Source organism: Ornithorhynchus anatinus, chromosome X5 (assembly GCF_004115215.2).
Source record: "Ornithorhynchus anatinus isolate Pmale09 chromosome X5, mOrnAna1.pri.v4, whole genome shotgun sequence".
Classification (NCBI taxonomy): Eukaryota; Metazoa; Chordata; class Mammalia; order Monotremata; family Ornithorhynchidae; genus Ornithorhynchus; species Ornithorhynchus anatinus.
The window spans coordinates 26,195,166-26,256,113 of record NC_041753.1 but is presented as its reverse complement, the minus strand read 5'-3'; the positions used below and the strand labels follow the sequence as shown (position 1 = coordinate 26,256,113).

Genomic DNA, 60,948 nt, shown 5'->3' with positions numbered 1-60,948 from the left:
ACCATGGGACTATGAGGAAGAGGGAGCCCCTGGCTGCAGGGAGCTCATGTCCCACTGAATAGACATTTCTCCCTGATCTGGTCTGGATCCTTACTCTTGGGGCCACTCAGACCAGTTTGCAGCCTTTCTTGTACAGAGCCTTGAGTAGTTTGTGGAACTCCTTGGGCTCCCATCCATGACAGCTCAGCTCTAGGTACTTGAGGTAGAGCTGCAACTCTACGTGGGCATCCGCAATATTGTCATGAGTCTTGCTCTGGATTTTCAGGTCTGGTGTGGGGGAAAGAGGAGAGATCTCATGCCTACCCCTACCCCAACCCCAGGAAGCCCTTTCAATCCTGCCCCTTCTGTTACCACAGGACATGGCCAACAGATCATTCCAGTTAGGTTTCCTGAAGCATGGTTTCAGCCACCACCTTTGTGCGGCTGACACGCACTGATTCTACCTTTTGAGCCCTGACCACTCCCCCGCCATCTAATTCCCCGTGTCTTCTTGCCTCTGGGGCATCTCCATGCAGAAGTCCTGCCGATACCTCAAATTCAATGTGACCAAAACTGAACTCCTCATCCTCTCTTCTACCCTCTCCCATTCGCCTGATTTCCCCATGTCTACTGACACCACCATCCTCTCTGTGACTGAAGCCCACAACCTCAGTGCCATCCTTGAGTCCCCCATACCATTCAACTCCCACATCCAATCTACTGCTTGATTCAGGTATTTTCTCCTGAAAAACGTTCTTTGGCTCCACCTCTTCTTTTCTGCCCAAATCTGCACCCCTCTGGTCTGAGCTCTGGTCAAGGTACAGTTAGACTACCAGATCAGACTCATCATGGTCTCCCTGCCACCAGCCTCACCCCCTTGAGTCCAAGCTCCCTGCAGCTGCCCAGACAGCCTCCCTGCAGCATGGCTCAGCACACACCTTTTCCCTCCTCAAATGTTTCCACTGGTTGTCACCATCCTTCCGCAAGCCCGAACAACTGGCTATTGGCTCAGCTTCCAGGCTATTCGCCAGCTCCTTCCACCTCTCTTCAGCCACTTCGCCCCTCCTCACCCTCTTCACTCGTCCCCAGTTCAGCTTCCAGCTGTACCCAGCTCTTGATTCTCCCACCTCCTTCACCTCACTCCCTTTAATCCCCTGGCCTAACACTCTGTCCCCTTTCGAAATCCACCAGGCCACAGCTCTTCCCTTCTCCTACAGAGAGCCCTATATGGGACAGGGACTGTGTCTGACCTGATTAACTTGTATCTACCCCAGGCCTTAGAACAGTGCTTCATATAGCAAGCACTGAAAAAATGTCATAACAAATACCATAGTAAGAACAATCTATCTTATTCCCATCTATCTTATCCCAATTTGTGAGCAAAGGCAATTGGCAGCTAGTAGCATCTCCTCAGATTATTTGTTTTTAGATTTTCAAACTACTTGTGGTTTTCTGCCGTAGACACAATGCGATTCTCAAAACTTAATCTCTTCCTTTCTTTGCCTCTTTCTCCATTTCCAGATCCTCTTCCTTCCTAACATTAGACCCTTCTGCTGACATTGATCACTCAGAAAGGAGGGTAGTGGGACTTGCCCTGCCTTGAGTTCTCAGTAATCTTTTGGCCACATCTTATCAGACGTTTCCAGGGCTGGCAAGAAAAATTCACAAAACGAATCGTTTCTTTAAAGGTCAAGTCCCAGAGGTAAATACCCCAGAAAGTTGAACATGTGTTTAAAATGTTCCCCAAAGAAAAAAACCCAGGTTAACAATCTGCAGCCAGCTTTGGACTCTTAGCCAAACGGCCACCTTCCACCCTACATCTTGACTGGGTTACGCAGTGACTTGTCACAAATGTCACACTGAATATAGTATTTCTCTCTGAACTTTAATTGAAAATGAATCTGTTTCATGTCAGGCATTTGGGGAAATAAACAAGACCGTTATGTTTGTGAGGGCTCACTGCCTAAATGGGCGGAAACCGTTCAAACTCTGAAACTATGAGGCACCAGTCGGAGCCATCAATGGGCCGTTCCGTCATTTGTCAGCCGGGTTGATCCACTGAGACACACAGACATGATGAAAGAGCTCATTTCAGCTAGCTGGGAGCTGGGAGGCCTAATTACATGAGGCAGAGCTGACTCCATTGGAAGGGAGGTGTGATTCAGGACGCCAGGCAAAAAGCAATGCATCCAGGAGATGAGAGCGCTAATCTGGATTTTGGCTCTGATTGAGCAACAACACAAAGTAAAGTGGCAATTATCTGGATCATTTCAGCAAAGCAGAGAACCAAAGTGGATAATCCAGCCTGCCTTCCCACCCCCGGCCCCCAGAGATGCATTTCGAAGGCCTATATAGTTGGGTTTCGGGAGCTAAACTGATCAGATTAACTGGATCATTGCCAAATTTCCAGTTCACTCTCTACTGCCTGGACACTGCCTCAGTAACCTTTAGAACATAGCATTATGGGACTGTAAACCTCTTGAAGGCAGGGACGGTGTCTTCTATTTCTACTGTAGACGCCTAGCACTATGCCCTGCTTAGAATAGGGGCTCAATGAATACTGATGATTATTATGATCAGACTTGGTTAGCCACCATTTTGAAAGGTGGGCAAATTCTTTTCCGTGGGTTTGCACAAAAGATGGGTACCCGACTCTCATCTTTATGATCTGGTTTGTGACCTTGTGGCCCCCCACACAAGCCCACACAACCTGGAAATTGTCCCCCAATTTACTTACACTTCAAAATTCAGTATAGCAAAATCAGATATGGAGAAAGTGATCTGTTTATCTCATGAACGCTGTTTTAGAAATCGCTCTCTTTTTGTGTTTCACCAAGTGCACCTTTTCTCAGTTCCCTGTTGGGTGATACTAAATATCAAAGCTGTGGCCCTATAGTCCCCAGAGAACATTTAGCCCACCAGAGCAAATGATGCTTTTTTCTTCTCTGGAGAATGAGTGTTCAGTTGAGACCCCCAAAGAAAAAATTCACAGGCTTAGAACTTAGAAACAAGTAAATGCTCTTTTAAAGGTATTCCTAGCCAGAAATTATTCAAAAGAGATATTAGAGAGCATTAAAAGAATCAAAAGCATGAGCTTGGCCTAGAATCAGTTTGGCCTAAGGTATCAAATTGGAGCTGGTGGAGTGTAAGATCCTGGAAATCTGAGGAATCTCAGAACTTGAAAATGGCCATTGAGTTTTGGGTTTCATCACCCTCTCTGACCTCATACACTTCACTCCACAGCCCAGGCCTTCATATTATGCCCAGTGGTATTTCTAGAAAACAAATATTGGAACTATTTTGCAAGCTCCCTGGTTCCAAGCACTCCAAACACTCACAGCACTTAGGAATGATTCAGTGACTTTTTTGTTAATACCCTTATGCCATGCATGTTCTCATGTATCTTTTGATTTGTGTCTACATCTGTGATATTTATATTTCATGTACATTAAGTTCTCCTTTAATGTGGGAGTTACATTCTTGAAGAACCTTGGTTAAGGAGGGCCCAGGGCCCAGACTGCAAAGGTACTCAATCTAAAGAACAGCTTTCCCTTTGACTCTTCTTCCACTGTTTGCTTTGTGCCCAGGAAACAAAGGATTGTTTTGGGCCAAAGCACCAATACAGGCTTCCGTGGTGAGAGGCATAATAGAATTATAGCATCATAGGGATGGTTGGGTCCAGGAGAGATCATCCAGTCCAAACCCCTGCCTTCAGGTCCCAGGTCCTTCTGAGAGCCCTTCCCCAAACTGAAGACTATTTTTAAATCACCTTCATATACTCTCTTGGGATCCTCTTCTCATTACCATCTCTACAACTACTAAATCTTCCTCCCTAGTTTTTTTTTGTAATCTACGTATACACTCCCCCATTTCCTTTTGATTCCAGGATATCTCCACTTGAATGTTCCACAAGCACCTTAAACTTCACATGTCTAAACCTGAACTTCTCATCTTCCCTCATAAACATACTCTTCCTCCTAACTTTCCCAGGTCTTTTCTGTCTAAAATCCTCCTTTTCCCAGAAGCCCACAGCCATCCTCAACTCTTCCAGCTCTCACATTTAATCAACGCTAAACCCTGCTGGTTCTTCCTCCAAAATATGTCCCAGATCCTCCCCTTGCTTTCACCCAAACAGCAACTGCCCTGATTCAAGTTCTCATCATACCATGATTTGAATACTGTATCAGCCTCCTCATTGGTCTCCTAATCCATCCTCTCCCTGCTTCTATCTGTACTTCACACTGATCCCCACCCAGATTATCTTCCTCTAACATTACAGAACACACTCCACTTTCCTCATCGAAAACCTCTAATGTCTTCAATTTCCCTCTAAATTAAGCAGACTTAGCACACTTCTCTCCTCTCAACACTTACTGTACTTGGATCTTGTCTCTCTCACCATTGATCAAGAAATCAAAGGCATTTATTGAGCTCTTACTATGTGCAGAGAACTATACTAGGCGCTTGAAAAAGTACAGTACAATAGAGATGGTAGACATGATCTCTGCCCACAAAGAGCTTATGTCCTCCCTCGTACTGGAACTCCCTACTCCTTCATATCTGACAGACCATCACCCTCCCCATCTTCGAAGTCCTACTAAAACCATTTCTCCTCCAAGAAGCCTTCATTCACCCATTGATTCATTCAACCATATTTATTGAGCACTTACTGTGTGCAAAACACTCTACTAAGCACTTGGAAGATTACAATACAACAACAGACACATTCCCTGCCCAACAACGAGCTCACAGTCTAGAAATTGAGACAGACATTAATATGCATGAATAAATACATAAATTACAGATATATACATATGTGCTGTGGGGATGGGAGGGAGGTTGAATGAAGGGAGCAAGTCAGGGTGACACAGAAGGGAGTGGGAGAAGAGGAGGGGAGGGCTTAATCAAGGAGGCTTCTTGAAGGAGATGAGCCTTCAATAAGGCTTTGAAGGGGGATGGAACTATTATCTGTCCGATATGAGGAGGGAGGGCCTTCCAGGCCAGAGGCAGGATGAGAGCGAGAGGTGGGCTGCGAGATAGATGAGATCGAGGTACAATGAGAAGGTTAGCATTAGAGGAACAAAGTGTGCGGGCTGGGTTGTAATAGGAAAGCAGGGAGGTGAATTAGGAGGGGGCGAAGTGATTGAGTGCCTTAAAGCCAATGGTGAGGAGTTTTTGTTTGATGCGGAGGTGTATAGGCAACCACCGGAATTTCTTGAGGAGTGGGAAAACATGGTCTGAACATTTTCGGTTTTTCCATGACTAACATCTCATTTGTCCACCCTATTTGCCCTCCCTTATGCATCACCTATGAACTTCGATCTGAATCCCTAAACACTTTGATACTCACTTTACCCCCAGGCCCACAGCATTTATATACATCCCAGAACTCTGCTTCTTCCCCTATCTGTAATTTATTCTCACATCTGCCTCCCTTTTTAGACCATAAGCTCCTTATTTGTTCAATAGCATTGACTGAGCACTTACTATGTGCAGAGCACGGTACTAAGCACTTGGAATGTACAATTCGGCAACAGAGAGAGACAATCCCTGCCCAATAACAGGCTCACAGTAGGGATCATGTCTACCAGGGAAGCAGCATGGCCTAGGAAAGCAACATGACCTAGAGGCCAGAGTACGGGCTTGGAAGCCAGAGGACATGTGTTCTAATCCCGGCTCTGCCACTTGTCTACTGTGTGACCTTGAGCAAGTCACTTAACTTCTCAGTGCCTCAGTTACCTCATCTGTAAAATAGGGATTAAGACTGTAAATTCCATGTGGGATGAGGACTATGTCCAATCTGAATACCTTGTATCTACTCCAGCGCTTAGAACAGTGCGTGACACATAATAAACCTTTAACAAATACTATCATCATTATTATTATTATTATTATCACCAACTCTATTGCATCCTACTTTCCCAAGCTTCTAGTACAAAGCAGTGTACACACTAAGCCCTCAATAAATACCACTGATTGATGGGAACATGTCTACCAACTCAGTTACACTGTATTCTCCCAAGCACTTAGTACAGCGCTCTGCATACTATAAGAGCTTAATAAATATGATTGACAGATTGATTGATTAAATGATTGCAGAAACTCCTTATCACATTAGTTTCAAGGCTTCTACTAGCTCTCTCCTTACATATTGACCTTCTTGACCCACTACTCCCTAGTTCACAATCTTCATTCCTTCCAAACTCACCTTCTAGCTGCACTGTGAGCCCATTATTGGGCAGGGATTCTCTCTATCTGTTGCAGAATTGTACATTCCAAGCGCTTAGTACAGTGCTCTGCACATAGTACGCACTCAATAAATAATATTGAATGAATGAACTTCATTCCTGACTCTCCAACCCTCTTGCTCATGCTCTTTCCCCTATCTTGAATTCTCTCCCCTTCAAATCTGCCAGACTACAGATGTCCCCCTATTCAAAGCCCTCCTAAAATCCATGTCTTTTCCTTCTGGTGTTCTCTCCAGAGCTCTGCATACAATAAATATTACTGATTGATCAATTTGATACTCACCCCATGCCCAGCCCCACAGAATATGCTTATTCTGCTGTTTCCCCTATCTGTAATTGATTTTCACATCTGTCTCCCCTTCTAGACTGTAAGCAGGGATCTAACAAATGTAGTATATCTAAGGTTTAGATGTGAAGCAGTGTGGTCTAGTGGAAAGAGTATGGGCCTGGGAGTCAGAGGACCTGGGTTCTAATCCTTGTTCCTCCACTTATCTGCTCTGTGACCTGGGGCAAGTCCCATAACTTCTCTGTGCCTCAGTTCCCTCATCTGCAAAATGAGTTTTCAATACCTGTTCTCCCTCCTACTTTGACTGTGATCCCCATGTGGGACCTGATTATCTTGTAGTTACCCCACTGCTTAGTATGGTGCCTGATACATAATAAGGGCTTAACAAATACCATAATTATCATTATTATTTTGGGGTAGAAATGGGCTGTACTAAATCCATCCTAGATTTCTCCACCCCCACTGATAATGTTTCTAGCTCTGGTGGCCCCAGGAAAGACAGAACAAATTTCAGGATCTAAATGGCACCTGCCTTCTTAGAAAGGTGGGCCTCAAGGGTGTGACTGTATTCTACAAAGAGAAGGACAATCACGCCTGGACAGCCTGCCCATGTCTCTTGTAGGCAAATGGCCTGAGAGACAGTAATGGAGCTACCGTGCATAATTGCATCCTGAAAGATCACACAAGAAACAGGTGGGAGATATGTCTAGTCAGCCCCACTCCCTCATGGATACTGCCATGTTACAAAGCAAGCCTCCCAGGCAGATAATGACAGAGCTCTCTGCTATCCGAAGCAGTCATTATCCTGTTATTAGAATTGGAATGAAATTTAATCAAATTGAATTTGAACTAAAAAGAGCCAGAAGCTAAGAGGAATTTCTAAAAATAGCTAGAGGAACATGATAATCTGGGACCTTCCCGGGACTCTTCCCTCTCATATACAATGGTGAATTGCATAAGGTGTAGGTTGGGTGGCCCACAAATTGGTAATCAGAGGACAGGGAGACCAGAATCGATGGCTCTGATGTTGGCGTTACTTCATGGCCTGGGTAGTCCCAGGAGTAAGGACTCAGTTGGGACCCATTCTGAAATTCCTACAGGACCCGTGGCATTTATGTACTAAAAATAATCCATCCTGCAACTGATTCCAGACCCTGAGAAGGAAATGAGCTGTGAAACTACAGGATCTCACTCAGATTCATAGTCTCCTGAAATCTAGCTGGATGGTCTTGTCTTGTCTTATGCTGTCGATTCATTTCTGACCCATAGTGACACCTTGGATACAACTTTCCCAGAATGTCCCACCTCCATCTGCAATTATTCCGGTAGTGTATCCATAGAGTTTTCTTGGTAAAAATACAGAAGCAGTTTACCATTGCCTCCTGTGACGTGGCAATCTTGAGTCTCCTCCCTGGAATCTCTCCCGTGCCGCTGCTACCCAGTACAGGGGATTCTAACTTGTAGCAGATTGCCTTCCACTAGCTAGACACTGGCCAAACTAGGAATGGAATGGGTATGTCTCTGCTTGACTCTTCCTCCTGTAGTCAAGACTGGTAGAGTACTGGAAACTCTCCAGGGGCGACCCTGAGAGGATAGCTGGATGGTAGCAGTGACGATTTCAAATTGTCATTTCAGCAGAGAAAATGAGAGGAAAAGCATTTGAATTCCTTGGGATGCACGTTTTGCCTCATGAAAGACAGAAAGCACCAAAACCTCTAATGCAACAATGAGCTAAAGGAATTCAGATTCAGCATGCATCAAAGTGCAGTTAATTAAGGCTGTGCGCAGACATCAGGCAGCATACTCTAGGCAACACCGTAAGAGAGTCTTTAAATGAAACTGGGATGAAATGACCATATATTCTGGAATTCAAAAAGAGACAGGGAGTGGGGCTGCTCCACCTCTGCCCAGAGATCCTCCATTGCTGCCACCCATCTTCATCTAGGGTCAAAAGCAGGATTTTAATAAATTCCACTTGCCTTCTCCCATGTGTCAAGACTAAACTGTCAGCTCCTTGAGAGTGGGGATTGTGTCTATTTACTCTAGAGTGTGCTCCCAAGTGTTTAGTACAGTGCTCTGCACAGAGTAAATAATAAATATCACTGACTGACTGAATGAAAGTGGACAATGTTCATGATAGTCTCACCTAATGAGGGCCATATGGTCACGCTAAACTAGGGCACCAATTTCAGGATTGAGGACTCAAAAATATATATTCTGCCAGTCAAGGATGAATTTCATTTCATGCATGCTAGGCATAGCTGGGAGATTGGTTTTATAGTCTAGACAGTCTTGATGCAAACTAATCCATGGATGTAAAAAAGGATTCTAGTTCAGGGGATTGCAAGGGGACTGGGGGGAGGGGGAGGGAAAGGAAGGAGAGGCAATAGAGATTTTATCTGACTAAGTCCCTACCATGGTGAGGCCACCTACATCGCAAGTGTTAGATTTTTAAATTAAAATCCACTAGATTCCTGCTAGGCACTGTGTGTAAAAGACCCATGTATGATTTCCTGTTTCTTACCTCTCAGACCATTTTTCAACTGTTTGGGGCTGAAATTTGGAATCCGCATTACATATAAGCTTGCCTTTAATTTTTCAAATTGCCCACATTTAGGATGCATTTTTGTCTTTCTTTGTTTCATTCATTTTTACATGTGCCCCAAAAAGCAACATGGTTTAAAAGTGGCTGCCAATTATTAATAGGCTCACCTACCTTTTCTGCCGAGGCCAGGAGGGGTTGCTTAGTCAAGGGGAAGCTAACCCTTGGTATGCATATAACTGGCTCTCCTTAACCCCAAGATTGGTGAGATCTGGGAGACTTAGAAGTGGACAGAGTTTCAGATTCCTGGAGAGGATGGTATCTTAAGGTACACCCTCATCCCAGGCCCATGCTCCACTAATAGCTATCATCATCTAATGCATTCAGAGTGACTTAAAATCACTTTCAAACTACCTCATTCTCAACTATCCTTCTTCCTCCCTCGCACTCATGCAGGTGAGCAACTAGGTCCCCACTCAAATCTGCCAGACTAGTTAAAATCTTACCTCCTTCAGGAAGTCTTCCCTGAATAATTAACGTACCCTAATTACATCAACCCAATTACCATCCAAAGAACTGTTGCATTTTATTCCTAGTCTTCTCGTTTATTAAGCTATGTTTTGAGGGGATTTTTTGCCGGGCAGAAGGAGGGATTTTCATTTGTATAGTCCATCATTCATTCAGCAATTTTATCCTGGTATAGTCAAATTACTTCTGATTATATCCTTATTCTTCCTCCAGCTCAAATTACAAGGCATACCCCACAATAGAACCTTGATATTTTCCTCAAAAACATAGATGTACTGTGAACAGCTATATCATTAATATATGTTTCCCCATAGACACTGCAGCAATTTGTCAAGTTCCATTCCAGAACCATCTCCAGTATGATGACCAGGTCCTCCAGGTAAGTAAAAATTATATGGTAAATATCTCTAGGACTCCCTCCTTCTGTTGCTTCCCCCTAGCTGTACTTTACCAATTAATGGCATTTACTGAGTGCTTACCATCTCTCTTCCCTCTTAGGGTCATACCTGGAGAGTTTCCAGTACTCTACCAGTCCCGATTATGAGAGGGAGAGTCAAGCAGAGGCATATCCATTCCATTCCTAGCTAGGCCAGTGGCTAGTGAGTGGAAGGCAATCTGCTACAAGTCAAAACTCACCCATCCTGGGCAACAGCGGCACGGGAGAGAATCAAGGGTAGAGACTCTGATTTACTGTGAGGAAGGAGGCTATGGAAAACTGCTGCCATATTTTTACCAAGAAAACTCCATGGATACACTATCAGAACAATTGCAGATGGAAGTGGGGCATTCTGGGAGAGATGTGTCCATGACATTACTATGGGTCGGTTATGACTCGACAACATTAAGACAAATATCTCGGTGACTCCCTCCTTCCCTTGCTTACCTCTACCTGTACTTTATCAGTCAATGGTATTAACTGAGCTCTTACTGTCTGTCTCCTACACTAGACTGAACGCTTTTTGAGGTCAAGGATCATGTCTCCTAGCTCCTTATATTTTCCCAAATGCTCTTAGTTCAGTGTTCTGCACACAAATAAATGCTCAGTAAATACTGATGGCTTGATTCCCCTCCCTTGGTCCTAGGGGCATTTCTGTTTCCTTCTACTCAGAACTCTCCTCCCTTGCCTCCCTACTCCTACACTCCAGTACTCTATTTGTACAACATTTTCCCATACCACTAGATTGTAAGGTACTAGAGGGCAGGGACTTTGTTTTTTCGGACTCCGTAGTATTCTCCCAGGTGCTGCTCCACACTCAGTAAGGGCTGAATAAATACCTCTGATTTATGAAGCAAATGAATTCTGAGTGGGTTGATTTAACAGTCTTTTTCCCACATTCCAGCCTGGAACAGCCAAACCCAAAACTAATGTGACCAGATGTTCCACTTTTTGCAAGATGACCAGGAATTTTAGGGTTCAATTAGCCACCCTGAAAGCCAGCAACAGGATGAATTATAATCCTACATTTGGCTGAGTGGCAAGAGGAGACCCAGTGGTAAAGTGGTGGCTTTTTCTTCTTCCTCAGCAAGAATAGTAACCTTTGCTAGCGACACAGATGCATCCACCAGGGCTGGAATGGCTGCTTCCCAGAGATTTATTATTAATGATAATAACAATAATGATTTTTTTAAGTACTTACTATGTGCCAAGGACTATACTAAGAACTAGGATAGAAACAAGATGATCAGGTTCCACATGAAGCTAACAGTAAGAGTAGGAAGGAGAACAGGTATTGAATCCCCATTTTGCAGGAAAAGTTATCAGACTTGCCCATGATCAAACAGACAAGAGGCAGAGCCAGGATTAGAACCCAGGTCCCCTGACTCCCAGGCCCATGCTCTTTACACAGTCCACATTGCTTCTAGTTCGGACCCCTTTTCCTTTTCCTCTTTTTTTTCCCCTTTCCAGTTCTTCCTTTTCCCTTTCCCTTCTCCTTTCTCCTTTTTTCCTTCTCTCCCACTTTCTCTGCTCACCTCTGGCTCTCCCCCTAATCTTCCCTAAGGTATCCTATTTCTAATCATCTTAATCCCAACCCAGAGGATTCAGGATGAAACAAGAACAAGACAAGGCGACTAGAGATGGGAACAGCCTCCTTTGGAATCATTCAATCTTAAAGCTGGAAGGGACCTAAATGACCATCTGATCCAGGCTCCTGCCTCCAGTGTCCTCAAGTTCTAAGTAGTGTCTTGCCCCCATTCCCCCACTACTTGCTCCATCTTTTTGGTGGGGTTGAAATGTCTAGTTCTGACAACTTGAAAAGCAGGATTTTGATGTACATGGTGGAATGAATGGATCATTTCCCTCTCCTCTCTCTCCCCCAGCTACTCTCAGAATGAACATTTTGTAGCTCTTCCTGGAAAGCTGTTCAATCTGCCCTGCAAAACCCTCACAAGGAACCCAGATGGGTATGGGTCTGAAACTCACCTCAGCCCAACTCCTGAGAGGTCAAGCAATTGGTTGCCATGGCAGAGACACATTGGTTGCTCCATGAAGACAGTGGGGCAAAGGCCCATAGTTACTGTCAAAACCCCTGAAGGGGTATTTCTCCATCACCCCCAAATTGGATGTAAGGTTTAACCCAAGTATTTCAGCAATAGGGCCTCCCTCCAACTTCCACTGACTCCAAAATAACAAAAGCGCTTGGAACTGCTAATGGAAAATATTACCCATATGTCACAAAGCAAACCAAGTACCTGTCCAAGAGCAAATTGTTTTTATAAGAATTTAATGTAAAGCAGTTTGACCATTTCTGAGCTGCTCTATAAGGGCCAAAAAATAAGGCTATTTTATGGTTTCAAGTGCTTAGAGGGAATTCAAAAAGAGCTATGATTTTCCCAATGAAATCTTGCAGGTGATGGCTCTCTAATGTGGACTTATGATTCTCCACAAGTTAAACAGAGTAGACTGAAGTGTTTCATTCAGGAAATCTAACACTGCTCATGCTGATGATTATTTTTCATCAGAAAGGGAAAAGGACTTTTTGTCAACTCAACTGAGGTCACCATGTGATAGTCACTCACTTTGATTCAACGGCTCCAAATAACTTCAAAGGAACCCTCTAGAATCGATTGGGTCATGAATATGAGGATTAAAGCATCCCTGAGAAGTCTCTGATGGGCTCAGTCATGACTGTTATGAGGTCCCTGCTACATTGAGTTGGGTCAGTGATCCAGAGATAGCTTAAAGATGTCTGGCCCCACTTGAGTGATCACATCTGACTGCTAATTTTGAGGGGACAGATCCTTCAGAAAACGGGACTGTTAACATTTTTGCAAGACTTTTTCCACTTTAAAATTTAAATAATAAGAACATTATTCTTTGAAAATACATTGATAAAAAGTTTTGGAGGGTTTTTCTTTTGCTCCGTCCTGTCAATTGCCCAAGAACATTTTAAATTATTTTTCTCTACTTGCCCCATCCCCTTCAATCCCCTTTCTCTCACCTCGTTACTGCTGGCCAGCCATCCTGCCCTTTGTTAGTCAGCTAGGAGTAATCACATTTATGTGCTAAGCACTGGGATAAATGCAAGATAATCAGTTCAGACACAGTCATGTCCCACATGGGGATCACAATCCAAGTGGGGGCATGCGGATACATAGAGGAATAAGAATCAATTCAAGAATCCAAGATAACAATGTTCTAATAAGTAATTAAAGGTAGCAATTTGGAGATGGCAGTTGTCAGGCTCCTCACCACTCCAGGCAACAATCCTTAAATCCAAGCCATCAAGCTGCCCCAGTGTTCTAACTGTTGTTACAAGTTTCAAACCTCCTTTCTCACAGGTCAACTGGGCTGGCCATGGCCATATAACCCAAATTCACGTGGTTTTTTTTGGCCAAGCCTGTCCCACTGTGATGATTCCTGTCCCTACAGTTTGCACAGCTCAAATCTCCCTGAAAGGTGCAGAGACAGAATGAGACAAGGAAGGGTGGTGGTCCCAGGGCCAGACTACACGGGGTTAAAAAGAGGAGAGGAAGCAGAGGCAGCAGGTGTAGACAACTCATTTAAGAGGAATGGAGAGGAAAGGCAGGAGGAAGATGGGGCAACAACTGGAGGGGGCCATGGGGTCAAGGGAGGGGTTTTGGGGATGGGAAAACATGGGCATGTTTGAAAACAGCCAGGAAGGAGCCATTGGAAAGTGAATGGTTGAAGATGGCTAACAATGAGGGAAGAAGGGAGGGGGCAAGTGACTGATCAGGTATGAAACAGCATGGCCTAGTGGCAAGAGCATGGGCTTGGGAGTCAGAGGACGTGGGTTCTAATCTCCATCCACCACTTGTCTGCTGTGTGACCTTGAGCAAGTCACTTCTCTTTGTCTCAGTTACCTCATCTGAAAAATGGGGATTAAGACTGTAAGCCCCATGTGGGACAACCTGATTACCTTGTATCTACCCCAGCGCTTAGAACAGGGCTTGGCACATAGTAAGAGCTTAAGAAGCAGCATGGCTCGGTGGAAAGAGCATGGGCTTGGGAGTCAAAGGTCATAGGTTCTAATCCCAACTCTGCCACTTGTCAGCTGTGTAACTTTGGGCAAGTCACTTAACTTCTCTGTGCCTCAGGTTCCTCAACTGAAAAATGGGGATTAAGACTGTGAGCTCCACGTGGGACAACCTGATTACCTTCTATCTACCCCAACGCTTAGAACAGTGCTCAGCACATAGTAAGTGCTTAAAAAATACCATCATCATCATTATTATTATTATTATTATTATTATGAAGGGATGGTGTCAGAGGTGCAGGTAGAGGGGGTAGATTTTGAGAAGTGGGAGATCACCTCTTGAGGTACTTCTGGGAAGGAATCAAAGAGGAGGCAGGAGGAGGATGGGACCGGAGGGGGTTCAGAAAATATGGGAGAAATTTGGGAAATGTGCTCACCCAAGTCATCAGCCAACAGAAAGTTCAAAGAAATTGAAAGAGGTAGATTAAAAAAAAAAATTGTGGGTCAGCGGCCTGAGGTTGTTCACAGAAGCAGAGGGATGGATCTGTGTTTTCTTTATCGCACTTTGCCTCTTCCAAAGTCAGAAATAGAAATCTCTCCAAAAGAAAAAACTTAAGAACCATTATCTCATAACTCCTAATTCTGTGCTCTGTCCATTAGACAACATTGCCTCCCTGTATAGAATATGGAATTCATCTCTCCAAAATTACCTTCATCCAGAAAGTAGGACAGAAACTCTTCATGATACTACAAGGCATTTTGGACGCTTAACAGCATCCTCCGTTTTTCAGCGGTCACATTATTATATGCAATTCTCGCATCTTCCAACAATTTGACCTGTTCCTAGAGAACATGTTCAGATTAAACAGAAGAGTGACTGCCCTCTAATAATCATGGTATCTGTAAGCACTTACTATATGCCAAAGCCTGAACTAAAGACTGGGGTAGACACAATATATGCAGCTTGAGCACAGTCCATGCCTTACTCAGGACTCACAGTCTAGAGGGAGGGAGAGCAGATATTGATTCCCTTTTTTTCAGATGAGGAAACTGAGGCACAGACAATTTTAGTGATTAGTCCAAGCTTATATAGCGGGGAAACGGCAGAGTCTGGATTAGAACCCAGGTCCTCTAACTCCCAAACCTGTGCGAATTCCACTAGGCCGCACAGTCCTCCCTTGCCCTTGTCCAAACCAGACAGGGACCCTCACTCAAGAGTCTATAAATGCCTCAAAAAAAGTTCAGACAAATGAGATAATTCCTTCAGGAGGAGAAAACAAACTGCCTGAACCCGGTCAAGCCAACACAGTGTCAGAAAAGCTGTGTGGTTTGCTGTCGAGCCTCCTGAGTTCATTCAAGATTGTTTTTAGTCAGAGGAAGATTCCTGTCTGCCAAGGCATAGTTACTGTCCTCGGGTGGCTGCAGTTATGGCTTCCATCTGAATTAGCCTAGGTGAAACAGGTTAAGGGGCCGATTGACATCTTCTCGGTCTCTGAAACTCCCAGGGAAAAAATGTAATTTAAAACTTTGCAAACATTTCCAGGGTCCATCCCTCCAAGGCAAACAGGGGAATGGCTGGCTTGGTACAGAAGGGCAGTTAGTTTAGCCCTGCGCCACTGATTGAATTGGTGGTCGGGGACTGATTCATCTGGGCAATCCACTTAAAGAGCTGAGAGAAAGAAAGAATTTGTGGCTGAGGAACAGGGAGAGACATCGACAGTATAACTTCTTACAGCAGCGTGGTACAGTGGAAAGAGCCCGGGCTTGGGAGTCAGAGTTCATGGGTTCGTATCCCAGCTCCGCCACTTGCCAGCTGTGTGACTTTGGGCAAGTCACTTAACTTCTCTGTGCCTCACTTACCTCATCTGTAAAATGGGGATTAAAACTGTGAGCCCCACGTGGGACAACCTGATTACCTTGTAACCCCTAGCACTTAGAACAGTGCTTTGCACATAGTAAGCGCTTAACAAATACCACCATTCTTACAGCCATGCCCTCCCATTCCACGGCAGAAAACATAAAACAGCATCTCAGAACTCTGTCCGCTACTCCTTGGGATCTACACACAGCAACAGGAAGGCCCACATCCTGTTGTTGGCCCCGAATAAAGGAGAGAGAGAGAGAGAGATCACTGAGGATGGTGAGACAGACAACATGACACAAACGGAAATGAAAACTTAACCTTCTTGAGTAAACGGCGATCATTCGCACATCAAGTCTATTTCTTGTTTTCCCTGCCCACAAATGCTGCAGTTTCAGAATGCGGCAAAACCCTTCCTTGGTTATTAATGGATTAGAGCAGCCCTGACAACGGGATAAAATGTGAAAAGAGACAATGATAAGCCAGAAGACACGTTAATTAATGGTATGTCTTCTTCAAGATATATTGCTTTTCTGCATCAGCCTCGTAAATAATTGAAGAAACCTCTTGAGGCAGTCTCTCAGATACTGTTTTTAACAGCAGCAGTGTTTAAAACAATTAGAATAAGCTGCCACAGTCACTGGGATGTTGTGATTGTGGATTCAGAAGCCACAGATTAATAGTGCTTCAGTTGAGTGAGCACCATTACAGCAGAGTGGATAAGAGATTGCAGTTGCCAGCCATCTGAAAGCAGAGGGATGGGCTGGATGGCCACTCAAGGTCCCTACCATTCCTGAGATTCTAGGATTCTCTATTCCAAAGGACCACTGGAGAAGGACAATGGGAGCAAAATTGATACGGCAGCTTTGTTTTCCTGATGATGTGGTTTTCCTTTCAGTGGGACACAGCAGAATGATCAACTCATCGGTAACTCCAGAAACAGTAACGAAAGCTGTTAACCCCGTTCAGTTGAATCCTCTCTGCTTGTTGCTCCTAGTTGTTGCCAGAAAAAAACAGGCTATAGCACCACAGAACAGCAAAGTCACAGGGGTGGCTCTCAATCTTAGAAGCCATGGAGACCGATAAACACCATCAAGAGCCCACTCTCTTTCTTTACTTCTCTTTAACTAAATGGACCAGTCATGGCAGGAGACCCGCTTATGAATACTCAAAACCATAGCTCTTGGGGCTGTCAACTGAACAAAGGTATTTATTTACTGTTTGTGTGAACGCTGCCTGCCTAATACCTCTCAACTGCTCCTGTCAGAAAGTGGGTGGTGATCCAGTTGGCCAGAATTTGACCGTAGACATTAATGGGCAATGGGAAAAAACCCACCTCTTCCTTTCTTTTCCTTGATATTATTTTTAGGATCTTGGCAGAGGAGCCAGAGGAGAAAATCCCCCAATTTCCCCTTAGCTAGACTGCCAAGTCTGTGGGTGGCTGAAGTAGGGGTGGGGGCCGATTGGGATGTCTGTTTTTAAACACTTCCTGGCAGGTGTTTTGTCAGCAGGAGGCAGTGTGGTCTTGAGGTCTAGAGATGAAAGGTGGAGTTAAAAGTTGGCGGTTCTGCCCTCAGCTCTGCTGCAGCCATGCTGGGTGGCCTAAGGCAGGTGACTTTGCTAATCTGTGTCTCTCCATCAGGAAAAGTTGCTGATGGGCAGTGAGGAACATTAATTAATACTTGTGGAGCACTTTGAGATCAACTGATGAAAGGGGCAAAGTGGTACCCTTCCCAGCGGGAGTAAGAAAACATTTGGTTCAATTCCAGCTAGAGCCTGCTGAGGGAATGAAAGTCAGACATGTAGTGGCTGAATCAAATCCATTTTGCAGGCAGATTGCATTTTGCATTTCATGTTGACCCACCAGGAAAAGTGAATCTGAAGCTTGGATCAAAGGCTGTTATCACCACAGAACCATATTCCTTCCTTTTGAGCTTTTTCTTACTGACACTGATATTATACTTCACTAACTTTTCTGGGAGCAGCCCCAGAACTGGACTGACTTGCTGGGTTAGATCAACAATTAGGGATTGGCTATTTCCTAGTAATGGTTTGACTCCAGACTATCTCCAGAGATAATGATGACAAGTGGCAATTGGTCCAAGTACTATCAATCAATATACTGTATTGAGCACCTTCGCTAAGCACTTGCGAGAATACAGTGCCTTACTGAAGGCACATCTCCTCCAGGAAGCCTTCCCTGACTGAACCCTCCTCGCCTCTTCTCCCACTCTCCTTTGCACCACTCAGACTTGCTCCTTTATTCATCCTCCCTTACTATTATTATTATTATTATTGTTATAGTGAAATTAATAGACATAATCCTGGTCCTAGAGAAGTTCACCATCTAGCAGTGGAGACCTCAGCTAAAGCAAAATACAGCTAGGAGGAAGGAATAGAGTGAACAAGATATGCATATAAGTGTCACAAGAAGTTGTAAGCATTTCAGTGCTTAGGTAATGGCGAACTGCCGAAATGGCAGTCAGAGGATTTAAAGTGGGGAGATGAGAGATTAATCGGGGAAGGCCTCCTGGAGAAGATGTGATTTCAAAACGACTTTGAAGATGGGTAGAGCAGATGTCTGTTGGATGTGAAGAGGGAGGGAGCTGCAGGCAGGAGAGGGCATGAGCAAGAGATTAGCAGTGAAAGAAATGATAGCGAGTCTCAGTGAGTAGATTGGTGATTGAACAACAAAGTTTGCAAGCTGGGATGTAGTGGGAGAAAAGTGAGAATAGGTTCGAGGAGGAGAGCTGATCGAGTGCTTTCAAGTCAATGGTCAGTAGTTTTGCTTGATGCAGAGAGGAATCGACAACTCACTGGATATTTTTGTGGAGTGGGGAGATGCGTGTAAAGAAATGTTCTAGAACGATGTTCCAGGTGGCAGAGTGAAGTATGGACTGGAGAGAGGAGAGACTGGAGGGAGGGAGGTCAGCAAGGAGGTTGATGCAGTAGTGAAAAGTCGAGTTACAACAAATTCCTGGACCAGGGTGCTGGCCATTTGAATGGAGAAGAAGGGGAGGATCTTGGAAGTGTTGTGGAGGAAGAAATGGCAGGGTTTCATGAGAGACTAAATATGAACTGTTGAAAGAGGGAAGAGTTAAGGATAAAGCCAAGGGTCATGAGGATCATTCATGATCCTTTAGTTTTTTTAGAAAATAATGTCACGGTACCGTTTTCTTGGATCACAGAGAGCATGGATTGTGCAGTTTACTTTCGATATTCAATGTCTAGGTCACTTGGGAGCTAAAGAAATGTTTAAAAATCATTTTCACAGAAAGAGCTTCTCAGTCCATCACATGTACTGGGGGTGATTCTCCCTGAAATGAACAGGATCTGATCACTCTTCCAATTAAAGAAGAAAAGGTGCCTCCTTGCTTTGTAAATTTCAGTCCCTAAAAATAAGGAAGGAAGAAAACTGTGGCAGCTCATAATTATAAATGTGTACATTTCACCCTACCTGAAAAAATGGCCTTGAAAGGTAATGCCTTCTGACATATTGCAAATTTCACCCTCCTCTCTGAAACAATAATGAAAGAAAAACAGCTATGAAAAGTACGGTGTCATAGCAGCAACTTGTAAATTTACCTCTTTGGAAAAAGCAATCCAGCTGCGATTACACTGCATAGTTTTTGCAATAAGAATTCATTTAATTAAATGCACCTTCTATTTCAAATGTCAGATTTAAATGCCTTAAGCCTAATTATTCCTTTAGGTACTTCTAACTACTAAAAAATGTTTCTAAAGTCCTCTTAGCCTGTTCGGTGCCTTAATGTGTCACTTTAACTGAGTCAGTTCAGTTCCTTGACTCTAATGGATAAAGCACGAGTATCAGTTCACAGCTTGCTGAGTGGCCCTAGTTGAGTCACTCAATCTCTCTCTATCTCAGCTTCCCGTTTCCCCACAGAGTGGTGAAGTGATACATGGACAATGCACAGGATAAGCCCAGGCTTTGTGGCAAAGAGTGGACACGCTTTTCAGCGGACAGGGCAACCCACCCTGCTGTTACAATACTTAGGGTGATATTACCCCATTTAATTTGGAGGACAGTTGGATTTGTCAAGAAGGGGATCATTGGTGACCTTTGAGAAGGCAGTTTCTGTGGAGTGAAGGGGGCAGAAGCCATATTGGAGGGGCTCAAGGGGAAAATTGGGGAGGGGGAGTGAAGGAGGTACATCTAGACAACTCACTCAAGGATTCTGGAGAGAAATGGGAGGGAGATGGGGCAATAACTGGAGGGAACCACGGAGTCAAGACAGAGTTTTTCTAGGATAGGGGATACATGAACATGTTTGAAAACAGTGGGGAAAGCAGGCCTTCCCTAAGATCTTATTTCCCCTACTCATCCTTTCTGCGTCACCCTTGCACTTGGATTTGTACCCTTTATTCATCCCACTCTCAGCCTCATAGCACTTTTGTACATATCCATAATGAATTTTAATGTCTCTATCCCCCTCTAGACTATAAGCTCCTTGTAGGGAGGGATGTCTACCATCTGTATTATATTGTACTCCCTCAAGCACTTAGTACAGTACTCTGTACATAGTAAATGCTCAATAAATAGTTGACTGAGTGACATATTCCTAGTTGCAACCCCCCAGTGATACAGCCACCCAGGGATACAACTGGCATTGTTCTACGGCTTACCCTGGGTTACAACCACTCCAAAATACAACCACCCTTGGGATTTAGCCTATAGTTCTTGATGCCTGACTCCGCACGTACACCCAACTGGCTCTGCCATTTTGGCCGAGTGCAAAATGTAGGAAATCCATCTCCTCCACACCAGGTCGAAGATTAAGCTATTCACAATGAATGGATCTTGTAGGAAGCTATGCCCACAGTCTGTGTCAAATTTTCAATCCATTAAAGGGCACCGTGAAAAGATAACCAAAGAAGTTGTCAAACTGAGGAGGCAACTTGTTTAGAAATAGATCATGGGGATGTCAACGAAACCACTGCATCTTTTTCTGTGGAAGCCCTGTCCAGTGAGGACCTCATCAAAGTCTGGCGGTTCAATTCATCATTGCAAGATGCCAAAATAGATGAAGAAGAAATAATCCTTTCTTCACCATCAGTGAAAATCTTGGAATGAAAAGTCTTGCATCAGTTTTTTTTAAGAAAGCAGACAAATATGATTTAAGAGATTCCTGGAGGAGAAAGGAGTTCAAAGGGGGCACAGAGGTGTTCAGATGAAGTTCAGCTACTACAGTGTACTTTATAGGAAACGAAGAAGGCTGCTATTCTACCTAAGTTGGACAAATTCTTCGCTGAATTTGAAAACACACTACCACAATCAGTAAAACAAGTTTTCTATTTGCAGTCTCCAACAAACTCTCAAAATCATAGTACAACTCTTTGTATACTTAAATTGTTGATATTGTGATTTGAATCACTTTAATAAAGGTTAGACAATGGCTTAATGATGTCTTATCATCTCACTATATAGCACACAAAGGAATTTCATTACCTTTCAGAGGTTCTGGAATCGGTCCTAATTTATAACATCAGTGTCTATGGGAAAACAAACCCCATGACACAGCCATTCACGATACTACCAGAAATGTGGCCCAGAGCACGGTTCTGGGAGTTTTAAACCCACTTCCACCACTTGTCGGCTCTGTGACCTTGGGTGAGTCACTTAACTTCTCTGTGCCTCAGTTTCCTGAACAGTAAAATGGGGATTAAATCTTACTCCCTCCTAGTTAGACTGTGAGCCCCGTCTGGGAAAAGAACTTTGTCCAACCTGATTATGTTGCCTCTAACCCAGTGCTTAGTACAGTGCTTGTCACAAAGTGATCTATAAGCACAATTTCATTATTAACCATAATTTCAAAGAACATTACTCAATTGTATTGTGTAGTATGCCTGCATTGGCAGCAGCAATTTACCAAATGGACCCTAAAGAGTAAATCTCCTCCCCTTCAGTAGGATTGGGCAAATTAACATTATTAATTATCCTAGCATGCCTACTACCAACCTTGTCTTTCAGTGAAAATATAGCCATCAAGTTTCATTTCTTTTTATGACTGTGGTTGTTAAAAAGGCGGAGACATGACTATGAATAGAAAACATTACAAAAAGTAGTCACACAAAGCCTTCGACCAGTAGGGGAAATGAACTTAAATGCCACTGCCATATTGGAACAAAATACTTTTTGGTGACTATTGTTGCTTCACATAACCTATCTGCATGCATTTGTAGTTGACAATTTATGAAAAGAGACAGGAATCTTGTAATGGCTTGACAGGGTTTTTTAAGATAAGCTTACATGAAAAGAAAAGAAAAGAACAAAGCCCAAAAAATAGCATAATATGACCACTGGCATATTTCCTTTCTTGCAGAGAATAAAAGGCTCAAATACAATCAGGATCCACTGGAAAGTGGAAACTGTCTCATACTGTTGCTCATTCATGAGTTTTCAGCTGTAATTAACCATCTAATGCTCCAGATGGCTAAGTATTCAAAATTAGTACATTTCAGCTCCACTGAAACAATTTATTTTGAAATGTGCAAAATAATATCCAACGGCATTTAACTAAGCAAGGGAATCTTTCAAAACTCTAGAAGGTTTTATAAGGTTTGGCCCATGGAGAAATTCCTAATTGTAATATGCTTCTTTAAAAACTTTCTACATTCTATCGTGTTACTTTTTCTGAGGTGAAAGAGGCAGAGCGGAGAATGCAATGGAAAGTAAGGCAGAAATTCCCTTGTATCCCATGTTTCCCAAACCATCCAACCAAACACTGGGCTGCGGTTGCACTGCTCTCTGATGGTGGTTGTGAGCTGAGGGTAAAAGGAGTATTTTTGTGGGATAGGAAAGACAGCCTGTGGCTGTGTGGTGTGTCTGTGGCACCTTGTCTGATTTCAAAATAAAGACCCTGGGCCTCAAATATCCTTCTCCTCTCCATTTCATTGTGAGTTTCAGAGGTGTCCTTATTTTAATCTATATGAGTGCCACCGGCACTGTTCTACTGTTCTAGGTGCTAGGGAAAGTAAAAGATGATCAGTAGGCGTGATCCCTGCCCTTCTTAGTTTGTGAGCCTCCTTCTAGATTGGGAGCCCCCTGAAGGACAAGGACTGGGTCTAATATCCACCTGTGTATTCTTTCTCAGTGCTTAATAAAGTGCTCTGCGCACCGTACACGCTTAATAAATACTACAACTATTCAAGGATCTTTTAATCTAACGGGGGAGATAAACACTAAAATAAATTACAAGGAAAATAATATAGTATAAGTTCAACAGAGGTTTGAATACTCAAGTGTTTAAGTGGCAATTGGAGGGTACATAGGTTGAAGGGGTAAGAGAATAATAAGGGAAGGTTTCCTAGACATGAGGTTTCACAGGGCTTTGAAGATGGGGAGAGCAGTGGTTTGGCATTGTAGAGCAGGGTAAGGCAGTTCCAGGCAGGAGGTGGGGTGTGAGCAAGAGATAGGAAGAGACAAGAGAGACAAGAAAGAGGTACAATGAGTAGATCAGCTTGAGAGGAATAAAACATATGAGCTGAGGTAGAGTGGAAGAAGAGAGTGGATAATTAATAGGGACAGAAATGGGCCACCACTGGAGGTTTTCGAGGAGTGGGGAACCAGCAGAAAAGGATGCTTTAGAATAATGGTCCAGGCAACAGAGTGAGGTATGGACTGGAGAAGGGAGAGAATGGAAGCAAGGAGATCAATGAGGAGGCTGATGTCATAGTTAAGCAGGGACATGCTAAGTGCTTCGACCAGAGTGATGACTGCTTGTTTGGAAAGGAAGGGGCAGACTCTGAAAATGTAGTGGAAGAAGAACTTGCAAAATTAGGCAACAGATTGAATATGGGAGTAGAAAGACAGAGAGGAGTCAATGATAAACAAAGGAGGATAATGGAAGTAGTCAAGATTAATGCCCAGATTATGAGTTTTAGAGATAAGGAGGGTGGTATTGTCTATTCTGATGATTAAGTGGAGGAGAGGATTAGTAGGGAAGAGGAGAAGCTCAATTTGGGGGATATCGAGGTTGAGATGCTGTCAGGACATCCATGTACAAGTGTCCTGGAAGTAGGAGGAAATGCAAGACAGTAGAAGAGGAGAGAGATGGGGACTAATGAGATAGATTTGGGAGTCATTCATTTAGAAATGGTAGTAGAAGCAGTGGAGCACTTAAGCTCCCCAAAGAAGTGAGTGTAAAGTGAGGATAAAAAAGGGACCAAGAACAGAACTCTGAGGGAGACACACAGAGGAAGGAGTGGGAGGCAAAGGAAAAGCTGGTGAAAGAGACTGGGAAATAGCAGCCAGAGTGGTAAGAGGAGAAGCAAGTGAGAGTTGCTTCAGAAAAAGCAAGGTTAGACAGTGTTTCCAGGGCAAGAAAGTGTCCCCGAGTGTCTAAGTCAGCTAAGAGGATTAGGACGGAGGAGAGTTCATTAGATGTGACAAGAATTTGATCATTGGTGACCTTGGAGAAAGCAGTCTCACTCGAATTATGGGGGTGAAATCCTCATTCTGCTCTGTAGACACTGCATGTCCAACAAATAGTGTTGGCTGAATGACTGACTGGACTTGTGAAATTAAGAGGGAGCAAATTTGTGAGCTTAGTTATTCTGAAAATCAAAGTAGTAGCCTAATCATATAACTAGAAAGGAAAAATTATGACCCAATGTTTCCAAGGAATATTAATAAAAAAGCTATTGTGTCACCTCAGATAATTTTTGAAGGTTTTAACCAGATCCTCTGTTTTCTGCAGTTTCATTTTATGTTTTTAATTTGGGAGTGTGTGCCTACTTGCATGTAATAATAATAATAATGACATTTGTTAAGCGCTTCCTATGTGCCAAGCACTGTTCTAAGTGCTGGGATAGATACAAGGTTATCAGCTTGTCCCGCTTGGGGCTCACAGTCTTGATCCCCATTTTACAGATGAAGTAACCGAGGCAAAGAGAAATGAAGTGACTTGCCCAAAGTCACACAGCCGACAAGTGGAGGAGCCGGGATTAAAACCCACAACCTCTGACTCCCACCAAGCCCGGGCTTTTTTCACTAGGCCACGCTGCTTTTCTATGAGCGTGTTCACATCCATTTGTCCTCTATAATGCAGGGATTGCGTTCTTGTGGACCCCCACTTCAAGAAAAACTTGCATCGTAATAACTACCGTGGGTATGACGCTGGAGGCATGCACGCAGTTAATTCATCTGACACCATGTTGCTCAGCTCATTGTGGGCAGGGAATGTGTCTGTTATGGTTACATTGTATTTCCCCCAGCATTTAGTACAGTGCTCTGCACACAGTAAGTGCTCAATAAAGGCGAGTGACTGTTCCCAGAGAGACATCATTCCCAATTCTGCCATCATGTTCTAGCCAAAATGTGTAGCGTAAAACCGCAATCTGGCAGAGCCAAATGTTATCTCATATACTAATAGTGGTGACACATCTATCCTTGCCATGGTGCAGGCGTGGGCAACCCTGAAAAGTCCCTGGGAAGCTGGGCAGGAGGGAGAGAAACGCCTAGAAACAGAAGTGTACCTAGAGAAAGTGAAGCAATGAAGTGGAGGCAAGACCCTAGGTCTTTGGACTAGGGAAGTGACAGGGCTGGGAGGCCAAAATCAAAGACTGAAGAAACAGAATGAGGAGAGGGGATAGCTAGAGCATTGGGAATGCCAGGAAGGTGTGCACTGTGACTATGAAGGTGGGATGTGTAGGTGGCCAAGAACAACCGGGAATGTAGGAAACGCCAGGGGTTGGAGAAACCCAAAAAAGAGTGGAGCTGAGTGGATCCATTTGTTGCTGGCAGCTCTGAGAATGAGCATGGGAGCCCTTGGGTGCGGGGCGGGGGGGACTTCCCTCCCACACCCTGCACTCCTCCCAACCACCCTACCTCTATTGACAAGGCCCCCACCTTCCCTTGTAAACCAAAACCTGGAACCTTGGTTTCATCCTCAACTTCTCACTGTTGTTAACTTCTCAGCACTTCTAACCCATGTAAACCCATCGGCCAACTGTGTCACTATTGAACTTATTTATATATTCCTCAGCATTCTTGTAGATACATTTATTCAATTGTACAGTCAATTCTTCATTATGACTACTCTCATGTATGTCTTTATGTCTAGCCCCATTAGAGGTTATGCTCCTTGAAATGCATCACTTCTTTTTTGTGGACTTTCCAAGGTCACTCACCTTTACCTTCTCTTACCCTAGAAAAGCCTCTCTGTGCCTTGCTCAATCTCCAATTTTGATACTGACATTCATTAGTCACATGAAGCATGGAAAGACCATATGAGAAGTATGAGAAGTATCCTGGTCTAGTGGATGGACCACAGGCCTGGGGGTCAGAAGGACCTGGGTTCTAATCCCAGCTCCTCCACTTGTCTGCTGTGTGATCTTGGGCAAGTCACTTAGCTTCTCTGTGTCTCAGTTACCTCATCTGCAAAATGGAGATTAAGACTGTGAGCCCCATGTGGGACAGGGATTGCGACCAACTCGATTAGCTTGTATCTACCCCGGTGCTTAGTACAGTTCCTGGCATATACTAAGTGCTTACCAAATACCATTAAAACAAAAAAGAAAACATTTTTCGCAGGATCAGGAGGGTGATCAAAGTGGGCTAACTACATTATCTGAGCTGGTCTCCAGACTATATGACAGGGCTGGCAGTCAACTATATCCTGAAGGAGCAGGGCAACGATGGGAAAGGAGAAGGGGGGGAAAAAAGGAGGGAAGGGTGAGGCTCAAGGTGAGCCATGAAACAGTTCTAACCAGATCTGTTTTCATTCTCTCAGTCACGTAGCCCTCTCCAGCCTTACCCACACCCATCTAAGCCCACTTCTGACCTGAACCCTCACCTAGTCACTAACTTTCCAACCTGATCTGTAAACATCTTGTGGGAATCCATGGGTTGAGTTGGGTCGATTTACGGCAAGTAAAGGTGTGCAGGTCTCTGTGCACACTTGGGTCAGTCTTCACTCCAAAGCGGCCAGGATCTGGCCTGATTCTTCCTTCATCTTACCAGTTTCTGAGACAACTAAGGTAGATGTAAGGTGATCAGCCATTTGTCCGATTACATTTTCCACCAAGTTAATCAGCAGGAATACATGCCTTCAGCTCCTCAACTGGGCGGGGGCAAAGATGGGTAAAATGTAAACAATGGAATGTGGGGAGAAGCCCTAGAGGGTGGATGAGAGAAGGAAATACATTCACCAGCTGTTTCTATATCCTGCCTAAACAGACAGCTGAAAATCAGGGCCTGGCTACTCATTCCAGAACAAAATATGGGGTCTGAATGCAAAGTCCTGGCTCTGCTCCCTGGTCAGTTCAGTTACATGCCTATATAATACACTTACACTGTGCTTAACTTGCTCTTGAGCCCATCATCATCATTATTTACTAGCCATAGCAGCTGCATTTACTGAGCAGCATACAAGGCATTTGGAAACCTGCAATAGAAGAGACTGTATGCTCCTTGAGAACAGCAGTTGTATCTACTAACTCTAACTGTCCCCTCCAAAGTGATTAGTACAGTGCTCTACACACAGTAAGCACTCAATAACTACCATTGATTTAATGCAAAAGACTTTCTTTATATTTACTGAGCACTTATCGTGTGCAGAAAAATATACCAAGTGCTTGGGAAAGCACAATAAGACAGAGTTAGTAGACACGATCCCTGTCCAAAAGGAACGAAGCTTGTCCATTAACTCTATCATACACTCCCAAGCATTTATTATAGTGCTCTGCATAAAGTAGGTGGTTAAATAATACCCCAAAAAAGACACTCCAGTACTCAAGTAGACTATAATCTACTGGGCAAAACAATTGAGTACAATTTGCCAAACAGAGAGAGAGAGAGAGAGAGGGTAAAAGCATAGATATGAATAATAAAAACAAAAGTAAGCAGGGTTTTTTATGGTATTTGTAAAGCACTTACTATGTGCCAAGCACTGTAGTAAGGGCTGGGGTAGATAGAAGCTAATCAGGTTGGACACAATCCATGTCCCACATGGGGTTCATAGTCTTAATCCCCATTTAACAGATGAGGTAACTGAGTCATGGAGAAGTTAAGTGACTTGACCAAGGTCACACAGAAGACAAGTGGCAGAGCCAGAATTAGAACCAATGCCCTTCCGACTCCCAGGTCTGTGCTCTATCCACTGAGCTGCATTGCTTAATTAAATAGTTAATGAATTACTATATCCATGAATGCTAAGGGTGGCTGATGGGATGATATGATCGGGAAGTTGGACGTTCACTGGGGAAAGCATCTTTCAGAAGGTGGTACTTTAGTAGTGGCTTTGAGAGGAGAGGGAGTTTCCTTCAGTAGGAAAGGTGTGGGAGAGTCATAGGCAAAGAACAATTAGAAGGTTCCTGTCAAAAATGATGACCCAGCCTCTGCATTTTGGCTTTATCAAACATGGATAGGTTGTGAGAAAACACAATGCTTCAAACAGCCCTAATGAAACTATCCATTTTTAGATACTTAGTCACATTTTTAGACATGCAGGTGTTAGAACAAAACATGGCTAAAAAATTCAGGCTCTCTGCCTGGCCTGGGTGAGCTCGATGTGAATGGGGCACATATCTAGCTTGACATTATTTTGCCTTAGCCCAACCTGGCTATGGAAGGAGAGGTAGCAGGAAGGAATTCTAGGGTAGAACTTGTGGGCACTGCCAGGAATTACAATCAATAAAAGGCACACTACTTAAGCTTGTGAGGAGAATGGGTGGCCATTGATGGCCGTCATGAATACCACACAATTAGCCATACATGATGTCATATGTGCTAAGCAGGGAAAAACAGCATAACACGTTGGCAATGCACACACCTTTCTATGGTATTTGTTAAAAACTTACTATGTCCCAGGTGATGTACTAAGCACTGGGGTAGATACAAGCTAATCAAGTTGGATGCAGTCCACGTCCCACAGTCTTAATTCCCATTTTACAGATGCGGTAACTGAGGCACAGAGAAGTGATGTCATCTGCCCAAGGTCACACAGCAGACAAGTGGCAGAGCAGGGATTAGAATACAGGTCCTTCTGACTACCAAGCCTGTGCTTGACCTAAAAAATTTATCGAGAGGACCCCTGGACCCTCCAGGTGCTCCAGAGCTTTTGACTTTTCCTTTGAGGTCCGGGCAAATACCTGTGTCATTTCGAGCCAGGGGACTTGGTAGTAGGAGCCAACATTGAGAGAGGCCGAATGGGTGTATAAAATTGAAATACCTTCTATAAAAGCATCCAGTGCAGATGCAACTTTCTCAAGACACAAAAATCTCAGCACTGTCCCCAGAAGGCCTATCACAGGAGGGACATGAACCTCCATTTACTCATTAGACTCCTGTTCGTCTGGGGGAGGTCTCTACTTAAAAGAAAAACCATTTCTTCTGGGGTCATGGCTGTCTGTGGTGGGTCTGCTAGACCAATAAAATGGGAAAAGTCCTGGCTGAATTTGTGGAGGTTGACAGGAACCTGGGTGGTGAACCACCCAGCCTCTGCCCAAATCCTGTGGCCCAGCACATTGCAAGGCTCCACATCACAGGAAATAGGACTGGAAGAGCATCTCAAGGTCATCAGTTCTGAGCCCTTGGCACAGGATCATGAGGGCCAGGGTATGAGTTGAGGGTCTCTTGATCAGCCAATCAAATGTGTCAACAGGCTGAGTTTGACACAAACCAGATCTCAAAAACTTAAGAGATTTAGCCAAATTACTCTCCTTGTATTGAGTAGATTGAAGAGACTTGGTACTGTAATTAGTCTGAGTGATCTGATTGTTAACTTGGCAACAAAGATCAGTTTGAATGGAAAAATAGGTGCTCACTTTACTTCCTATTAGATGTTATTCTGAAGGCTGCATTTAATTATAGAGAAAATCTGGGGAATTGCTCTCCAGTAACAAAGCTCTCCCTTTCTATTTTTTCCACTAAGGTCTTTCCTTTTGAAAAAAAAAATGCTTCATGTTTACAAGGGCAAGTCTATCCTCCAGCCTACATTTGACTAGCTGGTGTCTTCACACATGGAGAAAAAGTTAGAGGCGTGTAAATCCCCTCTTAGATGGCTACCTTTTCCAATAGAGAAACCTGTTTTCAGCAGCATGCAAACTAGAATTCCCCCAAGACGTATGAACTATAAATGACAGTGTGGTGAAAGGGGTCATAGTTTGATTTAGAATGGGAGTAGACATTTCTCTAGCAATTCGAAATCTGGTGAAGAAACCTTTCTGGGGCCTTTAAAAAAATTCCAGGGCCAGGACCTCCATTTACTCGTTAGACTCCTGTTAGTCTCAGGGAGGTCTCTCCTTAGAAGAAACCCATTTCTTCTAGGGTCACGGCTCTCTGTGGTGGGTCAGCTAGACCAATAAAATGGGAAAAGTTACCTGGCTGAGTTTGTGGAGACTGACAAGCCTCTAAGAGGAAGAAGGTGCAGAAGAGCAGAGTTGGGACTATTGTGAAAGCAGGAGATGAAGGAATGAAGCAAAAGATGTGATTGCCAACCTAAGTCATAAATGGATGGGTCTCCATTTCCTGCTATTTCCTGGGTCTTCTTAGCCACCACAATGGGCAGGAAGAGCCTCACAGAAGTCAGATAGGTGTAGCAACCAACAACCTGCCAGTCTACTGGTTACCAACCCAGACCCAGACCCACTCCTGCATTGCCAATTATCCATTTGTGGAGGGACCCTGGAATACAGCAGAAGAAAGCTCCTAATAATCATAGTTCTGGAGACAGGGGATTAGAAGAGATGATCTCATAAGGTCTCTTCCAGGGCTAGGAATGATGATTCAATGGAAAGCAGTTCTAGAGCCCCTGCTGAGTGTTGGCTTTAGAGTGGTGTGGGGCTGGAAATAGGTGATATGTGCCACTCCAGACTGCTTGTGATGTTATAATGCTGTGACATTGTCCACTGCCTTTGGGAATTATTCCATCACAGATCCAGGATGTCTCTGGGTAACAGAGTTCTCTGGCCCTGAGGTGACATTCCACACTGCCTCAGTCTCCTCTCTATGGCCCTGGCTATCATTCATTCAAACATTCATTTAATAGTATTTAGTGAGTGCCTATGGTGGGCAAAGCAATTTCAAGCACTTAGTACAGTGCTCTGTACAGAGTAAGTGCTCAATAAATACGACTGAATGAATGAATGGAAAAGGATAAATAATCCCAGATATACAGACTTAGATGCCTTACTCACGAGGGGGTGGAGGCATTCCTTCTGCAGTGAGGATCAAGACAACAGGCAACTGTGGGAGTGGACCTGGGAAGGGTATTTCGCCTGAATACAATATTTGGTGGTTTGCCTGTGTGCCTCAATTTCTTCATGTGTAAAATGGGGATAAGATGTCTCATCTCCCAATCTCTTGGACTGTGAGTCTCATGTGGGGGAGGGATTATATTGTATCTATTCCAGCACTTAACTCAGAATAAGCATTTAATAAATGCCATATTTACTATTCAAAAGGACTTTGGAAGGGCAGTAGGGAACATGCATGCTTCTTTCCATATAACAGATGAACATAGTAAGCTTGACACATAGTAAGCGCTTAACAAATGACATTATTATCATCATTAACAATAAAAGCCTGAAAGGTTACACTGGGTGTCTAAATAAGGAATCCTGACACCTGTGAAGGAGGGTCATTTCCATACGACAGGCCTTTCCTGCTTCTCAGCGCTCCATCTCAGCGTGGCTTAGTGGAACGAGCACAGGCTTGGGAGTCAGAGGATGTGGATTCTAATCCCGATCCACCACGTGTCTGCTGTGTGACCTTGGGCAAATGACTTAACTTCTCTGTGCCTCAGTTCCCTCATCTGTAAAATGGGGATCAGGACTGTAAGCCCCATGTGGGACAACCTGATTACCTTGTATCTACCCCAGTGCTTAGAACAGTGCTTGGTACATAGTAAGCCCTTAACAAATACCATCATTATTATCCTCCTGCCATCAATTGGACAATGATATTTCTTATGGTACTTGTTAAACACTTACTGTGTGCAGCACACTGTAATAAGTGTAATAACAGAGAAGCAGCGTGGCTCAGTGGAAAGAGCATGGGCTTTGGAGTCAGGGCTCATGAGTTCGAATCCCAGCTCTGTCACTTGTCGGCTGTGTGACTGTGGGCAAGTCACTTAACTTCTCTGTGCCTCAGTTCCCTCATCTGTAAAATGGGGATTAAGACTGTGAGCCCCACGTGGGACAACCTGATTCCCCTATGTCTACCCCAGCGCTTAGAACAGTGCTCGGCACATAGTAAGCGCTTAACAAATACCAACATTATTATTATTATTAAGTGCTTGGGAGAGTACACTAAAATAGCTTTGAATACCTTTCAGCCCCCGAATCTCTACCTGCCAATGACCTCTTCCTACTGCGAGCAGGGAGTGCTGAAGACAGGTAAATTTATCTCGGGAATTAGCCAAATTCTTAATTTGAGTGCCTCATTTAAGGAATAAAATGAATCAGGGACAGAGTCAGGGACAGAACCCAGACTTCCCAGGCCTGTGTTTCATCTATTTGATTCCCCTGCCTCTCAAGCCAAATCTTCACCCAGAGCTTGATGGGAGCCAGGGTCTTTTCTAAATGGTTTTTGTTTTGAATAAGTATTCCATTCCCTTATTTCAGCCTCAACAGGTTGAAATCTTTCATTTCTCTCCCCTGATTGGCCTTTCCCCAAAGGAACCTCATCCATACTTTTAACCTGGCTCCTGACTCAGGGAGCTAGCGTACTCCCACTGATTCTAAGTTTCTCAACTTTGACAGAGCCTCAAAATGAATAGGATCAAAGGGGAAAACTAGTGGGGAGAGGGTCTGAGAGACGAGGAAAGGAAGAGAAGAAAGTGTGGAAGAAATAGTGGCTATGGTGGTCCCATTCCTCCTCATCCTTTACTTGTCCTTCTTACTATTTAAAGTAGCAGCATTTAAAGAAGCAGCATGGCTTAGTAGCAAAAGCACGGGCTTGGGGGTTAGAGGACATGGGTTCTAATCCCAACTCCACCACTTGTCTGCTATGTGTCCTTGGGCAAGCCACTGACCTTCTCTGTGCCTTAGTTACTTCATCTGAAAAATGGGGATTAAGACTGTGAACCCCACTTGGGACAACCTGATTACCATGTATCTACCACAGCTCTTAGAACAGTGCTTGGCACATAGTAAGCGCTTAACAAATACCCCTTTTCCTCAGTTTCCCCCTCCCTTCTACATCACCTCGACTCACTCCCTTTGCTCTCCCCCCATACACATCACTTATACATATCTGTATATATCTATAATTCTATTCATTTATATCGATGCCTGTTTGCTTATTTTGATATCTGTCTACCCCCTCTAGACTGTAAGCTAGGTGTGGGCAGGGAGTGTCTCTCTTTATTGCTAAATTGTACTTTCCAAGCATTTAGTACCATGCTCTGAACACAGTAAGCGCTCAATAAATATGAATGAATGAATGAATGATTATTATTACTGCCTTCCCCTGTTCTGCTCCTGCCTCCTCCACTCCTCTTCCCCCCCAAGTTCTTCTACATTCCATCCCCCCTTTTTCTACCCTATGTTTTGAGGGGGGTACACATCTACTACATAGCAAACATCTCCCTTTCCTCCATCACCCTTCTTGTTAGCAGATATCTATATGAATTTTTGGCCTTAAAATGATAGCTTTCCCTTAAGCTTTGACTTTTCAGGATAGAAAGCATCCCCCCAAAATAAAGTGGGTAGAGGGGCAGGTCCTCAAATTTTAGGCTTGTTCCAACAATATTATGACATGTGATCACCTTTTCCTTGACCTACTCTCCTTCTCTTCTTCACTGGGAAGGAGTACAGAGGGGGAGACCGTGAAGCACATCTTGGCTAGAGGAAAAGCTGCTTATTTTGCCTCTTGAGGAGGGAGGGTGGGAGGGAGAGAAGTGTGAAAAGTGGGTTTTGCTTAGCTCAAAGCCAGTGGGGCCGGTCTTCATGTCTGACTATGTACCCTTTAAACATTTGTTACTTACCCCACCCTCAGCCCCATAACACTTATGTACATAACCATAATTTATTTCCAAGTCTGTCTCCCTCTGTTGACTGTAAGTTCCTTGTGGTCAGGGACCATGTCTACCAACTTTGTTATATTGTACTTCTTAAGCACTTAGTACAGTGCTCTCTATACAGTAGGCACTCAATAAACACCACTGATTGATTGATTCATGTTTGGGGTCCAACCCACCTAAGAGGTAGGAATTCCAGTGGGGACCAGGATTTGAAATAAAAGACAAAGAGTTAACTGAAGTGACTCCGGGAGGGGGGAAAACACTCAGTATCTCCAAACCGCTTGAAAGGTTTTTTGAGGGATCTGTTAAGCCTAATTAAATGGAGCAGTGGCAAAGGAGACAAGATTGTCAGCAAGAAGATAGGAGGGAGAAGGAGGATAAAATGATGTGGTTTAGAGGGCATTTGGGGGAAGGCAAAAGAGGGAAAGAGTTTGGATACAGTTCCCAGAAACAGTCAAACTTTCACAAGGCACAGGCCACTCTGAGACAAACCCTCCATGGTTCATCCATCATTCATTAAAAGTTCACCTGATAATCCTTAAGGGAATTGGATGACCTTGCATAGTTTTCAATGAATGATGTTCAGGTGTTGTTTCTCACCCTCACTGCAATGCTCAGGGCCTAAAATAATTTGTCCACCTCAGTGAATACAATAAGGGCCACAACCAGACTCCCTGGGCACCCTAAAACATCAGGCCTTATTTTCAAAATTCACTGTGGCTCAATCTGCCATGCATTATTCTTTGGGGTTCTGTCTCAGCTGCCGAGCTAGCTCAGAACCACAGACCCTAAAGGTGAGCCGGAGGAGTCTACCCTCTGTGCAAGAAACATCCTGCGATTCCAGGTCCCTTCAATCTTTAGGATCACTACACAACTCAGTGGAGTGAATTGTCAGTCACTAAACATGATTCATCGAACCAGACTAAATTAATTTGAATGAATAAATGGGACTGAATAGTCATGAAAAGGTATAACTAAATGAAAATTATCGTAAAGCACTTGGCAATATTAGCAAAGAACTATATCAGTGCTAAATGCTAATATTGAAAGGGGGCTTAGTCCAGTCCTCTGCACATAGTAAGCTCTCATTAAATATGATTGATCGATAGATTGACTGATCAATTTAAAGATGAGAGGGTGCCCAGGATATCTTCTGCCCTCTTACATGAAAACAAAATGAATTAATGATGGTATTTGTTAATTGCCTACTATGCATCAAGCACTATTCTAAGCACCGGGATAGGTACAAGTTAATCAGGTCAGACAGAATCCCTGTCCCACAAGGGGCTCAGAGTCTAAATGATGGGCCATTACCAATGAAGACATGAATTTGAAAAGATAAGCCCTTCACATCTGACAGATCGCCACTCTTCCCATCTTCAAAACCCTAATAAAATCATAGCTCTTCCAAGAGGCCTTCCCTGACTAAGCCCTCACTTCCCCCTATTCACCCTCCCTTCTGGGTTACCTATGTATTTGGATCTGTACCCCTTAAGCATGTTGTTATTTATCCCTCCCTCCGGCTTGATAGCACTCACTTATGGACATAGCCATTTGTAACTCCGCTTTTCTGGTGCTAACCTTCTCACTGTGCCTGGTTCTTACCTGTCCCACCATCGACCCCTGGCCCACATCCTACCTCTGGCCTGGAATGCTCTCTCCCCTCAAATCCACAAACAATCACACTTCCCCCCTTCAAAGCCTACTGAAGTCTTACTTCCACCAAGAGGCCTTCCCAGACTAAGCCCCCGTTTTCCTCAGCTCCTCTTCCCCTCCCCATCAACCTGACTTGCTCCTTTCGTTCTACCCTCCCTCCCCGCCCCACAGCACTTGTGTATATATGTACATATCTATAATTCTGTTTATTTATAGTGATGCCTGTTCACTTGTTTCAATGTGGACACGCAGATCTACATCTCCGCCCCTGTCCTCTCCCCCTCCCTTCAGGCTCGCATCTCCTCCTGCCTCCAGGATGTCTCCACCTGGATGTCGGCCCGCCACCTAAAACTCAACATGAGCAAGACTTAGCTCCTCATCTTCCCTCTCAAACCCGGTCCTCTCCCAGACTTCCCTATCACCGTGGATGGCACGACCATCCTTCCCATCTCTCAGACCCGCAATCTCGGTGTCATCCTTGACTCATCTCTCTCGTTCACCCCACACATCCTATCCATTACCAAGACCTGCCGGTTTCACCTTTACAATATCGCCAAGATCCGCCCTTTCCTCTCCACCCAAACGGCTACCTTACTGCTACGGGCTCTCGTTATATCCCAGCTAGACTACTGTGTCAGCCTTCTCTCTGATCTCCCTTCCTCCTCTCTCGCCCCGCTCCAGTCTATTCTTTGCTCCGCTGCCCGGCTCATCTTCCTGCAGAAACGATCTGGCCATGTCACTCCCCTTCTTAAACACCTCCAGTGGTAGCCTATCAACCTCCGCTCCAAACAAAAACTCCTCACTCTAGGCTTCAAGGCTCTACATCACCTTGCCCCTTCTTACCTCTCCTCCCTTCTCTCTTTCTACTGCCCACCCCGCATGCTCCGCTCCTCTGCCGCCCACCTCCTCACCATCCCTCGGTCTCTCCTATCCTGCCGTCGACCCCTGGGCTACGTCCTCCCGTGGTCCTGGAACGCCCTCCCTCCTCACCTCCGCCAAACTGATTCTCTTCCCCTCTTCAAAACCCTACTTAAAACTCACCTCCTCAAAGAGACCTTCCCAGACTGAGCTCCCCTTCTCCCTCTACCACCCCCCCTTCACCTCTCTGCAGCTTAACCCTCTTTTCCCCCCATTTCCCTCTGCTCCTCCCCCTCTCCCTTGCCATCCCCTCAGCACTGTACTCGTCTGCTCAACTGTATATATTTTCATTACCCTATTTATTTTGTTAATGAAATGTACATCGCCTTGATTCTATTTAGTTGCCATTGTTTTTACGAGATGTTCTTCCCCTTGACTCTATTTATTGCCATTGTTCTTGTCTGTCTCCCCCGATTAGACTGTAAGCCCGTCAAATGGCAGGGACTGTCTCTATCTGTTGCCGACTTGTTCATTCCAAGCACTTAGTACAGTGCTCTGCACATAGTAAGCACTCAATAAATACTATTGAATGAATATCTATAATTCTATTTATTTATATTGATACTATTGATGCCTGTTCATTTGTTTTGATGTCTGTCTCCCCGCTTCTAGACTGCAAGCCCATTGTGGGCAGGGATTGTCTAACTTTACTGCTGAATTGTACTTCCCAAGCACTTAGTACAGTGCTCTGCCCACAGTAAGCGCTCAATTGAAGAAATGAATGAATTGTGTCTACCAACTCTATTCTATTGTACTCTCCTGAGCACTTAGCACAGTACTCTGAACACAAAAGGGCTCAAAGAATACAATTGATTGATCAATCAATTGATTGATTCTCAAATGTGAAAGGGTCCATGCTTGATAGATGATGAATATTACTGATAGTCAGACCATCAACCAGGCCATCAGTTTCCTCATCTGTAAAAGGGGGATTGAGATTGTGAGCCCCATGTTGGACAGGGACTGTGTCCAACCCGATTTGCTTGTATCCACCCCAGAGCTTAACACAGTGCCTGGGACATATTACACACTTAATAAATACCACAGTTATTACTATATTGCTACAATAATTGTATAACAATAATAAAATAATCAAACACTGTTCACATGGCATGAGAGAATCCTGGTGACAGAAATTGAACTCCAGAGAAACAGGACAAGGATTTGATTCCTGGGTTAAAAAGCAATCTTGAGAGATCTCAGGGAGAATAATTGTTTTAGTAAACATAAAATTTCAAAGAACATTGAGTCACTCACGTCAAGAGCATAAGTTACAGCACAACCCATAACGGCAAAGAAATTTCCCAGCATTTTATAATGCAGCCAGGTAACCTAGGTTTAATTACATGTTGATGATATATTAGCGATGGCTTAGAAAGGAATCTATTTTGGAAGTGAGAGTCCAAAATGGACTCTGGAAATGTTATTAGAGTGATTTTAAAAGAGACAGGACATTAGTAAATTTGTTTTGGATTTGCACTTTATGAAAGTCTAATGTCATATTGGGAAATCATCAGAAGATAAACCATATATTTTCTCTGACCATCTCTAGTTCTCTAAAGACATAGTAAAATAAATCTTTAGGTTGTTATATGGCACTTGGTAAATATTGCTCATTTAATAGGCACTGTAAATTACTCACTGCCACAGAGCAAAAAGAAAGTCATGCTTCACAACTATGAAGCAATCAGAAGACTATATTTTAAAACTCAGAGGCCATAGTCATAAAATATGATTTATTCAAGGCCTTTCCAATATATACTTGTACAGCTTAGATTAACCCTTTAATGCTTCTCTCAGTTACTTTTGATGTCACAGTCCACCACCCATCAATTAGCTTCCTTGAATCCAAATATGAATATCAAAAAGCATTGCATAGCTTTATTTTGTCATTTCTGGAAGAGGATTCAACAGAGAGAGTGAGAAAGGAACTGAGGAAGTACTACTAGAGTGGATATATCCTTCACTGGATCCCTGGATCTTTTGGACACCATTCCTATGTTAAACCGGACTATTCTGAACAGCTCCCATGACTTCTCTTTCCCCTCTCCATTCCCTTTCCCACTTCCACTCCCCAGACTTATTGCATTCCTGCTAAATGACACCTGAGATTATCAACAGTAAGATCCTAATAGACAGTCTTTCCCCTAGCATTGAGGCAATGCCCAACTCAACACTATCAAATCAAATCATCAACCAATTGATGGTATTTATTGGACAGAGCACTGTACTAAGTGTTTAGGAGACTACAACCTGACAGAGTCAGTAGGCACATTCCCTGCCCATGAGAAGCTTAATGTATAGAGGGGAAGACAGACATCAATACAAATAGATAAATGGTAGATATGTACATTAGTGCTGTGGGGGTGAGGGAGGGGTGAATAAAGGGTGCAAATGTAAGTGCAAGGGTGGGATTGGGAGAAAAGGAAATGAGGGCTTAGTCAGGGAAGGCCTCTTGGAGGAGATGTGCTTTTAATAAGGATTTGAAAGTGGCAAGAGTGCAAGTGTTGGATATGAAGACGGAGGGCGTTCCAGGCCAGAAGCAGGAGGTACAGTGAGTATTTTGGCATTAGAGGAGCAAAGTGTGTGGGCTGGAATGTAGTAGAAAATCAGGGAGGTAAGGTAGGAGGGGCAAGTTGATCGAGTGCTTTAAAGCCTATGGTAAGGAGTTTCTCTTTGATGCAGATGTAGATGGGCAACTACTAGAAGTTCTTAAGGAGTGGGGAAACATGGTTTTGTTTTGTACATGTACATGTGCATGGTTTTTGTAGAAAAATGATCCAGGCAGCAGAGTGAAATATGAACTGGAGTGGGGAGAGTCAGGAATCAGGGAAGTCTGTAAGGAAGCTGATGCAGTAAGCAAGGCGGGATAGGACAAGGGCTTGGGTTAACGAGGTCGCAGTCTGGTTGAAGAGGTTGAACCAAGAGAATTTTGTGACACTGATTAGGTGGGTTGAATGAGAGAGATAATAATGCCAAGGATAATGCCAAGGTTATGGGCTTGTAAGACAGGGAGGATGGTGGTGCTGTCTATGGCAATGGGAAAGTCGGGGAAGACAAGGTTCAGGTGGGAATAAGAGGAATTCTCTTTTGGACATGTCAGTCAGTCAGTCAATCGTATTCAATGTACTAAGTGCTTGAGAGAGTACAATATAACAGATGCATTCTCTGCCCACAACAAGCTTACAGTCTAGAGGCAGAAACTGACATTAACATAAATAAATGAAATGACAGATATGTACATAAGTGCCTTGAGGCTGGGTCGGGGGATGAATAAAGGGAGCAAGTCAGGGTAATGCAGAAGGGAAAGGGAGAAGAGAAAAGGAGTTAAGTTTGAGGCATAGTCTGGACATCCAAGTAGCAATGTCCTGTAGACAGGAGGAAATAAGAGACTACAGAGAAGGAACGAGATGAGGGCTGGAGATGTAGCTATAGGAATCAACTGCATAGAGATAGTAGTTGAAGCTAAGGGAGCAAACGAATTCTCCCAGGGGAGAACTCTTGGAGGACATTTGATTTTAGAAGGGTTTGGAAGGTGGGGAGATTGATAGACAGATATAGTAATAATCAAAATGAAAATAATAACTACAATAATAATAATAATAATAGATTTTGATAAGTCCTTACTATGTACCAAGCATTGTACTAAGTGCTTGGGTAGATACAAGATAATCAGGCTAAGTAGAGGGAAGAATGGGATATGATGGGGAAGGAGTTCTAGGCCCAAGGAAGAATATGGGCAAGGGGTCAGGATGGAAGAGATGAGATTGAGTTATAGGGGGTAGGTTGGTGTTAGAGAAGCAGGGTGTGTGGGTTGGGTTTCAGTAGATCAGCAAGATGAGTAAGAGGGAGAGAGCTGATTGGGTACTTTAAAGCCAATGGAATGGAGTTTCTCCTTGATGCAGAGGTGGATGGGCAACCCTGGAGGGTTTTGAGGAGTGGGGAGATACATAGGAAATGTTTTGGTTTTGTTTTTTCCAGAAAAACTATCCGGGCAGCAGAGTGAAGGAAGCATTGGATGGGGGCCAGACAGGAGGCCGAGAGGTCAGCAAGGAGGCTGATGCGGTAGTCAGGGTGGGAAACGAAGAGTGCTTGGATCAGGGCATGTGTAGTAGCAGTTTGAATGCAGAGGAAAGGGCAGATTCTAGAGATGTGAAAGAAGAAACTGATTTTGCAATTGATTCCCAGGCAGTGCTAATGAAGGACTAATAACAGGGCTTCCACACAAACAATTGCTTGAAACTATTAATGTCTGTCTCCCCCTCTAGACTGTAAACTCATTGTGGGCAGGGAACATGCCTACAAACTCTATTATACTATACTCTCCCAAGTGTCTAATACAGTACACTGCACACAGTAAGCACTCAATAAATACCAGTGATTGATTGATTGATTGAAACAACATTACTAGCTTAAACACATCAAGCTCTGGCATGCCAGAGCTTCTCATGATCATGACAAAACAGAGGCCTGTGAAAACATACTACAGGACATAAAGATCATGTTAGGAAACATGCACAACTTGTGATGGGGCTCCAAAACTGAAAAGATCTTGGGATATAAGGACGGCCACAAAAAACAGAACTTTCTACTACGGCACTGCTGAAGTCAGTGGATACAACTACCTTCATCACAGAGAAACAGGGACTCCTACACAGATGGGAAAAACACTATAATGAATTCCTGAACAAGCCTTCCACCATCGAGGCGGCACTTTGAAATGTTAAAAAATTGGCCAGAAGGTAGATATATGACTTTTGCCCAAACCTCTGAGGAAGTAGCCTCCACAAGCCACTGGATTCTGATGGCATTCTTTTAGAATTCTCCAAGCAAGCTGAGGAGCTAATCCCAATCTTCAACATGAGGAGGTGCCACAAAGATACCAGCTTAATCGTCATTTTCAAGAAGAAAGGAGAGGGTGGTGACGGTCTGTAAGTTCGTTGTGGGCAGGAAATGTGTCTGTAAATTGTAAATTGTTACACTGTTGTCTCCCAAGTGCTTAGTATAGTTCTCTGCACACAGTAAGTGCAAAATAAATAAGATTGAATGAATTGAATGCCTTTTCCTCTGCTCCTCCTCCCCTTCCCATCGCCCCTGCTCTCTCCCTCTGCTCTACCACTTTCGCCTCCCCAGAGCACTTGTGTATATTTGTACATATTTATTATTCCATTCATTTTATTAATGATGTGTATGTATCGATAATTCCATTTATCTATTTTGATGCTATTGATGCCTGTCTACTTGTTTTGTTTTGATGTCTGTCTCCCCGTTCTAGACCATGAGCCCACTGTTGGGTGGGGATTTTCTCTATCTGTTGCCAAATTGTACTTTCCAAGTGCTTAGTACAGTTCTCTGCACACCATAAGCGCTCAATAAATGCGACTGAATGAATGAATGGAATGAATGAATGGAAACCCCAAGAGAATATCAATATTTTCCATTATTGGCAGGATTCTAGCCAGCAATTTTCTGAACTGAAGTCTATATTAACTGAATAACAGAATGGATTTAGACCAAATAGTGGCCCAGCAAATATGCTCTTTCCAGTGTGACAAATTTAGGAAAAGTGCAAAGAGCAGCACCGAGACTTTACCACTACCTTTATTGGTCTTACAAAAGCACAGGTTCTGGAAATTGCTAAGCCAATTAAGATACTCCAACAGAATAGTTGATCAATTCAGAGTCAGAAGTGCCCTGTCTGATGCTTTCCCCATTACTGTAGGAATGGAGCAGGGTTGTATAGTAGGTCTGGTCATGTTCAATCTATTCTATGCTCCACGCTTGAAGCTGAAATGAGAAGTCTGCAAGCTGGAGGCAGAACATGTTTCCATCCCACTGGGAAACTCTTTCACCTCAACAGGTTAAGAGCTTAACAAAAGTCTTTGAGAGAGTGTTTCAATAACTAGGGGCACAAACACAAAACATGCAAATGGTTACAAATCTCTTTGCAAATTGAGCCTAGCAATATGGTCTGAAAATGAGTGTAAAGAAAATTGAAGTTATAAACCACCCTATATCCAGGAAACACTACACAACCAAAAGTTTTCATCAGTAATGCATAACTCAAAGCAGTCTCTAAATTCTGCTACCTAGGTAGAGATAGAAAACAGATTCAAAAAAGCACTAAAACGTACAAGACGAGATCAGGATAAATACCAAAATAAAATTTAAAATGCAGTGTTTCTGGTTTCTTGCAATTTAGAGTCCAACCGTCAGAGTCAAAGCCATGGAATATTCTCTCCTACTGCTTAGTACAGTGCACGCACCCAATAAGCACTCAATAAATGTACCAGGGTGGTGTGATGTCAAGGTGGCATGGATTACCTGTGGGACAGTTGAGCTAGCCAGTGATTTGCCCACGGATGCATCCTGAGGTAGATACAAGATTATGAGACTGCACTGTAGTCCCTGTCCCACCCGGGGATCACAAATGAGGAAACTGTGTCTCAAAGAGATTCAAAGACTTACCCAAGGTCACGCCGTAGGGCAAGTGGAGAGAAAGGACACAAATGCAGGTTCCCTGATTCCTAGTCCTGTGCTCTTTCCACTAGGCCACTGAACCATCAAGTTACTGTACTTTGGCTGTATCTATGGTATCTATCACTCAATTCAAAAAGCACTTTATTTTCAATGCTCTCATCCAGTCCGCAAATAAAGCAATGTTACTGACAAGGTGGTCCCAGGGACCCCACTATTTTCTGAACCCAAAGACCAGCCAGGAAAAGAAGCTGCCATAAATTTAAAGACCTCCAGTGAGAAAAGGATCTCTTCATTTGGACAATGTAGGTATGACCCAAAATCATTTTTCCTTAGTACAGATATTTTACCATGTGAAAATGCAATAATGTAAGATAGCACAATAATAATAATGATGGTATTTGTTAAGCGCTTACTATGTGCCAAGCACTGTTCTAAGCAACCTTCTGGAATGAATTACCCAATTATGCAATAACAACAACAATAATAATAATAATAATAAACAAGGTATTTGTTAAGCACTTACTATGCGCCAAGCACTATACTAAGCTCTGGGGCAGGTACTAGATAATCAGATCAGACCCAATCTGAGTAGGAGCGAGAACAGGTATTGAACCCCCATTTTGTAAATGAGGAAATTGAGGCATGCAGAAGTTAAGTGACTTGCCCAAAGCAACACAGCAGGTAAATTGTGGAGCTGGGCCTAGAACCATGGTCTTCTGACTTCCAGACCCATGTTTTTCCCACTAAGCCACAGTGCTTCCCGAAGTCACTTAACATCTCTGTGCCTCAGTTCCCTCAGCTGCAAAATGGGGATTCAATGCCTGTTTTCCTTCCTACTTTGACTGTGAGCCCCATGTGGGACCTGATTATCTTGTATCTACCTCGGAGCTTAGCACGTGCTTGGCACATAGTAAGTCCTTAACAAATACCACAATGTACGTTCTATGACAATAGTTATTTACAGATTGGAAAGGATCTGAATTTTTGTTTCCATGGGCTGCCCCCAAGCATTCCAAAAATTTGTTGGGGTAATAGCCATTTTCCATTTTGTATCAATCATTCCCCTAACATTCTCACCAAGACTGGCCAATAGTTAATTGAGGAAACTAATCTATGGAAATAAATGTAGGATTCCATGAATACCAAGTGAATTTACCATAATCTGCAGGGTTTCCTATGAATCCATAATGATGAGACCCTTAAATGTCTCTCATCATAATCTGCTGGGTTTCCTATGAATCCATAATAATGAGACTCTTATATGTCTTTCTGTGGCAGTACTCAGGATTCCCAAGCAGTCTTTATCTTTTCTTTTCAAAACTTTGAAAGCATGGACACGAGGTCCTTAAAATGTATAATCCTGTTTACCATTGGGCCATGCAATTCAGGAACAAATCCAAATAGAAGAAGACATCAAAGTGGTAGTTATCTGACTGTTGTTACATTTAACTCCCTCAGTTAGTGATAAATGTTCCAAAGGGATAAAATTATCCCAGCTAGAGAGGTGCTTCAGAAGGAAACAATTCTCTTCCCTCAGCTCTGTGTCTATTGCTTTAGTGTGAATAAGCATTAGACTCTGGAGAAATCTGAACATTACAGAGTCTGCTGTCCTGAGGATCTTTAAAATGGGGATGATAAAGTCATCCTTCATATTGAAAGTCGATTGACAGAAGTTTACTTATGGACATGCATGAGGCTGAACAAGTCAATACAGGACTGACAGTTCTGATGAAGACTGCCTCACAATGTGCTGATGTATTTTCTGTTTGCAGTGCCTGGTGATATTTTCAGATTTGCCTCTTTGTCCCACAATCCCTTCAAAGCTTCAGCTCAAAAAGATCCGCTCCTTTCTGGATTGCAGTGCACCATGCTGACCTTTCTGCGACCACTGTCTCCCAGAATTCAACTGTCACACCATATTGTCTGGGGCTGAACTTTACCGTGTTCTTAAAATGATTTCTCTGATCTCTTTGCTTTCAGTCACCCCGTTTCTGCACACCATTCGGGAATTGTTGGGGTATCGTTCTCCACATGTACCCTTCTCAACAAAGCTGTGTCGATGTGATTATAGCTGTGAGACTAGTGGAATACTTCTTTTTCAGGACCTTGTTAATAAAACTACCACTAATACTAATGATAATAATAATAGCTAGTACTTGTAGTATTTGTGGGAAGCAGCGTGGCTCAGTGGAAAGAGCACGGGCTTTGGAGTCAGGGCTCATGAGTTCGAATCCCAGCTCTGCCACTTGTCAGCTGTGTGACTGTGGGCAAGTCACTTAACTTCTCTGTGCCTCAGTTCCCTCATCTGTAAAATGGGGATTAAGACTGTGAGCCCCACGTGGGACAACCTGATTCCCCTGTGTCTAACCCAGCACTTAGAACAGTGCTCTGCACATAGTAAGCGCTTAACAAATACCAACATAATAATAATAATAATAATGATTTGTTACGTGTTTAACTTTGTGCCAAGCACTGGCCCAAGTTCTGGGGTAGATACAAGATAATCAGGTCAGACAATTCCTGTCCCACATGGGTTCGTAGTCTAAGGAGGCGGGAGAACAGGAATTTAATCCCCATTTTACAGATGAGGAAACTGAGGCACAGAGAAGTGAAGTGATTTGCCCAAGTTCACACAGCAGGCAATGATCAGAGCAGGATTAGAACCCAGGTCCTCTGACTCTCAGACTTGTATTCATTCCTATATGCCATACCGCTTCTTACCTTGTTGTTTCTGAGCTTGTCTTGGCACTTGCTGGACACAGCAAATACATCATTGTGATGGAACTACTCAAGAAGCCAAATGTGAGGTCCAGGAAGAAACCAAGTTTCACATCCACAAAAACGGTTGAATAAAAGGACAACTCAGTTTGTCTTGAAGCATAACAAAACATTGCCACTGTACCCTATCAGATAGATGAAGGTAAGATACTAATTTGTCTAGAATGGTTTAGATGCAGGCTTGACAAAAGGCATGGGGAGGGTATAACGTCGTTTCTTCCAGTCTCTTCCACCCCTATTATGTTAAGATCCTATGACTTTAGAGTCCATTCAGCCATTACTCTCCCAACTCTTCCATCTTTCCCTGTAGTATCTCAAGAGGTGATCTCCTGCCTTCTCTCAAAATCCATCCCCTCCACCTGCTCCTCTGACACCATTCCTTCACACCTTAACAAAACACTTGCCCCTTCCCTTCTTCCCTCCCTAACCACCATCTTCAACTGTTCCCTCTCCAGTGGTTTCTTTTCCACTGCTTTCAAAAATGCTCATGTCTTCCCTATCCTAAAAAAACCTCCTTTGGGCCCACGGCTCCCTCCAATTATCACCCCATCTCCCTCCTACCATTCCTCTCCAGACTCATTGAGTGAGTTGTCTACATCCGCTGTCTCAAGTTCCTCTCCTCCAATTCTCTCCTTGACGCCCTCCAATCTGGTTTCTGCCCCCTTCACTCCACAGAAACCACCCTTTCAAAGGTCACCAGTGATCTCCTTCTTGCCAAATCCACTGGCTTTTACTTCTTCCTAATCCTCCTCGGCCACTCAGCTGCCTTCAACACTGTCGACCACTCCCTTGTGGAAACATTATCCAACCTTGACTTCACTGACACTCTTCTTTCCTAGTTCTCCTCCTATCTCTCTGGCCACTCATTCTCAATCTCTTTCACGGGCTCCTCCTCTGCATCCCACCTCCTAACCGTGGGTGTTCCTCAAGGTTCAGTTCTGGGTCCTTTTCTATCTTCTATCTACAGCCACTCCCTTGGAGAGAGCTCACCTCCTCCAAGAGGCCTTCCCAGACTGAGCCCCCCCTTTCCCTCTGCTTCCCCATCCCCTCCCCCCACCTGCTCCCCCTTCTCCTCCCCTCAGCACTGTGCTCATTTGGATATATTATTTATTACCCTATTTATTTTGTTAATGAGGTGTACATCCCCTTGATTCTATTTATCTTGATGATGTTGTCTTGTTTTTGTTTTGTTCTATTTTGCTTTGCTGTCTGTCTCCCCCCATTTAGACTGTGAGCCCGTCATTGGGCAAGGATTGTCTCTATCTGTTGCCGAATTGTGCATTCCAAGCACTTAGTACAGTGCTCTACACATAGTAGGCACTCAATAAATACTATTGAATGAATGAGTGGAGAACTCATTCGCTCCCTATGCACCTCTATGCCGATGATTCCCAAATCTACCTCTCCAGCTCTGACCTCTCCCCTCTGCAGTCTCGAAAATTCCTCCTACCTTCAGGACATCTCTAAATGGGTGTCCCACCAACACCTCACACTAAACAAGTCCAAATGAGAACTCATCTTGGCACCTAAACCCTGTCCTCCCTGAGTCTTTTCCCTCACTGTAGACAGCACCACCATCTTTTCTGTATCACAAGTCCATGACTTTGGCATTATCCTTTACTCATCTTTCTCCTTCAACCCACATATTCAATCTCTTTTCCTACTACAACCTAATCCGCACATTCTGCTCCTCCACCTCCAATCCACTCTCTGTTCTTGATCTCGTCTACACACACCCCCCGACACATACACACACACACACCCCACCACCACCGCCCTCAGGCTTAGAATTCCCTCCCCTTTCATATTTGACAGACCACTTCTCTCACCACCTTCAAAACCTTCCTAAAATCACATTTCCTCCAAGAGGCCTTCCCAGACTAAGCCTTTTATTTCCCCAATCTTCCCTCCCTGCTGTGTCGACTAGGCACTTGGACAAGTACCTCTTAAGCTTTAATACTCACCCCAGCCACAGTACTGATGTAAATATTCTTAAATTCTAATATTCACCCTATCTGTAATCTTATTTTGATATCTGTTTCCCCTGTAGACCATGAGCTCCTTGTAGGCAGGCAGTCTTTTAGACTGTGAGCCCATTGTTGGGCAGGGATTGTCTCTCTCTGTTGCCAAATTGTACATTCCAAGTGCTTAGTACAGTGCTCTGCACACAGTAAGCGCTTAATAAATACTATTGATTGATTGAATGAATGAATGAATGAATGAATGAATGAATCATGCCTATCAACTCTGTTGTACCTTTGATGATGATGGTATTTGTTAAGCTTTTACTAAGTGCCAGGCACTGTTCTAAGTGCTGGGGTAGATACAAGGTAATCAGGATGTCCCATGTGAGGCTCACAGTCTTAATCCCCATTTACAGAAGCAGCGTGGCTCAGTGGAAAGAGCCCGGGCTGGGGAGTCAGTGGTCATGGGTTCTAATCCCAGCTCCACCGCTTGCCAGCTGGGTGACTTTGGGCAAGTCACTTCACTTCTCTGTGCCTCAGTTACCTCATCTGTAAAATGGGGATTTAAACTGTGAGCCCCACATGGGACAATCTGATCACCCTGTAGCCCCCCAGCGCTTAGAACAGTGCTTTGCACATAGTAAGTGCTTAACAAATACCACCATTATTATATTATTATTTTACAGATGAGGTAACTGAGGCACAGAGAAGTTGAGTGATCTGCTCAAAGTCACACAGCTGACAAGTGGCGGAGCCAAGATCAGAACCTATGATCTCTGACTTCCAAACCTGGGCTCTTTCCACTAAGCCAAGCTGTTTCACAAGCACTTCATACAATGTACCACGCACAGTAAGCACTCAATACCATTGATTGATTGATGGATACTAGCTATCATTTTATACCTCCTATCCTCACACCCTGAAAAGGCAGATACATAGATACATCTGTCCATTTTTAAAGATGATGTTACTGGTGGGAGGCATCCTGCCCATGTGTGCAGGTATGACTGAAAAGAGTGATGCAAGACTGATACGCCCTGTAGCATTGTTTGCATTAAGGATAGATCCCTGGAGCACTACCAATCAATCAAACTATTGCATTTATCAAATGCTTACTGAGTGTAGATCACTGTACTAAGCACTTAAGAGAATACAAAAGCCCAGGAAACTCAAACCACAATCCCCAATATAAACAATGAATGGACATTTCTCCACAATACTGTAAACCAAGCAATGTCGCCAATATTGGTCTGACGCAAATGACTCATATTAAAATCTCTACATGCAGTGACACATAAAAATTGTGGTATTTGTTAAGTGCTTACCATGTGCAGAGCAGTACTAAGCGCTTGGGAAAGTATGATACAGCAATAAAGAGAGACAATCCCTGACCCCAAAGAGCTCAGTCTAGAGGGGGAAGACAGACATCAATACAAGTAAATAGACATCACTATAAATGAATAAAATTACAGATAGATACATAAGTGCTGTAGGGCAGGGAGAGGGGAGAAGGGCAAAAGGAACAAGTCAGGGTGATGCAGAAGGGAGGGAGAGAAGAAGGGCGGGGGGGGACCTAATCTGGGAAGGCTTCTTAGAGATTTGCCTTCAATAAAGCTTTGAAGTCGGGGGAGAGTAATTGTCTGGAGGATTTGAGAAGGGAGGGTGTTCCAGTCAGGAGGTAGGATGTGGGCCAGGGGATGGCAATGAGACAGGCAAGATCGAGGAGCAGTGAGAAGGTTAGCACCAGAGGAGCGAAGTGGGTGGGCTGGGTTGTAGAAGGAGAGAAGCGAGGTGAGGTAGGAGGGGGCAAGGTGATGGGCTGCTTTAAAGCCAATGGAGAGGAGTTTCTGTTTGTTACGGAGGTGGATAGCCACCACTGGAGGCTTTTGAGGAAGGCAGGAGATGACGTGCCCTGAATATTTCTGTAGAAAGATGATCTGGGCAGCGGAGTCGAGTATGGACTGGAGTGGGGAGAGGCACGAAGTTGGGAGGTCAGCAAGGAGGCTGATGCAGTAATCTAGACAGGATAAGATGAATGATTGTATCAATGTGTTAGCAGTTTGGATGGAGAAGAAAGGGCGAATTTTAGCGATGTTGTGAAGGATGAGTCCAACAGGATTTGGTGACAGACTGGATATGTGGGCTGAATGAGAGAGAGGAGTCAAGAATAACACCAAAAACTATACATAGTGCAGAGGTGGATACAGGGTCACTGGGTCAGACACTGTACCTCCTCCCCTCCCCATCGCCCCTACTCCCTCCCTCTGCTCTACCCCATTCCCTGCCCTACAACACTTGTGTACATTTGTACATATATATTATTCTATGCATTTTATTAATGATGTGTATACATCTATAATTCTATTTATCTATTTTGATGCTATTGATGCCTACTTATTTTGTTTTGTTGTCTGTCTCCCCCTTCTAGACCGTGAGCCCGTTGTTGGGTAGAGATTGTCTCTATCTGTTGTGGAATTATAGTTTCCAAGTGCTTAGTACAGTGCTCTGCACACAGTAAGTGCTCAATAAATGCAATTGAATGAATGAATGAACCTGTCCCACATGGGGCTCACAGTCTAAGTAAGAGGTAGATCAGGAATTGAATCCCCATTTTACAGATGAGGAAACTGAGGCCCAGAGAAGTGAACTGACTTGCTCAAGATCTTAAAGCAGGCAAGTCACAGAGCCAAGAATAGAACTCAGGTCTTCTGACTCCCAGACCTGTGCTCTTCCCACTAGAACATGCTGAACCTCATGACTCCAGTAGAAGTGAGTCCTACTGAGGCTTGCATCACAACATGAAAATTAAGCCAAAGAATATACCTGACAGGTGGTATTCATTCATTCAATAGTATTTATTGAGCGCTTACTATGTGCAGAGCACTGTACTAAGCGCTTGGGATGAACAAGTCGGCAACAGATAGAGACAGTCCCTGCCGTTTGACGGGCTTACAGTCTAATCGGGGGAGACGGACAGACAAGAACAATGGCACTAAACAGCGTCAAGGGGAAGAACATCTCGTAAAAACAATGGCAACTAAATAGAATCAAGGCGATGTACAATTCATTAACAAAATAAATAGGGTAACGAAAATATATACAGTTGAGCGGACGAGTACAGTGCTGTGGGGATGGGAAGGGAGAGGTGGAGGAGCAGAGGGAAAAGGGGAAAATGAGGCTTTAGCTGCGGAGAGGTAAAGGGGGGATGGCAGAGGGAGTAGAGGGGGAAGAGGAGCTCAGTCTGGGAAGGCCTCTTGGAGGAGGTGATTTTTAAGTAAGGTTTTGAAGAGGGAAAGAGAATCAGTTTGGCGGAGGTGAGGAGGGAGGGCGTTCCAGGACCGCGGGAGGACGTGACCCAGGGGTCGACGGCGGGATAGGCGAGACCGAGGGACGGCGAGGAGGTGGGCGGCGGAGGAGCGGAGCGTGCGGGGTGGGCGGTAGAAAGAGAGAAGGGAGGAGAGGTAGGAAGGGGCAAGGTGATGGAGAGCCTTGAAGCCTAGAGTGAGGAGTTTTTGTTTGGAGCGGAGGTCGATAGGCAACCACTGGAGTTGTTTAAGAAGGGGAGTGACATGCCCAGATCGTTTCTGCTGGAAGATGAGCCGGGCAGCGGAGTGAAGAATAGACCGGAGCGGGGCGAGAGAGGAGGAAGGGAGGTCAGAGAGAAGGCTGACACAGTAGTCTAGCCGGGATATAACGAGAGCCCGCAATAGTAAGGTAGCCGTTTGGGTGGAGAGGAAAGGGCGGATCTTGGCGATATCGTAGAGGTGAAACCGGCAGGTCTCGGTAACGGATAGGATGTGTGGGGTGAACGAGAGGGACGAGTCAAGGATGACACCGAGATTGCGGGCCTGCGGGACGGGAAGGATGGTCGTGCCATCCACGGTAATGGAGAAGTCTGGGAGCGGACCGGGCTTGGGAGGGAAGATGAGGAGCTCAGGTGGTAGGATGCCAACACAGAAAAGATCCTGGACTATGCAGAGCACCATGAAACCAAGATCTTCTATGCACTGATATCATGATATCAATCCATTAATCAATCAATCATTGGTATTTATTGAGCACATACTTGGTGCAGGATACTGTAATAAGCAGATGGTAGAGCATAGTACAATAGAGGTGGGAAACACATTCCCTGCCCACAGGGAGACCAAAGTCTACAGGGGGAGACAGACATTAAAATTCATAAATTATGGATATGTACAGAAGTGGCACTGAGGTTGGGGTGACTACCAAGTGATTAAAGGGTACAGATCTAAGTGCATAGGTGACACAGAAGGGAGAGGGAGTAGGAGTAAAGATGGCTTAATCAGGGATGGACTCTTGAATCATTTTTGTTAAGGCATTTGTTAAGAGCTTACTATGTGCCAGGCACTGTTCTAAGTGTTGAGGTAGATACAAGGTAATCAGGTTGGACGCAGTCCATGTCCCACATGGGGCTCACAGTCTTAATCTCCATTTTACAGATGAGATAACTGAGGCACAGAAAAGTTAAGTGACTTGCCCAAGTTCACAGAGCAGACGAGTGGAGTAGCTGGGATTAGAACCCAGTCCTTCTGAATCCCAGGCCCATGGTCTATCCACTAGGTCAAACTGCTTCTCTAATGTGATTTTTATAAGGCTTTGAAGGTGGGGAGAGTGGTGGTCTGTCAGATATGAAGGGGGAGGGCATTTCAGGCCAGAAGGAGATCGTGAGCAAGGGGTCGGTGGAGAGAAAGATGAGATCGAGGAACAGTGAGTAAGTTGGCATTAGAGGAAAATAGCTCAGCCTCAACACAAAGAAGGGTTCTTGAAGAAATGGCAACAATTTTTCAAAATTCTCCTCAACATCCCTTTTATTATTGATGATATAGCCCTTCAAGGAGCTGAGCACTGACAAGCTTTAATCAGCCTCAAATGGCAAGATAAAATTATCAACAAACAGGTCCTAGAATGCCATCAGCACACCATTACTGGAGACAATCTAATTGCCTTAATTTTTTTAATCCAATCTCCTACACCAGCACCCCCACAAACATACTCTCGGTTGCAGGAGATGAAGAGGGAATGGAGTTATTTAATCTACTAATTTATTTATTTAATATTAATGTCTGTCTCCCTCTCTAGACTGTGAGCTCATTGTGGGCAGGAATGTGTCAGTTGTTAGATTGTACTTTCCCAAGTGCTTAGTACAGTGCTTTGCACAAAGTAGGCACTCAATAAATACGATTGAATGAATGAATGAATGAGTTGAGGATGGAATCTAGTGGTAGCTTCTATGACCCAAGTGTTTCTGGGTCGTTCATAATATTCATCTTAACGTTGTCCAATAAGCAGGCAGCACTACTAGGAACACTTCTCCAGGAAAAAATTGCAGCAGCACCTCAAGGGTGCAATATCATCCCTGCTGCTATGAATATGTGTCCTACCCACAACTATGCCAGGAAGAGGAACCCCCAGTCCTAGAGGCACGGGACCTCTCATAAGTATGGGAACGAGTTCAAATGAACCCACTGAACTGTTCTTGTAACACTCTTGAACAAGTGAACATGTAAACCCCAGGTTCCAACTTCTCCATAGTATAACCAGTATCGTTTGACACCCTGTCCCAGGCATATGCCCGGCTGGCTCCACATTCTTAGTTGAGCACTACGGGTAAGTTAATGCCTTCCTGTGAGATGAAGCAATCAACAATGAGTGGATTTTGGAGGAAGTTCTTTCCTCTTATTGTGCCAGATTTTTCAAGACTTGGAAGAAACACAGGAGCAGATAATCAAAAAAGTGGTTCAAACTGGACATGGGAAAGGCAACCATTTATAAATAGATGATGCAGAGGTCAATGAGTTAGTTTCGGCTCATTAACTGCACCTCATCAACGAGGACATCATTGAATCTTGACAATCCTAAGCATCATTTTAAGATGAAGAAGTTATGGTCTCCCCCATCACCTGCTTAAAAAAAAATCATCAAAGCTACTGAGAGCTTTGACAAGTACAATTAAGACACACCAGCTCACTATCCTCCAGGATCTTCCAATCTAATGGAGGAAACAAGGCAAGAAAAATGACTTGCAAAAGTGGGAGCAGGAGGAAGAACAATGGTGTAACAGAAAGTAGTACAAATGTATCAGGGTGGCATACCTGAATACATGACTGACCATACAAATAAAAATATGCATTATGTATTCAAATACAGAGGGCTGGAATAAAATAAGGACTAAGGGTGGCATTGGGTTGACATGACTCGGGGGCGATGAATTCATCGAGGAAGGGTTCATAGAAGTGGTGGGATTTTATGACGGCTTTGAAGACGGGAGAACTGTAGACTGACGGATTTGGCAGGGGATGGGGAGGATGGTTTCAGGCAAGTGGAATAATGTGAGCCAGGTATCAAAGGCAAGAGTGAGATACAGTTAGGAGAGCTTATGAGGAATGAAGAGTGGAAGTTCATCCTTTTTAAAGAAGGCATATGAATTTGTAAATATGACCGAAGAAGACTGTAGTAGAGAGAGGAGTTCAAAGATGTGCAAAGGTGTTCAGGGGTTAGTCTGCTACAAGGCATTTTAGGAAGAAAAAATGATGAAGCTAAGTTAGAAAAATCATTCACTAAAGTTGAAAAAACATCACCACGATCAGCAGAACAAACTTCTACTTCGCAATCTCCACCACACACTTGTACTCATACTGTAACTTCTAATTTGTTCAAAATTATGATGTGAGCTAAGAATTATTTTAATAAAGACTAGCTGCCTTACCCAGTGCTGCCCAGGAAATTTCAATTGATTTTAGTTGTTGCCTAAAGGGCATATATGGAACATTTGTGAATTCCTGAAACAAATACAATAACAAACTTTTTTAATTTTTTTAATTTCAAATAAAGGTAGTAAGTATTTTTTTTTAATTTTTCCATTGGGAACAAAGACAGAAAGATTCTTCCCAGTGCCAACTCTTAATTAAGCATGTAAAATATAATTGATCATGAGAAAAGCAGTTTCCAGATGAATGTCCAGAAGCAGCCTAAAACTTGCTTTTGGGAGGCAAGTAAAGCTGTGTCAATATTTAACTGAACTGGTTCCCATAAGGATCTGAATGCATAAGATGCCTGACAATGTACATTAGATTAAGCAATAATTTTGTGGCATTTGTTTTTACGATATATACCATGTTAAGGAATTTCACATTACTTTTCCAGAGATTCTGAAATGGATCCTAATTTATAATATGTAAAACAATGGAAAAACATAATCCCATGAAACAGTCATTTGTGATATCCACATATGCAAGGAACGCATCACAGTTTTATTGTGTGGTATGTCTGTACCATAAAAAATGTAACATGCAGAAATAAATATACATGTATATATATATATATATATATATATATATATATATATATATATTAGGAGTAGTAGGAAGGATGACTTTTGTCTGGATTAGATATTCATCCCCAGACAGGTCACTATCATACACACACACACACACACACACACATATATTTGTGACCTAACTGTCTGGGGATGAATATTTGATCCAGATAAAACTCATCTCTCTTACTACCCCTAATTAGGCTGGAGAGGGCCATCAGATGGGTTTCCAGGAAGACATAGAAGTCATAAGACACCAACTCCAAAAGGATGATGGAGGTCATAACTCTCATGGGATTGACAACAATTTGGTCAGCAGAGGCAGTCATAACTAGTCTGCTCCACCCCTTGGAGGCAGAAAGGGGAAGGAAAAGAGAGGTGGAACTAAGATTTCTGACTGCTGCTATGACCACTGTGCAATGAAACTTGAAGCCACTGTTACTTAGGTGGTAGCAAGAGAAATGGTGACAGTGATAGAGGAAGAGGGGGAGAAGGAGGAAAAAGAGGAGGAAAGGAAGAAGAAAAAAAGAAGATAACAAGAAGGAGGCAACCGAGGGAGAAGAGGAGGAAGAGAAGATAGCATGGTAGGAAGGATAAATATCTTTACCTTCCTCTACTTCCCTTCTTTCCCATTCATTCTCTATTCATCCTCTCTTTCCTCTCCTCTGTCCTCCCTCATCCCTCTATCCCCCTCTATTATTTCCTTCCCTGCCTCTTCATAGCCCCACCCCATCCATGCTTCCATACTCCACCCCCTCACTGCTCCCGCCTCTGCTACTCTGCCCCAGGCTTGTCCTTCAATTGGTAGAAGTGAATCGGACTCACTGGCAGCCCCTACCTCAGGCTTTCTGGACCCAAATCCTGAAGACAGTCTTTTGCTCTTTCCCAGAGACTTTTCCAGGGAACTTGTTCTACCTGGAAAAATCCTAAAACTCTACCTCTGATCCCCTCCACACTCCAACAGTCTCTAAACCTCCAATCAGGGAACCAACTATTGCAGTCAGACTCCAATCTGTGGCAAATTGACATGGCTTTCACCCCACTAGCTCATCCCCTTGTACTCCAAGGACCTTGTTTCCTCTTCCAGAGCCTTCCCCACTCCCTGTAAGGCCGGCCTCAGGACTGCCTCCTCGTTCTTCAGGGCAAAGCAGTTCTGACCCTCTTTTCTCTCAGTGGACAGTTGTTCTACATCACTGTCAGGATTTTCTCTTTTATCTGATGTTGGCAGGAAATGAATATAAAAATCCCCTCCAATCCTAATGGCTCATGCCTGGGTGGAAAATCAGGCCAGCTCTCATGTATGTTTTACAGTATGCAGCCCTACCATTCGTAGAGGAGAACTGAAAAAGAGCCTTCCTGAACTGTAAACTACATCATTTATCAGGTTTATTGCCTCAGCAAGTCCAATTCCAGAATTTACCTGACGGAGCAATCCCTCCATAGCTTTATTCTATCATAAATTCATTTAAGAAGTGTTTGGCACCAGATCTGGGGCAAGGCAGAGCCCCTATCCCACACATACCCTCTACTCTCTAGCTCAGAGGGAAGAGTGTTTCCCTACATCTGAATATCCAAGCCTCCCTGCAAATGAACCACCCTCATTACAGAACCTGGAAATTGGTTCATATTTCACGCCCCTGGAGAATGCCCAATTAATCATCTAAACAAAAGGTTTTTAATGTGCCTGCTGTAGAACTGAGACCAACACCTGCTCACTTCGAAGTTCACTGAATACCCTTCACACAAGCCTGCTGAACACCTTTTGATTTGCTTTACTCTGATTTGCTTTGGTCTGCTACCTTTCCACAGCAGAAAAACAGAATAGAACCCCTTGGATGTTTTGCTGGAGGTCTCACTTCTTAAGCTGTGGAATGACAGCAGGAAACCTGTGCCAAGGCAGAATGCAGCCAAAATGGGGTTTTTTTGACAAATAGAAGACAACTACCCATCACCCTACCAGATGTGCCTTTCTCTCATACTGGGGTCTTTGCAACACATCACTTTCCTAAGCACCTCCTCATCTCTGCAGGACGACTCAAGGGGCACAGTGGGAGAATGTGGCAGTCTTCCTTTCATCACTAGCAAACCCCAAATATGTGGCAGTGAACCAGCATCTGGGCTGGGTTTGGCTGCACCTTCCTGTATTTAAGCCTAGATTTATACCACAGTTTCGGGAGAGAATAGCTTTCCATTTGTCTCAGATGGTTTTAGGTGTGGCCCTGCATTAGGTGTGGTTGAGGACTAGGCCCTGGGATTCTGAAAACTCTCCTTGGGATCATGCATGCTGGCTGAGAAGGTTCCGGGCTTGATAGTTGCCAGCAGGGCCTCAGGTGTTCCATAATGCAGTTCTGGAGTCGGGGAATAATCATCAAAATGGACTTCTGTTCCACTAGCTGCTGCCTCTGTCCCTGTGAACATCCAGTAAGCTGTCGCCTGCCTTCCCTGAAGGCAATGTCACAATGTAGATTTACACCCTGGTACCCACCGTCTCCCTTCTCCCACCCAGACCCCACCCCCAACCTGCAGCCCAGGAAAGTCTTTTTAGAGTCCACTTAGCACTCGTGGGCAATTAGTATTCATGAGGCAAAATGCCCTCATGAATATGCAAATTGGGTGTCTCCTGAATATGTGCATCATTCAAGCCTAGGAAGCAGCTGGCTTTCCAGGCTGAACCAAGAATTGTTGATCACCAAATCCCACAGCACCAGAATGAAGAAGGGAAACACAGTGAATCTTGAGGGTGGTAGGTTCCATGACCTTGTAGAATTTGTTCCCTTGGGACGTGCACGCAGAAAACAGGATTAGGTTCAGGCAGATTTTTGTTGTTGTTGTTTTTTAATGGTATTTTTTAAGCACTTACTATGTGCCAGCCACTGTACTAAGTGCTGGGGTAGATACAGATTCATCAGGTTGGACCCAGGCCATGTCTGACAGGGGGCTCACTGTCCCCATTTTACAGATGAGGTAACTGAGGCCCAGAGAAATTAAGTGGCTTGCCCAAGGTCATACAACAGAAAAGTGGCAGAGCCAGTATTAAAACCTAAGTCCTTCTGACTCCCAGGCCTGAGTTCCTTCCACTAGGCCACTAGGTTTGCCTAGATTCATTGCACAGGCAGTTGACAAGTTATTAGAAGGAAAGTTAGAGATGCTAAATTGTTCGCCCCGACTATAACAATGGACGAGGCAGCCATTGCACATTCTTCCAAAAGTTTTGGGATGCCTGGGATTCCAGAGAATTCCCAGGGCTTGATGCTTATGTTGTGCTGACTACAAGCTGCTTGGAACTAAATAATCAGTCAATCAGTGGTATTTATTGAGCGCTTACTGTTGGCCGAGCAACGTACTAAGTACTTAAGACAACCCCACAGTGGGAGTAAAAGAAATGTCTCACCTCAAACTCTGGCCCCTCTTGCCATTCTCTTCCTGGGATTTCCCATTAGGAATTTTGGAATCAATCCTCTCTGGCTGGATGAACCACTGGTCTGATTTCACAATGGCATTGTTTAGGGGTTTCTAAGGACCTAGGAAACAACTGGAAGGTTAACTGGGCCAACACAGAATGGACAGATAGGTTGGGCTGAGAGATGGGGGAAGATAGGTAGGGCATCCTATTGAAGGCCTTAAAACTCAGTGTCAGAAGGCTTCACCTAATGGGGAAATAGTAGTAGTAAGTAATAGTATTCATTAAGCACTTACTGTGTGCAGAGCACTGTACTAAGCATTAGGAAAGAATACACAGGTGAGAATGGACAAGGTCCCTGGCTCTCAAAGGGCTCACAATCTAAGGAGGGTGGTAGGGAATGGTGTTTCTGCACTCCTCCACTTCCGCTGACTTGTTTGTGCCACCTAGCTGAAACCTTTCCTCCCACTCAATAACAAAGCTGCAGATGTAGGCACATTGTACAGACATTTTATAGTTAGGGACACGTCTGGCCACAGAACTATTTCAACATGCCTGGAGGTGGCCTTCAGTCAGATCCTAGCAGAGATCCCATCAGGGAGAAATTATCAAATTGCCTCCTTTCTCACACCAAATCCTTGAGGAAAAAACCTCTTTGGCATCAGTGTGCCTATATGCATATCCATATGTATATGTATATATATATATATATATATATATATATATATACTTATTTATCTTTTCTTACCATTTTCACTGGTAAAATTAGGTTGTGTTACTGCATGAATGCATCCTAATTCTGCCATGGTTGGCAAGTGAATTTGGTGCAATTGTGTAATGAATTGTCAATATCTCCATTGTCATCAGTTGAATTGAGATAAATTTTAGAATGTGATATTTGGAAGGTTCGATCATTTTTAAGTAAGTGCATGATAAGTTAATCGAATTCTTCTAGGCCAGTACTTTCTCCCCATTCTGAAAAGAGTCTAACATGGTGAAAAGTTTTTGCTTATATCTTGTGCAAGTGGCATCATTCATCTAACTTCAAAATACAGTCCTCTCCTTAAAACTGAGATTTGGATATTATCAATCAATCAATCGATACTATTTATTGAGTGCTTACTATGTACACAGCACTATAATTGGGAGAATGCACCACAACAGAGTTGGCAGGCATGTCCCCTCCCCACAAGGAGCTTGTAGTCGAAAGGGGGAGATGGACATTAAAATGAATTACAGATTTGTACGTAAAATGCTGAGAGTGGGGTGAAGAGCAAAGATTACAGATCGAAGTGCATAGGCAGCACAGAAGGTAGGTGGAGTAGGGGAAAACATACCTTAATGGAGGAAGGCCTCTTGGAGGAAATGTGACTTTAATAAGGTTTTGAAGGTGGGGAGAGTGATAGCTGTAGTATATGGCGGGGAGGGTGTTCCAGCCAGAGGACAGACACGGGCAAGGGTCGAGGTTGAGATAGACAAATCTAATGCCCAGGAATAAGCCAGGTTCCTTAACATTGCTAGGTGCACCAACAGTTAGCTGGGATGTTGAGGAGTCAAATTATCCATGCATGTCACTTGCAAATGCCAGAGGGTGTTACAATTCCCAAGAAACCCTTGCCATATAGATTTTATATGTCAAGCACAAAATAAAGACTAACATAAACCCCAAATTTTGATCTTTGAAACTTTTAAAATAGAAATATTTGAACCAGAATTTTTAAAAACTAACTAAAACTAAAATCGCCTTCTAAAAAATATCCTTATTTTAGGTATAGCTTAGGCAGGCTGGATTTTTGTGGCTTTCCCTCAGGGTGGTCTGTTAAAACAGGCTCCTTTCCTGCATAAATGCAGTGGGGCATTCAAGGGAGTCTGTTACTAATGGTTCCTCCTGAATATACAATGTTCCTTTTCTGGGGAAGCTCAAAGCCCAGAAAAGTCCTGACCTCAAAGATCCTCTGATCCATCCTGGGGAAATGGCCAGGGAGGGATATTACAACTCTAAACTTCAAAGATGAGGAAGCTAGGGGTAGCCATCACCACCAGAATCAAAAGCCAAATTCTGAATTCCCACCCCAGTAGAACTTTCTGGCTGCTTCTCCCTGACTCTGTGAGGATACTGTTCTCAGAATACATACAGGGAGAAAAAATCAAATCCTTCCATTTTTCAGCTTGTTCCCATCTTCTAAAGATTAAAGAAATTCTACAGTACTCTCAGCCTCAGGTGTCTTGCAAAGAACTACTATCTAAAACTTCCAAAAGCCAAATCAAAAATTCACACCAAATGAAGAATCGTACCAGGGATTTCTCCTGAGTGTCTCCCACCAGCCCTTCCCTTCCCACCCCTCTTATGTACATGATGGGTCAGGAGATAGCAAGATAGTAGAACAAAACCTGGAACTAATGTGCTCCTCAAATTCATATTGGGGTCCTGGAACTGAAGAAAGTGTTTGTCTAAGGTTAAGGCTATCTTCATCTAGTGAATAGATAAGAGAGAAATAGCTGGTGGAGAGCCTTAAAACTGACAGCCAAGAGATTTTGTCAGGAGGCTA

General features: G+C 43.8%; 2 non-coding genes across 2 annotated transcripts; one reads left to right on the top strand and one right to left on the bottom strand.

Moving 5' to 3' along the window:
* Positions 1 to 7,969: 7,969 nt before the first annotated feature.
* LOC114808314 lies at positions 7,970 to 8,107 on the bottom strand. Its single transcript, XR_003756160.1, has one exon. It is a non-coding gene; the product is annotated as a small nucleolar RNA SNORA7 (small nucleolar RNA).
* A 1,964-nt stretch (positions 8,108 to 10,071) lies between these two features.
* On the top strand, positions 10,072 to 10,209 carry LOC114808627. Its single transcript, XR_003756471.1, has one exon. It is a non-coding gene; the product is annotated as a small nucleolar RNA SNORA7 (small nucleolar RNA).
* The last annotated feature ends 50,739 nt before the right edge of the window (positions 10,210 to 60,948 follow it).